The 60,948-nt window shown below is 49.9% G+C and overlaps 3 protein-coding genes across 16 annotated transcripts in view; all 3 read left to right on the forward strand.

Moving 5' to 3' along the window:
- EIF4G3 (eukaryotic translation initiation factor 4 gamma 3) overlaps nucleotides 1-24,212 on the forward strand; it is a 130,283-nt gene extending 106,071 nt beyond the window's left edge. For 12 of the 13 annotated variants that reach the window (XM_067311081.1, XM_067311084.1, XM_067311082.1 and 9 more), the window contains 17 exons: nucleotides 412-558; nucleotides 853-1,089; nucleotides 2,883-2,987; nucleotides 3,798-3,930; nucleotides 5,405-5,499; nucleotides 6,424-6,517; nucleotides 6,694-6,811; nucleotides 8,053-8,276; nucleotides 9,969-10,084; nucleotides 11,516-11,688; nucleotides 13,974-14,099; nucleotides 14,734-14,815; nucleotides 16,680-16,778; nucleotides 17,735-17,881; nucleotides 19,460-19,541; nucleotides 21,127-21,273; nucleotides 22,265-24,212. In XM_067311081.1, coding sequence (XP_067167182.1) covers nucleotides 412-558; nucleotides 853-1,089; nucleotides 2,883-2,987; nucleotides 3,798-3,930; nucleotides 5,405-5,499; nucleotides 6,424-6,517; nucleotides 6,694-6,811; nucleotides 8,053-8,276; nucleotides 9,969-10,084; nucleotides 11,516-11,688; nucleotides 13,974-14,099; nucleotides 14,734-14,815; nucleotides 16,680-16,778; nucleotides 17,735-17,881; nucleotides 19,460-19,541; nucleotides 21,127-21,273; nucleotides 22,265-22,446 — 2,307 coding nt within the window. In that variant the 3' untranslated portion in view covers nucleotides 22,447-24,212. Of the gene's footprint in view, nucleotides 1-411; nucleotides 559-852; nucleotides 1,090-2,882; nucleotides 2,988-3,797; nucleotides 3,931-5,404; nucleotides 5,500-6,423; nucleotides 6,518-6,693; nucleotides 6,812-8,052; nucleotides 8,277-9,968; nucleotides 10,085-11,515; nucleotides 11,689-13,973; nucleotides 14,100-14,733; nucleotides 14,816-15,072; nucleotides 15,221-16,679; nucleotides 16,779-17,734; nucleotides 17,882-19,459; nucleotides 19,542-21,126; nucleotides 21,274-22,264 lie in introns of those variants that run through there. The other variant, XM_067311090.1, reaches the window with a different exon arrangement.
- Nucleotides 24,213-31,140: 6,928 nt separating this feature from the next.
- Nucleotides 31,141-53,982, forward strand: HP1BP3 (heterochromatin protein 1 binding protein 3). 2 transcript variants are annotated; one of them, XM_067310867.1, is made up of 13 exons: nucleotides 31,141-31,210; nucleotides 39,493-39,692; nucleotides 40,128-40,230; nucleotides 41,743-41,893; nucleotides 42,259-42,418; nucleotides 43,869-44,012; nucleotides 44,621-44,701; nucleotides 45,954-46,108; nucleotides 46,885-46,975; nucleotides 47,645-47,804; nucleotides 50,354-50,465; nucleotides 51,454-51,591; nucleotides 52,758-53,982. In XM_067310867.1, the coding sequence occupies exons 2-13, from the start codon at nucleotides 39,597-39,599 to the stop codon at nucleotides 53,041-53,043; spliced, it is 1,677 nt and encodes a 558-aa protein (XP_067166968.1). In that variant the 5' UTR covers nucleotides 31,141-31,210; nucleotides 39,493-39,596; the 3' UTR covers nucleotides 53,044-53,982. The 2 variants fall into 2 exon arrangements, with proteins under 2 accessions (XP_067166968.1, XP_067166969.1); XM_067310868.1 differs by lacking the exon at nucleotides 39,493-39,692.
- A 2,754-nt stretch (nucleotides 53,983-56,736) lies between these two features.
- Nucleotides 56,737-60,614, forward strand: SH2D5 (SH2 domain containing 5). Its single transcript, XM_067311056.1, has 8 exons — nucleotides 56,737-56,811; nucleotides 56,897-56,971; nucleotides 57,775-57,921; nucleotides 57,996-58,205; nucleotides 58,777-58,933; nucleotides 59,020-59,125; nucleotides 59,228-59,387; nucleotides 60,382-60,614. The coding sequence occupies exons 3-8, from the start codon at nucleotides 57,784-57,786 to the stop codon at nucleotides 60,562-60,564; spliced, it is 954 nt and encodes a 317-aa protein (XP_067167157.1). The 5' UTR covers nucleotides 56,737-56,811; nucleotides 56,897-56,971; nucleotides 57,775-57,783; the 3' UTR covers nucleotides 60,565-60,614.
- The last annotated feature ends 334 nt before the right edge of the window (nucleotides 60,615-60,948 follow it).

Consider the following 60,948-nt stretch of genomic DNA (forward strand, 5'->3'; position numbering starts at 1 on the left):
TCTCTAGCTTCAAAGGGGAGCCCAAGGTGCCGAGCCAAGCTTTGGACAGCCGGCTTTTGGATGCTGAAGTTAGAACAAAATAACCCCCTCCTCCCTCCGACGGTGGTTTGCCATAACACGCAGTGAAGGAGCGTGACTCCAGAGCCTTCGCTGCATAACAAGAATTGTTTTTAAGCGGTGCCTCTCTTTAAAGGATCCCGTGAATGGAAATGCAATCTGTCTGCAGGCAGAGGTGGTGCCAGCCAAGTTCAGAGCACGGCTTTCCATATGAAATCTAAAACGCCACTGGAAACCGTGACACGATGCTTAACTGTCGTAGCCTTGCAGGCTTGTACAGCTGAATACGAAGTGCAAAATAAAATGTAATTCACGGTGTATAGCCAATCTTGCTTCTTCTCCCTCTTCCTACAGCTGAAAGTACCTATGGCAGACAAACCTGGGAGCACAGTAAATTTCCGCAAGTTGCTGTTGAATCGTTGCCAGAAGGAATTTGAAAAAGACAAAGCTGACGACGATGTCTTTGAAAAGAAGCAGAAAGAACTTGAAGCTGCTACCACTGTAAGTGGTATTTTTCCCCCTAAATTCTCAGAGGTCTCTCTGGCAGTCTTCAAAGAGATCGTTTTCATTGATTCGGGGGGAATTTTGGAGTTCTTGAGAGTTTCCCCCTCTCACTGCGGCTGCGTGTAATAAAAAATATTTGCCTTGATTGGTGCTTTTATAAAAGCCTCTTTTTGGTCTTTAGGAGAAAGAGGATAAACGAGGTCAAAAGCACCTACAATGCAGAACTGGATCTTTTAAAGAGTTTTGTGCTCTGTGATCGTGCTTTTTAGAGCTCCCTTTTCTGTTTTACAGCCAGAGGAGAAGACACGGCTCCATGACGAGCTGGAAGAGGCCAAGGACAAAGCTCGACGGAGATCTATTGGGAATATTAAATTCATTGGCGAACTTTTTAAACTCAAAATGCTGACGGAGGCCATCATGCATGACTGCGTGGTAAAGCTGCTGAAGAACCATGATGAGGAGTCCCTCGAGTGCCTTTGCCGCCTGCTAACTACCATTGGCAAGGACCTGGACTTTGAGAAAGCAAAGGTAGGGCAGGACCTGGGAGGAGAAACGAGGCTGGCCAGACAAGGATGGAAAATTGGGCGTGCGCTATTTTTATTTGAGGATTTATTTTTTCATCAGCAATTTTTGTTTCTGCATTGGGAAACCATCCGCTCTTCGGTGGATGTTTTGTCACGACCTGGCCTCGTTCTCTCTCTCAGCCCCTTTGTAATAGATTCAGTATCATTGTGTCATTGTGTTCTCCAGTTGCTACTTGTTCCCAAATATTTCCAAATATTTCATCCGAGTACACAGTCATGAGTGATTGACAAATACTGTGAGTTAATTTTTTCTGAATAGAATTCTCCTCTTACCTGTAGTTTCCAAAATCTTAAGATTTAAAGTGGCTTCCTTGTTTTCGAGGGTTTATATTACCCAAGAAATGTACCACTGAATGTGGTGTTCAGGTTTAATCTAAGAAAACGTTAACCGGCCAAAACTCCCCCCTGAAACTTTGCAATTACATTTGCCTTGTGCCGTCACCTCCAGCTGTGCTGGAAGGAAGCAGATGTTCTGCAGCCGTGTCCTCCTCCCGACTTCCCACCCAATGGATATGTAACACGGCGCCTTACGCGCTAGATGAGCTTCAGCTGGCACGGACTGTCCGCTTGGCCTTCCTAAAAGCCAGGCTTGGGATGAAAAAGCATTCCAGGGTTTTGCCAGAAATCAGTCGGACTCGGCTTTGGAAGCAAACTGAGCTAATTGCTTTCAGCTGCTTGGGGAAGGGAGTTCCTTGCAGCGGGCCGGGCTGCAGGGATTGCAGGGGATCAATCCTGATCCGTCCAGGGAACCCTCGGAGAAACAGTTTCCCAAATCATGTTGTGTAGCATTGACTGAAACAGCCTAGTTTGCCGCTGATCCCCCGGGGCTAAATCCCTTACGCTGTTAACGTGACAGCGTGTGCGTTATCGATGCAGGTGTGAAAGTGGCACCGGTGGGGATTCAATTTCTCCACGTGCTTTGGGAAGAAAACGGGGTCCGACTTCTGAGCGGTGGCTGAGGTCACATTAGATGAGTCCTGGGTGCTGTTTCAGTCTTGTCGATTTTTATCAAGGTTGAATGAGAATCTTTTATTTATTTCCTATTAAAGGGGGAGACATTTTATTACACATTTCTATTGAGGCTGAAGTGTTAGCGATAGTTATAATTAAAGTTTCTGGGAAAAGTCCATTTTAAATATTTTTTTCCCGTCATTCTTAGCTTTGGAAACATTTGCCATCATAGCTGAAATTTTCCAGAGCAAGACCGTACCAAATTTTAATAGGGTTTTTCTTGTTTTTTTAAGTGCAAGGCAATGGATTTAACTAGTTTTTAATGAAGGGAGTGGGAAATATTTTATTTTTACAAAACTGCCCTGCAACTTTTTGTTTAAAACAGCTGGAGCTCCCATTTGGGGAAAAAGGCTGAAGTTTAAGAGCCTGGCAAGTGAAACTTGGACCTAATGAAGGCTTTCCTGAGTTATGGTGCCATTTCATGTCTCTAGTGCAGATTGATATGGATTCCATCACATCATAACTTTCTGGAAGAAAAGGAATAAGCCTGTGTATGAGGCTTGTGTGATTTTGTACTGTGCTTTGGGCTGTGCACGCTCAAATCTCACCCGTGAGGGTGTACGAGACCCGGCGCATGCTTTGCCGGAGAGCAAGTCTGGGTGCCCAGATACCTGCCGGGCGCTGTGATGGCTCCAGTGTTGTAGCACAGGACCTGCTGATGGCCTGTCAAGGGCATGTTCTATTTTTCTTTTGATATACGCTGATGATGTGGTTTCTCTTGTGTAGCCTCGCATGGACCAGTATTTTAATCAGATGGAGAAGATTGTGAAAGAGAGGAAAACATCTTCGAGGATTCGGTTCATGCTTCAGGACGTAATAGACCTAAGGCTGGTACGTACCCACTGAGATAAGTAAAAGAGTATATTCCCTATAGCAACTGGGCTGGAAATACTCTTCCATGAGAGCCGGGGTTACAGCACTTAGAGCAGTAGCTGAAGGAGGAAGGTCTGTGCTCTTTATCACCCCAGTAGTCTGGCCACAGAAAAGGTAAGAAATCTCTCTCTTAGCGGCTGAGTAGACACATCAAGCAGTGGGAATGTTCTTGAGGAGAGACAGCTCTCCCTCCCTCTACAGGATTCCTGTCTCGGCCATCACGATCCCTGAAGTGACAAAGCACCATCTCCAGATCAAACCCCGTCACTTCTTGCTTCTTTGTCATTTTCTTTTGGTTTTTCCTCAAGCTTGGAGGAGTGGCTCCAATGAACACTGCCAGTAATAAACTGAGAGAGTAACAACAACCTCCCTCTAGTCCATCTCTTTCCTCTGGACCTAGAAAGGTGTGAAAGCTGGAAATGCGCAAGATGCTAAGGGCTGAAATGTCTTGAATTCAGTTGTGTCTCTCCAAAGTCAGGTCTCCACTGCGGCCTCCGTTCTCCACCAACATATGTACCAGAGTCGGTGATAGCTCTGACCTGTGGCTGTAGGATACCATGTCAACAGCGTGACCCAGAATCCCCCCATGTCCCTTGGGGAGCAGGCCTGCTAATACATTAGAAGGGTTACTGAGAAGGCCTCATTCTCGCAGTGTCTAAAATATCCTATTTACGATGAAATAATGGAAAAATATCCCATTTACAACAAACTATCCCATTTATTTTCCCCTGGAAATAGCGCTGAGCTCATGCTTTTTTGCTTTCCTAGTGCAATTGGGTTTCGCGGCGAGCAGACCAGGGCCCGAAGACCATTGAGCAGATTCATAAAGAAGCCAAGATTGAAGAGCAAGAAGAACAGAGGAAGGTCCAACAACTCATGACCAAAGAGAAGAGGAGACCGGGTAAAGTAAAAGCTGAGCTGGCTGCTCATTTCACTGCTACAAATCCAAGGGCCATAGTCAGATCCCACCTAAAAGAAAAAAAATCTGTTTTTTTCCTATGTGTATTGAGCAAGAGGGATTTGGGGCCTGGTTATGGCTGGGGCTGGAAGTGGAACAGACTTGCTGTGGATTGGCTGTGGGGGCTTTTGGGGCAAATCCCTTGGTAAAAATAAACATCCTAGGCCAATAGCGCTTAGGTTTTATTCATGCAAACCATATTCCATTTTGTGACAGGCTGCCAGAAATCTGTTACAAGAAGTTGCTATATAGGAGTCAGATTTGCCCTCCGTTCTTGCACGGGACAGCATCTTATTTCACGTGTAACCATGTTGTCTGTAGCTGTTAAAGTTGTGAGATGTTAACTCAACGTGGAAAAGAGTGTCTTCGCCTTACCTTAAATTGTTAACAGCCATTGAGTTAACACTACCTGAAGGGGCAGTTGGGGTGGCTGATGCTTTTCAGAGGCATTGGACCAAAACGTGCAAGTCTCTTTTTGGTTCTGAAGCACCGTGTTCCCTCGTGCTAGCGCTAAATCTTGCCCCTTGTTTCGTCTGGCCTCAGCCGCTGCAGGAAGGCAGCAAGGCACCAGTTGGCAGTGGGAATGATCGGAAGGTTTTCTTCCCTTCCAGAAAGGCTGGAAATCATTTTGTCAAAGTACAGAGTAATTTTAAAATGAATCGCCACTAGCAAGACATTAAAATACCCGTTGCAGTATAAATAGGAGTAAAGTAGAAGTAAAATGGCCACTGAGAGCAGAAGTGCAGAGGGAATTTTACAGAAAAGATTCTGGGGATAAAGGTAAGTAAAAAGGGTTAGCAGGCAGGGAAAGCAAAGGCTGTGGGCCAGAGCCAGGCATGGAGAAAGTAATCTTCAGATTCTTTAATGCTGAGGGTTATTAAATGAAAGTGCTGTGAAAAAAAGGTGTAAAGGCAATATGCATTTGTTTCGTTTTAATTCTCCGACAACTGGCATCGTAAGAAGGAAAGGAGCTCTTGACTGCTTGAATGATTCTGCACTGAGCCCAGCCTAACGCTGCGGAAATCTGTGCGACAAGCACGCTGTTTGGTTAGCAGAAAGGCATTTCTTCTCCGTTTGTGAGCTTCTGTTAAGGCACAGTGTGTGCAGCCCTATCAAAATACCAGGAACACAGACGGGGCAATCATTCCTGAAGCAGGAAGCAACACTACAAAAATCTACCCTTGGAAATATTGTTGCTTGTATCAAGGCTATTTTGGAATAATAAAGTCAGGCAAAGCAACTCTATCATCTCAGTCCAAAGAAATACCCCGAGAGACGTGCCTGATGATTTCGGTGTAGAATTGCTTGGAGGCTTAACAAACTGCACCATCTTCTGTGCCTCCTCGTGTTGAATTGGGAGATGGTTGTGGAGCCAGCAGGTACGGAGCTAAAGGAAACTGTGTCTGTCTTTTGGTAGGTGTCCAGCGGGTCGATGAAGGCGGTTGGAACACTGTGCAGGGGGCGAAGAACAGCCGAGTGCTGGACCCCACCAAGTTCCTTAAAATCACCAAGGTAGGTACCAGCGCAAAGCCTCTTCAGAGCTGCAAAAGTGCCCAGGTGTCACCTTGTTGCACCTTTCTATCTAGGAAAGCCTGTTACGGTACTTGCAGGTCAAAAGTTGTTTGGGGCGATGTTTTGGTATTTTAAATCCTGAAAGTTTGTAGTGTACGTAAATAAAGCACGGAGAAAAGTGCCGTCATCTTCTAAACGTTCCTATTTTGTTTGTTTCAAGGAAAAGCAGTACGCATGCACGTTTCCTAAGATTCATGCTTTTAGTGGCCTGCAAGTTCTCTAATTCGAAAAACTGCATTTTATTAAGTGATGAAAAGAGAATGCAAGTTCGGATACCGTCTTCTTAGTAGAAGGGGGATGCCACATTCAAATTTAAAACAAAATGTTCCTAACATATCAGATGACAACACTCCCAGCTCAAAAGGTTCAGGTAGCCTGAGAAGAGCAGTGCCAACTTGTACAGTGGTTTTGGACCTCGATCCAGAAGTTCAGTCCAGCTTTTTGATTCCTGTTTCGCAAGCCACTGTCATTCTCCACCCTCTGAATTCTCTTTGCTGTGCAAATTCCCACCAAAGCCTTTACTGATATGTTGGGTGGACGGCAGAACCAATTTATTCTTTACAAACAAACTGAACATTTTTCAAGTACTGATATACCATGCTTTTTCCTCTACCGAGCTCCATTGCTTCTAACAGAAAGAAGCTCCCAGTCATGGTGAATATCTCATTTACGCTTTGGAAGAGGCTATTTGTGGTGCACTTGGGTGCATCCTCTGTCTTTGGCTAGAGCTCGGTCTTCCAAGAATGTGTTAAAAACGCATTTTTGGATTGCCAAAGCAGGTGCCCTGGGATTGTTGCAAAAAACCACCCAGTTTATAAAATAATGTAACTTCCCTTTGATTGTATATATTGATGTGTTTTACAGCCCACAATAGATGAGAAGATTCAGCTTGTGCCTAAAGCCCAGTTGGGCAGCTGGGGAAAGGGCAGCAGTGGTGGAGCAAAGGCGAGCGAGATGGGTAAGTCAGGACAGGTCGTCACCCTCAACCTTGCTACTGGGCAGGACCAGCCCTTTCCCTTCGCTTCCCTCCCCATCGCTCTGAAAGCAGCAGCAGTTGTTTAAATGGTTTTGCGACGCCTTCTCGTCACTGACCTTGTTGTCCCTCTTCCCTGTGCTGTCTTTGCAATCTCCCAGACTCCTTACGACCAAGTGCCACTAGTCTGAACAGATTTTCTGCGCTGCAGCCTCCAGTTTCATCCGTATCTGCCTCATCTGCATCCTCAGAGTTAGATTCTCGCAGGGCCTTAACTAGGTAAGGTTCAGTCCGCCGGTGACGTTTCCCTTCCCCTGTTTGTATGCCTGCGCTTTTCCCTTGCTGCTCCAATTGCCAGCGCACAGATAGAGTAGATTTTCATTGAATCGTTTCCGGGAATGGCCAGGCCTTTCTCCCCCTGTGTAGTTTGAGTTAACTTAAAACACATCAATTTTTTATAATATCATAGGAGAGGCAGCTGGTATTGATTTTTAAAGCAGTTCTGATGAATGTTTTAGTTTTCACTTTTCAATCACCCTTTAGATAAAAAAGATATGCTTACTGGTAGTTTATAACAGTTTAATAACTCTCAGGATAAAATGTAATAAATGGTAATGTATGGAGATTGGATTCAGCGGTCATGAATTCAGCCAGGTCAGGAGGTTTATTTATCCAGAAAAACATGCCTAAACGAGGCACGGATTTAGCAAGGCTCTTCACATGCTCCGGCTCTCTCTGACCCCATCCCGTTAGCTGTGTCCAAGCCTGCTCCCGCTTGCCCACGGTGCGATGTGCCCGTGAAGCTGTGCAGCGCTCACACGCTCCCGGGGGTTCGGCAGGACGGCTGCTCCAGCTTGCAGCATGGAACATGCATTAGCCCTTAATAATTAACTCTTGCATGATTTATAAATGTACACGCACCCGCTGCCAGACTCTTTTGGTCAGTTCTGTCCCTCTGAAGTTTTCCCCAATCATCTCCCCTCCTATTTCACCTAAAAATCTGGCTTCTCTGAAGGTTATTCCATCTTGCTATCATCTTTCTTGTCCATCTTATTACTTGATGCATTGGCAGGACAGATGGTTGTCACCTGTTGCAGGTAGCCTTCGTTCTTCTGAAGCTATTTTTCAATAAATGGGTAAGAGAGATTCACACAATCCCATAGTAAAAGCGTGCCTTTACGTTATAAAATTCACCATTCTGCATTTAAAATTGGCGCTGTAAGGAGGTCGTTGCTTTGCCGTGTATTCTCTAGGAAGCAGTGGTGTTGCCTGTCCACTCTGTGGATATTTGTGTTGGGTGTGTTTGTGTCTCCCTGAGGCTTGAACTGATTTTGATTATATTCTGTGTAGCTACAACTGTAAAAAGCTGAGACAAGAATCCTCCTGTTTTTGTGGTGCTGTTTTTTCTTTCCCTGCGGTCACTAGAAAGCTGTTCAGTATCTTCTTTAACATCAGCAGCATTGTGAGCAGGGATTTCTCGTGCCGTGACCTTTTAAGTGAGTGTGTTTTTTGTTCCTTAGTCGCGGGAGCACAGGCAGGGAGAAGAACGACAAACCTCTCCCGCCTTCCCTCGCCCGTCCAAACACCTTCCTCCGGGGCAGCAGCAGTAAAGAGCTGCTGCTCGACAATCAGGCGCAAGAGGAGCAGCGGAGAGAGATGCTGGAGACGGTGAAGCAGTTGACGGGCGGCATGGAGATGGATAGAAACACCTTGGAGATGGACAGGAACAAAGCCAAGGAATCTGGTAAGCGGCTCTTCCGCGAGGGCTGGAGCACGCGCAGGGAGTCTTGCTGAACGCATGAAGCTGCTTATGGGAGAATTTATCAGTAAAAATGACAGATTTCCCTGCAGCCATGTGAATATTCGGCCCACAGCGGCACAGCGTCGAGCTTCGATCGCTGAAATCTGTCCTGAAGGTTTGTAACACAGCTGATTTAGACTCCTGAGCACTTATCCTCAGACAATCTCGTGTATCTAAAACCTGTCTCCTGGGATAAGTCACGGAGGTTTGAGGAGTTTCAGGACGTAGAATGTCATATGCTTGGAGAGGCCTTTGAATACCAGGTCTTCCTGGTTATTTTGGGGGCATTCGGTTTTGTCTTCCTGGTTATTTTGGGGGGATTTGGTTTTGTCTTCCTGGTTATTTTGGGGGGATTCGGTTTTGTATGTGTTGTGTTAGCGAATCACCAACTCTTTACAGAAAAGGGCACAACTAGAGGATAAAAACGGGCCTGGGTCCAGCTTTCTCAGTCGCCCCATCTCTGGGACGTAGCCTTCTCGGCAGGCCAGAGCAGATGAGGTGGTTGTTCGAATGGTCCCAAGGCACAGCGCCGGAGCCGAGCGTTTTGGGCGCAGTGCCACTTGCGTTCGCCTGGAGCCATGTTTCCTCCAAGCTGCCGCATGCCGCACATCCCAGTGATTTCAGGATTTATATATGCTGCATCCACAAGGCTAAAATCCGTGGTCAGTCCTGCTGGATGGTGTAGTCGGTGCAAGGTGCTTCTTAAGTGCTTATCACCGTGTTACCGAAGCACCAGCGTTCCTTGCCCAGGTGGCCGTATCGGCGCTTTCTTACCATTTCCCAGGGCCGTAGTCGTGGTTGGGGTCTGGGGCAGACTGTGCACGTTACTTTTTTAGCACCGTGCTGTTGCCAGCCCTCGTTCCCGGCAGGTCCCGGTGCAGCAGGGGTGCTAACACCCGCGGGGGTGGGTTGTCCCCTTGTCAGTGCTGCAGCTCCCACTTTGTGCTCCTGCCAGCTGATAAAGTATCGAGGACGTTGAAGGCGGCGTTCCTGGGGGACAGAGCCTTTGCAGCGAGCACGGTGTTTGGCTCTGTCTCTGGGAAGCATCTAAAACTCAAACTGCTGCCACAGCGCAGCTCGTCTTGTCTTGGTGGTTCGCTCTGGGAGGCAAGTTTGTAAAGGGCTTCTTGGGGACCGGGTCTTTGGGGTTTCCTTTCTCCTGGAGACGTGGGAATGGGATCGGGAGATTGCTTTGGGTCGCTGCCCGTCAATGTCAGCGGGCTAGAAATTTTTGGCGTGCTGTCGGAGCTGCTCTAACAGCCTGAAGTTTAATTACTTAATGTTGATAGAGTGCTTTGAAGATGTTAAATCCTGTGCCACTGCCAAGTGTTTCTAAGGTTCAGTTGCAGAAATACAGAGGGTTCATATAGAGAGAGGGAATTAAACCGAGAAAGAAGTTATCTATAACTGATGGTGAGACACGAAACGCTCTACACTGGTTGTTTCAGTGTCCACCGCTTCCAAATCAGCGTCCTCTCGGTTACCATAGCAAATCTAGCTTGTTGACCGCTGCTGTCCAGCCAGCAGGAACGGCTCCGGGAGGAGGAACAGGTGACTTGTGTTTTCAGAACGTCTTGCTGGAAATGGTGCTCATTTTCCTTTTCCAAATGTCTCTTCTCTCTGCGTGACTGCCAGCCAAGCCAGAAGCTCCCCCGGCTCCCGTACAAGACAAGCCTTCGCTATCAGAAGAGGAAATAGAGAGAAAATGCAAATCTATCATTGATGAGTTCTTGCATATTAATGATTTTAAGGTAAGCAAAATGAAAACCTTGCGTAGCGTTAAGGTCGGCAGCCGTGGGCCTTTGAGTATGTTTTCTCTCCAGGAACGGTGTCTTTGTAAGCACCCAGCTGTTCCAGGCGTAATGGAAATGGTGCGGCCTGTTAAAATTTGGACGGCCGCAGCTCCAGGGGTGGTTTCAGGCAGTGTCTCACCACCTTGTTTTGCGCCCCTGCTAGTAATAGGGAAAAATAGCCCACTTTGTGTGTTTTAAGTAGCAAGATGTATGTGCAGCTGTCATGAATCACTGAGCAACTCCATAATAATAGCAATTTTGGAAGCAGGAGAGCTAGTGGGAAAATAAACTGAGGTTTTCATTCAGTTATCAAAGCATGTGCTGTTCTGTTCCAGAGGCAGATGAAGCAATACTAAATATTGAACAAACTACTCCACAGTATTTTTAATAAACATTGAGAATTACTGAGCAGCTGTCATCACTTCCTAGTTAAAGGTTGCAATTTTGTTTCCCTTGTAAATGGATTTTTTGCATGTCCAGGGAGTTTGCAAGAAAATGTTACATTTGCTGCAAAAGGTGATTGATTTGATCTTTTGCTGAAAAAAAAATTCTAAAACCCCGCGAAGTTTGAAATGACAGCGCCAGGGCATTCTGGTTCGGCACCCTAAAAGCAGAGTTGTCGCTTGCACTTTAAAGTGCTTCCAATTAAAATCAGAAAAAGAAAGAAGATTCCTAAGGATGGGTGGTTTTGGGTTCACATCTAGTTATCAGGAGAAATTATTAAATCATGATTTGGAGAAAAAATACAATTTGATTCACAATGTCTGCAGGTATGGTGTCTAGCAGGTCTTAACTACATTAGCTGGTTAAGAAAGGAGTCTCCAGTCCTTTTTCTTTTTGAGGTAGACTTTAAAGTCCAACTTCTGGACACGGAGATCTGTCAGGTGCGTCTGGCGGAAACGCTCTGACCTGAGTGCGCAGTCTGGGTCTGCCGAGCTCCTGAAAAAGGCCATTTAGGACCTCCAGAAACTCACCTGGGGCTGCCAGTTCTTGCTAGCTAAAGGCCAAACCTGCGAAGAAGAGCCAGTCCATTTAGTCAGAAAGTCCACTGAGATCTGCTGTGTTGAACCTAAAGGGTCAGCTGAAGATCTTCACTGACAACAGTGGAGGTTTTTGAAGTATGACATTGAGTATTGCTTTGAAAGCCTATGTTTAAGTGTTTTATTTGCTTAAGTTACAAAATGCATGTGCCAGAAAATAGACGCTTTACAAAGAGGAAATTTTGCTCTGAATGTTACCCGTGTATTTTCTGCTTCCTTATATGATATGTTTTTGTAGCATAAGAATTACTGGGCCAGGTTGGACCAGTAATGAACCTAACCTAATACCCTCTTTTTGACTTGGCTCGATATTTTACAAAATAAATGATGCTCTGTGGTGTTTGAGCAGGAAGCGATGCAGTGCGTGGAGGAGCTGAACGCCCAGAATCTGCTGCCTGTTTTCGTGCGAGTGGGAGTGGAGTCGACGCTCGAGAGGAGTCAGATCACCAGGGATCACATGGGCCAGTTATTATATCAGTTGGTGCAGTCAGGAAAGCTGAGCAAGCAGGATTTCTTCAAGGGGTTTGTATTCGGCACATCCACACGGATACTTTTGTTGAGCGTTCGTTGCAAACGCTGCGCTTTGCGTTGGCCAGTAATCGTTTCCCACGTTGGTTTGCTAGCAGCAATATCCTGAGCATCCTTTGTGAAAGAGCGTTTCCACTTAGGTATAAGTAATACAATATTTTAATAGACTTTTAAATATTTCAGATGCTTTAATGAACGTAAATGCTTCAGTATTTATATAAGTATTTATTTATAAGTAAATCTGTAGGTATATATCCAAATGTGCGTGTTTATATTTTCGTGTTGTGATGTATTTGTCAACGTTTGCCTTTTGGCAAATCACTCAGTGCGATTAGGACGGGAGAGGAAGAAGATAAAATAGCTGAGTGGCGTTAATGCCTTGAAGCCCCGTAGACTGAAATCCCGGGCAGCCACAAAACCGCAGCTGCTCTTCCAGTGGTAAAACAGGCTTCATCCGGATGATGCCCTTTCTCGGGACAACTCGCCTCTGAAGTGTGGCCGCAACCCAGGGGGCTGAGAAGGTGCCTACGTGCCCGATGCAGGTACCGGACAGGTCGCACCTTCCTCGGAGAACTGAACTTCGACCGCCTGCTCGTTTCGGCTCTCGTGGTCCTGCCTCTGGATTTGAACTGGTGTCCGGGTGTAAAAGCAGTTGTGCTCTCCTGCGCCCCTCGGTCCTTGCTGGAGCTTAGACTAGGGCGATTAAACAGAAATAGCTATGAAAAGCAGCCAGAGAACCCTGGCAGATGAAATAATGCTTCCAGATCATGAGTTTCAAGGTATTTAGCCTGACTTGCTGCTTTTATTGGAATCGTGTCTTGTGCTGGCACCGCTGACCGCTCTGATGGTGATCTCCCCGCAGCCGTGGCCGGCGGGGATTTTCGGGATGCCAAAACCCAGTAGCTCGCAGGAAAAGATGAGGCAGCCTGAGATGGAAACTGCAGGGAGCAGCAGTAAAAAACACATCCGCAGGGAGTGCACTTGTCTGTGTTCATGCAGCCGCTGATGGTCAAAACGACTCGCACTAAGTGATGCATTTCCATAATGGATCGTGATTAAAGCCGTTACTGCGTTTCCCAGGGTGTGGATAAGTGGCCGTGCTGCCAAATCAGTGGGATCCTGCTGAAATCCCGGGACCTGCGGTCTGAGTGTGGCATAAACAAAGCGAAACCACTCGTGAAATGAGAAAAGGGCAAGTGCCCTTCGCAGCGTTCAGCGGGCGCAGGAGAAGGCGGCTGCAAACGATGGGACTTACTCACGCAAGACAAATTACCATGTAATTAGAGGTCGTGGTATGAGTATTGGTCCCAGCACAGGTCTGGGGAGATGCGTGACAGGAAACCAATTGCTGGCAGAAACGCTGGGATGAACCTAAGTTGAAGTAGTAGCGGCAGATGTAAAGAACAAAGCGAATGAGACGGTTTCTGCTTAAAAGCTGTTTCTGACGCTAGTGCCCAAGGGAAGAAATTAATCGGTAGTCGTGTAAAACGGATCCCAGAATTTTCAGGGTTTTAAAGGAGAAGCGGATCGGTTTGAAAACTCTGGAGAGCCAGAAAACCGGATCGCCTTGCAGCAGGCGTGGAATGCAGAGCCACCTCCAAGGCTTTTATGGGGAACGGAGAGTTTTGAGCAACTCTGGAAGCCTCGTCTAGATGAGGTCGCAATTCAGCCTACCCCGTTTTGTCTTCTGGACGTCTGCTCTCTGACCGGTTTGAGCAAAGGATTTGTGGAGGAAGAACAAAACCACCTCCTGCTTTATCGAACTTTTCCTTGTGTTGTGTTTTAGATAGTTGATGGCTCATGCAAGAATTAGCTGAACATTTTGCTGACTACCTCACATTTGGACTTCTGTTCTTATTTATCCCCCTTCTGTTAATGTTTGGACTTTTTTAAGGAGATTCCGTTTATTAGACCTTATGTATTCATCAGCAAAAATGCCTTTTACTCTTACAGGTTTTACTAGTTAGTGAACAACACATTGCTGGGATGGAGGAATTATTGTAAATAAAGCTTTTCTGGATGGATCTTCTGCAGATGCCAGTTTGACGGAAGGCGTTGCCTTTTCACGTACTCTCCATGGTTCTGCCTAGAGATCGTAACTCCCTGCAGTTTTGAACCGCTGAAAGTATTAGATGGCAGTAGTGTTCTTTGCTATCTTGGGGGTGCTGTTGTTCTCTTTTAAAACAAAGGATTTAATACAGCGCAGATTTACTTTGCAGGAAAGGAGTCTCAAATTGAACTGTATTTAATGCTTGAAATTTTTCCTTCTTTTTCTAAAGGTTTTCAGATACCTTGGAGATGGCAGATGATATGGCCATAGATATACCCCATATTTGGTTGTACCTAGCTGAGTTGGTGACCCCCATGTTAAAAGAAGGAGGAATCTCTATGAGAGAACTTATACAGTAAGGAATGTTGTTTTTCTTTCAGTGACAGTCGAGCCTGAGCTGTCTGCCTAGCTATGCTCTCACATTTTTGTGTCGTGGGTCCCGTCAGTAGATAAAATGCGGATAGGATTAGAGGCTTGGCTTGCGAGACTCGCTGCATGTTGTTCAGGGCTTCAGGTTTGCACCCAGGTGAAAGCAGTGGTGGGAAAGGTGCTCTCTGTTCTGCAGTCACCGTTTTGTTTGGTGCAGGGAGTAGTGCTTTATCCATAGATCTGCTCCGGTCCCATTTGTTTCGGTTGAACTGCAAAATACCCCGGTGTTGTAGAGCCATGCAAGCGCACGCTCAGGCTCTGAGAACCTGTCTTAGATTTGAGGAGAGCAAGGTGTCGTGCAGGAGTGTTTATGTCGCCAGGTGTAATAACTACCATCTGGACGTGGCCATAAACATGGGCACAAAACCTCACACACAAAAATGGAAACTGCTTCCAGGACCAGAGTTTCGGTATTGTTGTATGTGTAACGGATATTTGGGGATTAAGTAGTTTAATTGCTACCCCTTGCCTTGTGTTCTGGCTCTGGAGCACTGTTCTGTGATGATCTTCAGGAACAATTCAAATGACAAGGAAAAATATCTGTTTTTCTTTCATTCTAGAGAATTTAGCAAACCTTTGCTTCCTGTGGGAAGAGCCGGGGTCTTGCTTGCTGAAATCTTGCACCTTCTATGCAAACAAATGGTAAGTGCCCAGGTACGCAGCTCGTAGCTTTGAGCCGGATGCAGCACGTACATGTTTATGCATGAAGCCTACACGCTCACATTCCCCACGTGGAGGTATTTAGAGATGGGCCAGCCAATCCAGATAACCTAGGAAATCCTAGGATAATCCTGATAACCTAGGAAAGCCGCCTCTCCATCCCCAGTTTCAAACCAAGCCTTACGAGGTTCCAAAAAGTCGAGTTAACTTTTCTCTCTCATCGCTTTTCCCTTTTGCAGGTACCTTTGCACCTGGCTTCTTCCAGAAGCTAGAGTGCTGAAATACTGCAAGAGGGACATTCTCGAGGTATTTCTGGGCTGACCAGGAGCAGCAAGTACCGGAAATCTTGCGAGAGAGCTGTTCTTGCAGACCGGAGAGGTTCTGAGAGTTCGGATAAGCTTCAGATGGCCTCTCAGACTTCCGGGTGCTTATCCAAACTAAACCTGCCAACTCTTAAGAGTCACCCGGCACTAGGGGTAGCGACACCTTTTCACCCTGTAACTTCTAGAGCTCTCTTACACGTTGCACAGTCGTGTGTCCAAACAGTTTGGTGGTTTCCCTGTAACTCTTGTCTCCATTTTTGTCTTTTTTTTTTTGTCTTTTTTTTTTTTCCCAATCCGGTTAAATAGTGCACTTTGGCTAGTGTCTATTTTAAGCCCTGTAAAATCCCCTCACTTCCCTGTTTTTAAAGCATGCATTCAAACAAGGTTGGTTGTTCCAGGAGCATTTCAGTCTAGCAGTGCGGATAGTGGCTTTTTATTTATTTATTTTAGTCTTAATGCTTGTTTGGACAGTTGATTGGCATTTTTTTCCCTCTGTTCTCTGAAAGAAAAGCTGCTGTGCTCTGGGGCTTGAAGCACAGGCTTGGGTTTCTGTTTCTGCCACAGCTTTCTAATGCGATCTTGTCTAGACTGATACACTTGCGCTTGGGCATTTTGAGTCAGGCATTTCCATCTGGTATCAGTCACCTAATTCAGGTTCTGATGAATTGCGGCAGGGACTCAGCATAATTATCTCTTTACTAACCTGTATATTAAAATTCAAAATATCAGGCTGCTTTTATGTCAGTGCTTAGCTTTGGCTGCACAGTGACCCCCCCTCCTTGGGTAGGTGCTATGGGATAAATGTTTCTGCAGAGCATTTGGGTGAGAATAGCTGGTTGTCCCTAGCATTTTTATTCTTGTCCGAATTGCATACGCGCCGTTTTTAACGGGATACCAAAAGGTCAGCGTGACATTAGAAGATGCAAAAGGTTGTACTGTACGTACTGTAAAGGAGCTTTCCTCAAGGTTTGCAATAAATTCTAGGAACTGAAGAGTGAACTTGGTATTATGTAGCTGCATTTGAGGCTTGATGTCTGCACAGAAAACAACCATGTAAATAATGATTTTTCTAGTGGATAATTTACCGGTGTCTTAATGTCAAAGCATGGGAGAATGAGTCATGGAGTAAGTTAATGGCAGAGTCAGGAGAAGGATCTAAGTCATCTAACTGCCAGCTCTGTCACGGCCATGGGACGCTGTGCCTTACTCAGATATACCCACTTTCCATAGGTGATCCCTGGCTGAAGTTGTTGCAGACCCTATGTATCACGTTACACCTTGTTTCATTACACACCACCGTGGTGTCTGACCACTTCATGAGATACTTATACCTGTGGCAGGATTGCAGATATGATTTTCTCTTGCACGGGATTTCCAAACATGATCACTTTTTTGCTAGGCATCTTGTTTGGTGGCTGAGCAGTTCTTTATTTCTCCTGGCACAGCTGCACCGTTCCAGCCTGTGTAAGCTCCCGAGGATTTCTGCCGAGTCTTTTAAAACGAGCAAACTGTTTGTATTTTAGAGCCATAAGAAAGTGGGAGCCTTATGGAGGGAGACTGGCCTCAGTTGGAAGGACTACTTACCTGAAGGGGAGGATGTACATACCTTTCTCACGGAACAAGTGAGTTGAGAGCGAGTGTCCGCTTGATGATGTTGGTCTGCTGATTTTTGGTCCCCAGTCTTGTCTGCCTGTCTTCTTCCCTCCCGTCCTCACATGTTGTTGGCACAGGACATGGGAAAGAAGCATCTCTGTCATCAAGTTGAGATTAGATTATTTGCAGCGCCTCCTTTCTGAAACGCTAGGAGGGCTGGGCTTGTCCTCCATGATCCCAGGCACACGTCTCCCATCAGCTGGCTTCCTCTAGTAGATGTATTCCCCAAAAAGGGGGGAATGAAGTCAAGAATGAATTTTGTAGATAATCGACAAGCAGAATAGACTATCTGCAGATGGACTGGAATAAATGATAGCAATTATTTCCTCTTCCCACCTTGCGTTATCATCCCAGAGGGTTTCGCAGCAGAGAGGGGCCAGGCCATAGCAGGAGCCCGATGGAGGGCACCTTGCAGCAGGTGCTGGGGTGCTCGAAAGGAAGGTGCTGGAGGCCTTCCTTGGGAGCCCCAAGGGAACCAAGGCCCTGTTTTAGTACTTAGGAAGTACTGTGCTGTGGGAATTTAAATGTATTACCAAGACCTGGTGACCGGTGAAGGGACCGTAGATCCTCTATCACGTTTTGCAAGAGCTGGGGCATTAGCTCCAGTTTTTTTGAGCCAATGCCCACTCTGGTAATTGCATTGCAGCTCCCCCTAGTTTCAGTTGAGCAACACATGGTGCACGCTCATATTGTGCAGGGCTGGAGTTTGTTTGGGGAGGTGACAGTTTCTTTGCTGGTTAATGTAATTCCTGCATGTTTGTAAAACACTTTATAATCTTTGGAACAGAAGAAAGTATGTAAATTGTTGTAATGATAACTTAGCGTTGGAAAGTTGCGGAAAGCAGAACGAGCTGTAGCTTGCTGTCTTGATTAAGCATAGGAAAGTATATTTAACTGATTCTGCTCCTCGCTTCTGATGTTGCAGAAGTTGGACTTCACGGAGTCCGACTGTTCCAGTTCCTCAGAAGCACTTTCAGAGAAAGAACTCTCTGCAGAAGAGCTGAACAAACAGCTAGAAAAACTCATTGTGGAGGACAAGGCGAACGATGAACAAATCTTTGACTGGGTAGAGGTACAAAGACCGTTTTCACCCTCCCTGCACACGGTTTTGTTAACCGCTTTTATAAACACATTCTCATCCAAAGGAGTGTCTCTGCGGGCTGTCAGGTCTTCCCGTTACTTTCATGCAGTGCCAGGCCCAAGGTATTCTTGCCCGTTGGGGAAAACAGCCGGGAGCCAACTATAATCTCTAGTCGCTGGCATACGGCAGCTTCCTCATTGCCGTGCGAGTTCCCCGGAGGTGAGACGTTATCAGGCGTCCGCGGCCCCTGCCTGTACGTGTCTGGTTGAGACACGGATCACCGTCGTGGCGGGCCGTCTCGCGTCCTTTGTTTCGCAGGGCGGCATCGCGCTGCCGTGGTGCATCCGCGCTTTCCGAAGGAAGCGGTGGGGTAGCGAGAAACGGCAGAGCTAGGCACGGTCAGAATTGAGAAATAAATACACCACGTTGATTTTTTTTGCTCCTCTCCAAGCACAGGACACTAATGATGATGGGGACTGTGCCAGCAACGTTTTCAAAGAATTAAAATCTATATATAATTACTCAAATATTTCAAATTAACATTTAGAAAAAAGAGTTTTACTAGTATTACCTTACTGCTGGGTAACTGCTGATTTAAATACCGTAGACTTTTCACTCTGAAACGCTGCTTCTGGTTAGCAGTTGCGTTATAGACCAAGTATGTTGCTACACTCTTGCCTAGTGTTCCCTTTCCAAGTGTTTTTATCCCTAGATATGGGATAAAAGCGCCTCACTGTTTTCTGTGACACGACCTACGCAAATTCCCCCCTGCCCAGCTGCGTGCTCTGCCATGCTTTAAAAATGTCCCTCATCTGGACCGCCACTGAGAGCGTGTGTACCTTTCCCACAGTGTTGGACCAGGCAGCGTAAAGAGAAAAAAAGACCCCAAAAAAGTCAGCAACAAAAAACATTGATCTTTTTTGCCCTCTAACTCCAGCTGCATCCTCCAAGCTAGATTTTAAATCTTGCTTCTGACACGATACTCAGCCTGAAGCATTTGTATCTCTGCTTGCAGCTAAACCTCGGTCAGCTTCGTTGCAGCTATTTCCGTCGCTGGAGCGATGTGCTAGAAATGTCCTTTTTCTGTTGCTGTGAGGGGAGCAGAGTGCAAGCGGTACTGAAAATCTAGGGACACCCCCAGGCTCTCTTTATAGGTTGGGACGAGTTAGGTAGCCATTCCCTGAATTTCCTTCTATACAAAGCAAATCTCCTACCAAGGAGGATTCCATAAAACGTGCTGAAGTGTAAAACGCTCAGAAAACGTAAAAGGCACCGCAAAAGCCGAGCGTCATCCTTTCGATTGGTTTCTCTAGCCGACAAACTAGCTGGTGGGAGTAGTGAAGTAGGTTGTCCTGATCGCAGGAGAACTGTTGTTGCGTGTTGACGTACCTGAGCCCTTTTCAAGAGGGGAATGGGGAAGCTGGATTTCTGCAAAGGGGTGAACTGGTTTCCTACTGCAGCAGCTTTTGCTGAATTTACACTTCCTGCCAAATTCAGCAGCGGATTTTGGAAACAGTTGCTCTTAGGCGCTGGAGTGTTTTTAACTGGTCCATTTACTCTTGATTTCAGGCTAATCTAGATGAAAGCCAGATGAGTTCACCTACATTCCTTAGAGCTTTAATGACAGCAGTTTGCAAAGCAGCTATTATAGGTGAGTAATTTGCAATGCAAACACCAAACAAACCAATCAAATGTGCCAAGAATTATTTCCCGTTTTTTTAGGTTCATATCACTTTTTCTTCTCCTCTCAGGCTGCTTTTTAACACGCCCCTAAGATTTTTGCAGCATATTGAATCCCAGCGCCCCAGAGCGAGGTGTTCGCTCCGCCTGCGGCAGCCGGGCGCTTTGCTGGTGATGGTGTTCTCCATTCCCGGTCTGGCCCCTTCCCCAGAGCGTCCCGGTGCCTTTGCTTGTGCAGACATTTCAGATGACTCTGAGTAACGTCAGATTTTTCATTGATTCTTTTCCAGCGACGGTGGAAACGCGCTAGACGTTATTAAGATAATTAGCATTTCCACTCCTGTGGCAGCGAGGGCGCGTGGGTGCTCTGCCACCGCCGGTTGCCACGTGTGAGTTGGAAGTGTGGGCTGCAGAAGAGGAGAAGCCAGCTTGCATCTCTGGCTTGTTAATAGTTTTCATGTCCCGAGAGTGTGGCATTTTTGGAAAGAGCGTTTATATGGATTACTTGAATGTGCGTCGAGCCATAACGCCCCAGGGGTAGGGCAGTCGGTTGGAACTGCAAGGAGAGGGTGGGCTGCTAAAAAAGAAGTGTGAGCACCAGACCCTCGAGGGGTTGAGTAAAGCGCTGCTAGCCAGTGGAAACATCTGGCCCGTTCACATCGTTTCCTTTAATTTTACTGTTGGCATCTGGCAAGGCAAAGAAATTGTGCTTGTAAAGCACCCATTTCTGCTCCTAGCTCTAAGAGTCACGCTCGGTGGAGGGATTGGTCTGAATTTCATCTTGCCACTGCGTGGATGTGAGCGGAAAGACACAACCCAGTTCCTTTCTTCCTAGAAAACAGAATCTTTTGGAGGCCACCGAATGTTAATGGCTAAATGACACAGGATTTTATGACAAATGTGTAAGGGTTCCCTGATGCATCTCTGCTGGGGGTGTTTCGGTAACAGCTTGTTGTTTTACTTTTCTATCTTGCCTCTAATTGAGATATTTTCTCTTTGTTTTCTAAAAATCTCTTAGTCGTGTTTTTAGCATGTTCTACTTAAAAGCCGCTGAATAATTTCTCCATGTTGCTGCTGAAGGAAGGGGACTTCTAACACGTATTTTAATATATTTCTGATTTCCTATGTCATGCGCAGTTTATGATTCTGTTTCTGCTGTAGTGTTTTTAGAAAAAGGTGTACTTTTCTCCAAAGCTCCTCTGTAGCTGAGATTTTCGCTCCAGCCGTTGTGTGCGCTTTGAGCACCCGGTTGTCTGTGGGAAAGCGATGATTTGCACTGCACAGTACGGTGGTAATTCTGCTGCTCGTGTCAGCAGGCTGGCTAGGGACCTGGTGGGGCCACCGGAGATACTGGTGGAGTTTGGGCAGTAAGAAGAATCAAGACTTCCAGAAGTAGCCATTGATCAGAGATACTCACTTCCTAATTTTGTCTCATCCTTTTTTCTCTCCGCACTAACCCGTATCTGTGATTTCTATCTGAATAAATAAAGGTGATAAAAGAGCTGCCCCTGCTGCCATCTACCAAAGCTAACGCTGTTTTCTTCTCTTCTCTTCAGCGGACTCTTCTAGCTTCCGTGTGGACACTGCTGTTATCAAACAGAGAGTGCCGATCTTACTCAAGTACCTAGACTCAGACACAGAGAAGGAACTACAAGCACTTTATGCACTACAAGCATCAATAGTAAAACTTGATCAGCCTCCTAGTAAGTGTTCTCTCTGCGCTGGGGGTTTCAATCCTGAGAGCCTAGGGGAAAGTTGCTTCCATGAGAGTAAAGCCTAGGGATAAGAGTCTGGAAGAGCATGTGCTTTTCCTGACAGCGAAGCCAACTTTTTACATTTGTACGTAGAAGATGAGAGAAAGCAGCTTGCAGTAGTTTCTGCTTTCGGCTTTTAGAGAAGTCCGGTTCCCCAGATGCTTGGCTGGAGGTGTGTTCTTCTCCTGGTTGCTCCTGTAAGCAGCCGTAGAGAAGGAAGAACAAATCTCTGTGACGCCAAGAGAGGAAAACACAGAGAATTATCTGTCGAGATTTACAATAGCTAGACATGCGAGAGCACCACTCATCGCAATTGCACTGCGGTGCTGCACCACAGATGTGTGTGGCCTTGGAGCGAATAAAACGAGTTGGACAGCTGATGAGTCTTGTCCCAGAAACACTGTAGGAAAGTGTTTATGGAGAAAGGGTGGAGGGGTTGCCAAAGAAATGGGAATACCCGGGGAGTCTGCAGCCCAGAAGGAAGGAGCGCACCAGAACATCCAACTTGATCGTACTTAGCTGTAAATGTTTCCGGTAGTCGCTCGCTATCCCTCCTGCCGAGCCGCACAAAACCAAGCGCTGCCCTGAGCATCAGCGCCGGCGAGGAGCCAGGCTGTCGGGTCGGGCGGCCTCGTGCGAGGGCCACTGGCCGCTGTGGATCCCGTTTGCTGGCCAAGCCTAGGTTATACGCAGCCACGGCTGCTTTCCCAGCTTTCCCGTTTCTACGGAGCGTGTAGTCGGAGGGACCTGGGTTCCTTCTCAGCTGTGTCCAAGCAGCCAGGAAGCCATAATTTAGTAACAGGCCTTGCTTTTACGTGTGTCTGCATGTCTTGCCTTAAAGGTCCTGTTAATCCCCTTGTCCATACCCGCGCGGCTTTGTCCGCCGACGGAAACCGCGCCGTACTTACAGGCGTTCTCTCCCGTTATTCCCTTCTTGCAGATTTGTTGCGGATGTTTTTTGACTGCCTGTATGACGAGGAGGTCATATCGGAGGATGCCTTCTACAAGTGGGAGAGCAGCAAGGACCCGGCGGAGCAGAACGGGAAAGGAGTAGCGCTAAAATCCGTCACGGCGTTCTTCACGTGGCTACGGGAGGCTGAAGAGGAGTCGGAGGATAATTAAAACTTAAAATACAGAGGAAAAAAAAAAAAGAAACAATTTAAGTATTTTTTTAAAAAGTTTCACGTCTTCGCCAATCACAGTGCAGCAAGGCCAATTCTCGCGCAGACCCCCCCCTTCCCCCACACATGCACGAGTGGGAGAGGTAAAAATAGATAAACACAAAGGTGATCATGGAGGAAAAAAAAGGTACTTGAAAAAAAAAAAAAAGCAAACTTCAAACCTGAGGGCGGGAGCACTAAACCAAAATACATGTATTATTTATAGAAAATATTTTCTGTTTTAATCTTTTTTTTTTTTCTTTTCTTTTTAAACAAGGACTCATACTTACAAAAACACGAAGCGAAACAAATCTGTTTAGCAAAAAAAAAATAAAAGAAAAAAGTTGAAAACTTTTAATTTATTATTTTAAGGACTGCAAATGCCAGTGTAATTTTTAAATTTGCAGTTTCTGTAAACAAATTGTATAATAGAACGAAAGCAGAGAAATAAATTTCCCTCCCCTTCATACGCACCTCAGTTTTGTTTCAAAGCATGATAAATAGGCAAAACTTTCAAGGGGGTTGGGGTAAGCTAGATGAGGAAGAGATCAAAAATTTTTTTTTTTTTAAATTGTCATCAGATTTTTCTGCCTGCCTCTCAGCTTGCTTCAGAAATTTAAAAGAAAATAGTAATCAAAACGTACATAACCTTGGAACGAAAGGAAAATGGATTTGAGAAAACCGCTGCGGACCGGAGTGCTCCGAAAATAACTCGTTCAAAACAGTGCTACCCTGGGGAAAAAAAAAAAAAGTACTAGTGATACTTTCAGAACCTTTAGAGCAACTTTAAGGCTTGTAAATACATAGAACAAATATTTAAAAAAACAAAAAACAAACAAAAAAAACGAAAAAAAGAAATTGACTCAATACTATTTCTTTTCACTTTCAAAATATAAAGAACAAAATAAAGACAAACATTGCAAGTTTAAAAGAAAGTAAAGCGACTTCTCCTTTGACAGCTGCTGAATGTGCGCACCTCTCCTGGGCGGTGCCGGCTTCCTTTCCCTTGCGCGGATCCGAATTGTGTACGGCTAGCGCGCGTCCGTGTGTGCGTCTGCCAAAAAGAGGGGTGAGAGCACTTGTGAGAAGGGGGTTGCTGCTTGGGAGACCTTTTCTGCGGAGAGAACTTCACGGCCGAGGAGCAGCCGGCGGCTCCGCCGCGTTTCCCGCGCGCCCGGCGCCCGCTGCCGGCCGCGTTTTTCCGGCTGCGGCGTCGCGCCGGTGACTTGGGAGAGCGGCGGCTCGGGAGGCCGCAGCCTTTTGAGCCCCGTGACCGCCCGCCGGCCCTTTGCCTCTGCCGCTTGCCTTGCTGTGCCGAAGGAACCCAAAGACCCGCCGGGGCGAAAAAAGAAAGCGGAAGAGGCGACGCAAGCGCTGCGAGCGATCCGGCGCTCCTCCCGGAGCGGCGGCCGAAGCCGGAGCCCGGCCCCGGCGCGGATTGCCCGCGGCCCGCTCCCGCGCGGTCCTCCGCGCTGCTTCCGCGTGCAGTAAGTCTCTCGCGCGTCTCTCCAACGACCAAAGATGTCCCGCTGGCTCTCACTGTGAAGAAGCGTCACCCTGGTACCGTCTGCGGGGTCTGCGAAGCCCTGAGACGTGAACTGTGGTCCGCGGAGCGCCGGTAACCTGGGGAGCGTCTGCTGGTGGTCGGGGCAGCGCTCGCTGCTCACGTGATGCTGTCTCTTTCTTTCCAGCTGCTAAATCACTTCTTTTTTTTAAAAAAAAAAAGAAAAACAAGGAAAAAAAAAAAGGCTACAACTACATTAAATACTTTCCTAATCTTACTTTTACATGTAAACAATTGCTGTACTTGCATAAGGATGTTATTTGATCACCAAGGGGAAGGGAGGAGGGTGCCTGGTTGTGGCTGGAGGGGGGAGACGTCCAGGAGACGCTTTCCCTGTTAACGTGTTCCCTGCCGTGAATCCGAGCTGGAGAATCCATGGCCTAAAACACTAGAGCATTGTTCGTCTCTCTCTTTTTTTTTTTTTTTTTTTTTTAGTAACAATAAAACACTTTTCTCCGATGTTTTGTTAAAAAAAAAAAAAATCTCACCCTTAATATACGCCTATGTCTGTATCCGCTTGTGTGACACCCGGCTTGTTCCTCCTCCTCGGCCGCTTCCCCTCTCCGGGTGCGCGCGCAGCGGGCCACGGGAGCGGGAACCCGATGGTTTGCAGCGGCCGGAGGATGTAAGCGTGCGAGCGAGGCCGAGCGTCTGCCGAGTCGGCGGGTGCGCCTGATGGATTTCCCCGCGGATGATGGGCTGGAAGCGGGAGCGCCCGAGCCCGGAGCCGCTCTGCAAGGCTCGGGATACGGCCTGCGATTTATTTAATGACCGCCTGGAAACGGAAAGGAAGAATTTGCTAGAGCCTTTGAACAGCCGAAGGGATCGGAGGTCGTCAGGGGCAGGGAAATTGGTTGGGAAGCTCGAATGCTTTGACTGAAGGAGCAGGGAAGACGCTGGCTGGAGAAAACGGGAGCAGTGAGCGCCCGGGGCTCCCTCCTTGCTTGAGCCGTCGACGTGAAATGCTCCTGGGCGACGGGAACTTGCCCTGCTGGTGTTTGCAGAGGCCGGGAAGGGAGTTTTATGGACGTTTTCGGTCTGGCCTTAAGTGATACCTGAAACAGAAGATCATTGCAAGAGATTCCCGCGGGAAAGCGTGGTCGGAAAGCGCTGCTCTGCGCATCCCGTCTGACCCAGCAGGACCCACCGGAGGAGGCCGAAGCGCCGACCTCCGGGCCCGCGCGCTGGGCCGCAGCGAGCGCCGTTCGCTCAGCAGGAGTCGGGCAGCGGGGGCGAGGAACGGGGACGAGCTGCGTCCTGCGCGGCCCCAGTAACCGAGCGCGGCTGCGGGTCGGTGGTGAGGAAGACCTTCCCGTGCGGGTCCTCGGAAGGCATCGGCAGGAGCAGCAGAGGCGTCGCTTGTGTTCCTGCTTATCGCTTAAAGCTTCCCCAAACCTTATGCGTTCAAACAGCACATTTCCGGGCCAGGCATTGCCGAAGGCGGGTTTCTTTCTAGGGAAGTTTCCTCGGGAACGGATCTGCCCTTTCCATGAGCGAGGCCAGGAGCCTGGCCCTGCCGCGCGTTGCGCTGCCTGCCCGCGTTAACGCGTTCGGTGCTGAGCCTTGCTCCGTCAAGCGGCCCCGGCGCCTCAGGTCCGGGGGCAGACCGCGGCGCGGGCTCTGCCTCGTGCCGTCTCCCTCTGAAACTGAATTTCAGCCTTGCTCTGCGTTGCTGGGGGCTTGGCGGGGTCCCTCTCCCCGGACCGCTCTTGAGCCGAGAGCCCGGGTGCTCCTGAGCCACCCGCCCGAGAGCGCTAGCCAGCCGCGCGCCTGCCGACAGCTCCGGGGAAGCTGGAGGAGGGAACAGTGACGGAGACATGATTTTAGCAAAGCCCAGATGGTGCAGGGCCACCTCACCACGCTTAATCAAAGGAGAAACTTCCTGCAGAAGTGGGGCAGGATTTGTGCATCGGTCCTGGTCCGCCAGACTCGTAGGCTCCAGGCTGCTCCTCCGCAGTTTGGGTTGGTGTTTGCAACCCCTTTAATCCCACGCTAAGCGCGCACGATGCGCGTTTCAGTTGGTAGTAGCTGATACTGGTATTTGCTTCGTTCCTGCGTCGCGTAGCGCTTTCGCTCCCGAGTCTAGACAACTTCATTTTTTTGTGATAAAGGAAAACGGGGCCTCTAAAAAGTCCTGCTAGCTTGCTTGAGCATCCTGAAAACATTTCAAACCCATTGCAGATGTCAGCGTCTTGCTGCCAGAAGGGTGTCCGTGGTTGTTGCCGCTCCGTTTAGCTCCAGCACGAGTTGCTTTTACAGATGAAGGGACCTGAAGCCGGTGGGATTGTCAGGAGCATTCGCTGCGGAGCAGAAAAGCCGTTAGGGCCGTGCCCCCGGCACTGGTCACTTGTGTTGGATTTGTTTCGCGGATGCAAACGGGTTCAGCTTTATGGGCACAAAGCTCAAAATCAGACCACCGTCCCCTCCCCGAACCCTCCCATGCTCTTGCATCCATCTTATATTTCTTAAGGCGGAAGCAATCAGCTTGGACTTTTGCTCTTCGGCAGACGTTGGTCCTGCGCTGCTCCCTGATCCCAGGCCACCTAAGCGGCACCTCCGGCCAAACAGCGTCGGCAGGAGCGCGAGCTCTTTGCACGCTGCCTTCTCTTAATAAGGTGCTAACCCAGAGGCTCGTGCAAGAGCCCGCACCCTGCTCCGGACTCGGAGCAGCGGTTTGATCGCGAGCTGCATCGACCGCAGGACGGAGCCTGGGGCTCGCGGGCTGGAGGTCGGGGGGGGGGACCTGCTTCGCCGCCCGTGTCCCAGCCCAGCTCTGCGGATAGATTATCTGCAAGGAGCCGTTGCAGGAGAGCTGCGGCGACGGGCAAGTAACCGCAGCAAGTGCCGGATTAGCCCAGTCAGCTGCCAGAAGTGTGACTAAACCCCTGCAGATAGCCGAGGCAACGCGCTGGAATGTGTCTTCCCCTTCCCTTGTATTTTCCAAGGGCTCCGGTTGCCACCTGTGGTAACGATCACGTAATTGCGGCTTGCTGAAATAACGTCGGCTTATTTAAACGCTGCTGCAGGGATGCCCAGCGCGTGGTCTGTGGAAAGCTGTGGTCATGCGGCACTGGTGTCTCTTCCTCGTTTCCAGCTGCTAAATTGCACTGAAACGGCAACAGAAATAAACCCAGCTCCCGCTCCATTCAGTACTTTCCAAAGAGGAATTGGTCCAAGCCTGCAGTTGGTGTCCCAGCTGCGGGGATGTTTGTGCCGTGGCTGCAAATCGGAAAGGAGAGCAGGGTCTGGGGGGAAGGCAACCTCTGCGTTAAGGAAATCTCTCTTCCCGGGCGAGCGCGCAGAACGGTGAAGCCTTGCTTTTGCACGCTTCTTGAGGCTATACGCACCGCTCGCTTGTCCCGTGCCAGCCCTCCACAAGGGCTAATAGCAGATGTGGCGGTGAAGCGGGGTCCGGCTGAGCTCGCAGGCTGCGGCGCGGCGCCTAGCAGGGAGCGGAGCTCTGCTGGAAGCGTTTTCTCACAGCATTGCAGAGAGGAGCGGGCAGGCAGCTGAGCAGATCATCGCAGCTGATGCAGGCAGGACCGTCCGGTTCTTCCGTGCACCGTGACCACGAAACAGAAGCACCTTCACGGACTTTCACGCACCTTCTCTGCAAAACAGGGGCCGTCGAGTGTTTTAGCATCCTCTGCTCCAAGGATACTGAACTCTGTTGTTTTTCCCAGGCCCTGGGTCGAGCCGACGTTTGTTTTGCCCTGCTGTTGAGTATTCGTGCGTTCGCCTGGTGCTTTAGCTCTGCCATTGAAGCTATCGGAGCTTGGCTGTGTTGGCCAACAGTTGGCTGTGGAAGCAGAGCCTGGGCCGCGGCTGCCGCATCTCCAAGAAAAGCCGACCGACAGGGTTTCCCACGGAGGGACAAGCAAGCTGGCGCTCGAGCTGCCCGTGCGCCTCAAGCAAGAGCCGTCGTCGCCAGCAATGCTTTAAATTCTCGTCCAAGCTGCAGGTCTCCTGTGTTCGTAGCGGGCCCCGTCCTCCCCCCTGCAAGGCGGCTCCCACAGAAGAGGTGTCTGGGTCCACTTGAGAGGGAGCAGAGGTGGGAGTCATCCCACCTGGCCCCGGACGGCGGGCTTGGCACCAGATTTCCTTTCCACCAGGGGCGTGAAATAGTCGCGCCTGGGGTGCGATCCCGGCCACGCCACGTCAGAAGGCACCTGCCTGTTTCTGGTGGCCTGGGAGGAAGCCCAGGTGAGAAGCTCCGATGGAGAGGTCCACACCAGGCTGTCGGGTGCTAGGCAGTACTGTGCCCTTGGAAATAAGTGTGCAACCCCCCCCTTCTTACTGCTCTTTCTGTCGCTCCCAGTGGTAGGTACATTTCTAGCACACGTAGGGTCAACCTTGCTCCAGAAGGAGTTAAAACTTCGGTACAAGTTTTAGTACAACAGTCCAGGGGAAAAGTACTGAGAACATTTATTAGGAGGCGGTTGTAAGGAGATCAGAGATGATCCCTCTTGCCGAAGGGACACTTAGAGGCAGCGCAGAGGATCCCGCTCGAGCGATCCGGGGTCTCCGCGGGCAGGATTCCTCGCTGCGCAGCTGGCCATCCGAGGCAGACAAGCAGCAGCAGTCTGGGAAGCTTTAGGGATGAAGGAAGGAGGCGACTGGAAGAAGCTTCCCCCCTCTGCAAGCCTGCTTGTGATTAGATGCAGGAGGAAATGGAAAAAGGCTTGAGTTCTCCCGGAGCCGGGTGCCAGAAAGTTTCTAATTTTTTTTAAAAGGCTTCATAAAACAAATGTGCAAGTTGAGGTAAAAATGGAAAATCAGAAAGCTTGCCAAGGGAGGGCGACGACACCAGAGGCAAGGCCTAAATATAATCAAAACTGAAGTTTGGCGCTGCAGGCAAGCATTAAAGCAGAAGCTGGCCCCAGCGATCCTGCGCTCGCTCAGCCAGCAGGATCGAGACCATATTAGCAGCAGCTGATTTCCACGTATAACGCACACAGCACGATAAAGGCTTTTAAGGGGCCCCAATGAATTATCACTCAAAGTAATAGTAATATTGTGTTAAAAACGTAATTGCTAAAGCCATAACTGGTGCAATAGGTAACCGTAAGGAACTCAAGGGCAGTGCTTGTAAAGCAAGAAATGTTCATGTTGAATAAGAACTGTGGCATAACGGGGAAAATATGAGTTGGAAAATATGAGGGTAAGAAAGTTAATGGAGGGTCTTGTGACCCCTGAAGAGGAGTTTGTCAGCAGTCCTGTCCACAACCGAAGCACCACAGGTAATTCACACCAAAGCGGTACTGATGCTTCCACTGGGAGTACACGGCTCGCTCTGGAAAGCCTCTCAGTGGGGCTGGAAATCCTGTTAAATCTCTTGACGCGCCAAGTTTTACTGATGCTCGCAGCAGCAGTGTATCTAAATGACCTGGTTTAGCCTGTAAGCTGTACGGCCAAAAAAAAGCCCTTCCGAAAACAAAAGCCCCAGGCTAACATGTTGAAGCTTCAGAGCCTCAGATAGATATAATCAAATCAAATGATTTTAGAGGGGGGGGGGAAAAAAAATCCACGGGCTGGTTGCATGGCACTTGGGAAGGCAGGAATGGTAGCAAAAGCGCTTAATGCTTATTAAAAGCGCTTTATGTAGGGGCAGGGCCGCAGACCTCTGCAAATGCCGGCGCTGGGGTGTTGCAGGAAGCCTTGCAGCCAGCACGGGGAGGGCGGCCAGGGCGATTCCATCTTCTCCTTCGTCGCGTGTGAGGAGTTGGCTACGGAGGCGCGCGCTCCCGCTTGCTCTCCTCTCCTCCGCCTTCCGCCGCCCTCCCTCCCTCCGGAGAGGCACCGTGAGGGGGGGGGGAAAGGCCGAGGAGCACAGTTTTTCCTGCCAGGAGCCAGGCCTCCCCGTGGTAGTTACGGCCGCCGTCTAAGCGGGAAAGGGAGGGAAAAAAACGCTGAGAAACGGCCGATGCGCTGTTGTCCGCGAGCACGGAAACGAGACGCTCGCGCAGGACTTTACACCTCACGGTACCTCTTAAAAGCATGGCTAGAGAAGGGAATTTGCGAGTTATCCTTGAAACTCAAGCCAAGGGAAAACAGAGGGATTTCAGGAACAAAAAACAAAAGGCGAGAGAAAAAGAGCCTATCCCCCCCCCAAAAAAGTGTAGCAAGAGTGTTTTTTATATATTTATTTATTACAAGGCGCATCCTTCCTGCAGGGGAGAACTTGTTAGCGGCTTTTTGATGGAAAATTTCCAGTTTGCCGCCAGGAAAGGGTATAACTGAGGTGGGCTTTCCTTTGGCTGGAAATACCTTTTGGCCGCCACCACGAGTGGGAACAATCCCTAAGCGTTGGGTAGGGCAAAGGCAGGAGCATTTGGCCGGGCCGGGGCAGGGGCAAAGACACGATGCTGCAGTGGGACAACCGGCCCAAGGAACGAGATGGCTCAAGCGCAAGGGGCATAGGGCAGGAGAGCAGGGCACGCCAGTGCCCTCAGTAGGCTCCAGGGGTAACGCCGCAGCGCGCGGCGGGCGTGGCCAACGGCCGCGGGGTGGCGGTTGGAGGCGCGCGCGCGCGCGCAGTGCCCGCCGGAGGGAGCCGTTAAACGGCCGCGCAGCAGGTCTCGCGCCCCGCCCGCCCGCCGCGCGCGCGCTGAGGTGAGTCGCGGGGGTGGGGGAGCGGAGCGCGCGCGTGACCCGCCCACCACACACACACCCCGGCGCGCGCGCGCGCGGCGCCTCGAGCGCCCCCCTCAGCCCGCCCCGCGCCGTGTTTTGTTTGCGGCCGGGGGCGGCGCCGCGCGGGGCGGGCGGAAGGGGACGGCGCCGCGCATGCGCCGCCTGCGCGCGCACCTCGCCCTCCCCCCTTCCCCCCGCCCCTCCGTGATTGGCCGATGTCCCGCACGCGAAACGTGGAAGCGGCCGGGTCGAGGGGGGGGGGGGAGGCGGGAGGCGAGTGGGGGCGGGGAGGGGGGGAGGCCGGCGTTCGAAAAATGCCCGCCGCCCTCCATTGGCCGGCGGCGCCGGCGGGGCCCGCCCCCTCCTCCGCCCCGCCCCGCCCGCCGCGGCCACACCCCCGCGGGCCGCGCGGCCCCGCCCCCCGCCCCTTTGCCCCGGCCCCCCCCCCCGCCCCTCCCCTCCCCCGCCGGTTCCCCCCTCCGCCGCCGCCGCCATTAGAGGGGCCGCTTTGTGTCCGCCGGGCCTGCTGGTGAGTGACCCCCGCCCGGGCCCGCGGGAGAGCGGGCGGGGCGCGGTGTGTGTGTGTGGGAGGGGGGGGGGCCGGGCCCGCGCCCGCTAGGCCGCGGGGTGTGTGCGCGGAGCGGGGGGGGGGGGCCCCCGGGAAACACCCCTCGGCGCCGCCCCTCCCCCCGCGGTGTGACAGACCGCGGTGAGGGGGGGGGGCGGCTGTCGCGACGAGTCGCGATAGGCGGCGAGCCCGGCGGAGGGGCCCAGCGCGGCCTGCTCCTCCCGGCGGCGAAAGGCCCCGGTGCCCGCGGAGGGGAGCGGGGCCGCGGCCCAGCCGGGAGCCTCGGGGCCCCTCACAAAGGAGCCGCCCGGGCCCGGGCGCGGCGCCGCTTCCCTTCCGCTGACACCCGGCGAACAGCCGCCGCCGCGGTGCCCCGGGCGCGGAGCGACAAACGGCCGCCGCTGCCCCGGTCCTCGCCCCGGTTTTTCTTTTCCCTTCCTCAAACTCGTGTCGCCGGAGTCCGGGGAAGCGCCGCCGCTCGAGCGAACGTGCTCTGCTCCCGCTGAGCCTTGCGGCGTGCCGCCCTGCCGAAAGGAAGCGCCTAATCCCCCTCCGCGCCGAAACTGGGGGATATCGGACACCTCTGGGCTTCTGCCTGGTCGCAGCCTCGTTCAAGAATGCTAATTATCCAACCCTTCCCTCCTTGCACGTGCTTCTCCGTAGGGAAAGCTATAAATTCCAGCGCCGGAGAGGCTGGGTTGCTTCAGCGTGCATTCCTTCAGGATTCATTATCCCTAGTGCCACCGTGGGTTTTCTTCGCTTGAAACCCTACAAAGGCTTAAGGTAGAGCGAAGCGGTGGACCAAATTCCCAACCCGTATAAACTGGCGTGGCTCTTTCCAGCTCCGAGGGCTCCGCCAGTTTATAGTGCCCGAGGACAGCTCCAGGCTGGGGACACGGTTCACAACAACTCCTTCCCGCCTGTAGTCTAACTCCTTTCCTAGTCACAGGTGTCTGCAAGTCATGGGGGACTGCTCAGCCTATGCAGGAGGAAAAGAAAAGTTAGCTAATCTTGTGCTTGTGGGTGTGTTCACTCCTTTTAAAGTGTAGTAGGGACTGGCGGTTTGCTTATGTCTTTGGTATTTCACAGGTTCCTTCTTTCCAGGAGTCTTGCTTGGCTGCTAAATTGTTTCTGGGTTAACCAGCATGTAACATTTTGGTTCTTATCGGGCTTTTTTTGAGTAATAGCCACTCTCTGGTTTCCATGCATGTGATGTTTTTGTTTTTGTTTTTTTTACCATAAATAGTATTTTTAGCATCTTCAACAAAATAGTTGGCTAACAATTTTTGGCAAGCCGCTATTTTATTGGAGCGGCAAAGGTTTGAAAGTACTGATGTTTATAAACAATCTCGTGCTATCGAGCTCCTCTGTGTGGGGACAGCATGTTTAGGGGGGACGAGAGACGAGGGAGGGCTTGCCGATTTGTGTCCCTTCTGTTCAGTTTAACGAATGGAGGTGTGTTAATGCACTGTACGGGAGAGCACTTACCTTCCTCAAGAGGCATTTAAAGAGATCGGCAGATAAAGTGGGGAGCACTTGGAAGTCAGGGATGAGTAGGGGAAAAACACACATCAGCTCTGTTGGGGGGGGAGGAACTTAGTGACTACGCCTTGAAAATATCTACTAACTTTTGCACCCATTCTCCTCTTTAACTGAGTGTGCCTCCCAATTACTTAACTTTTCAATGCTTCATGCGCTTTCCTCACGTAGGATCTGCTTGGATTAATTTTGTCTTCAGAATATCTTTTTCTCTTGTGTTTTCTCTTTCAATAGAAACTGATGTTTGAGCTTTTGGCAGTGTTTTGTTACAAGTGACCCAGGGTGTTCTGAGGATTTTAACCTTCCGTAAGAGAGAATAAAAGAAGTTTTACATTAATGGACTCTAATATGAAGTGTGAGTTGATGAAGAGAGATTTTATGCAGAGTACAAGGAAATCGTAGGTTTTATTATGTATAGTCTTGTACTATAAAATAATCAGAGATGGCTGAATTAGTAATAGTTTGGGAGAAGGGTAAATACAGTGGCTTCAAATTTAAACCACCTAAGCAAGAAGGATGTTGCCTATAAAGGTTCTTAACTCCGTTGTGCAATGTTCGTGGCATAAGCTTACATTCAAGTGTCAGTGGATTGTCAAAATTCGTAATATTGGATTCTGCAATTAAGATATTTCATCCAAGACTGTGAAACTTTCAGCGGTGGATTTTCTGTCGGAGCAGTTTTAAGTCTGTGACCTAAACTTATGGTAAATACAGGCTATTTCATTCTTTAGGTGTGTCTTGAAGCAGCAGCGCATGGAGAATCTGGATCATGGACCATACTAGCCAAAACTGTTTGAAAACTTTTGTCCCACCTAGGTTGTCACTGTCACGGTCGTGAACTTCAGTGCAGAGAGGGATTATTTTTAAACAGCTATGCAAGCAGGAATTCTGCTCTGTATTAATCCCTTAGCCAAAGTTTTTGCAAGTTTCTAGGCACAATGCTGCCATAACTTAAGTTGCACAGTACCTGGCTTTGGTTGTGTGTTTGGAGATGAAGAATGACTCCTGGGTTTAGGAAGAGGGGATAATCCAGGCCACGGAAATGAACTGCTGTTACTAAGTGTCTTCTGTTCGGTTTAAAGAATAATGGATAGATAGGGAAATAAACTGATGCCTGCAGTTGGTTTCTAATTGAGCTAGCATTCTTAGCGTCGCAGAAGAGTGGAGATGAGGCATGGGTTGTTACTTGTATTTTAACAAGCAGCTGTGGAGATTGAGCAGATCTTGAGTTGCCGGTACTGTATTATATCCTTGCAGAGATGAGGCGCTGAGCTCGGTCCCAGGTGGGGAGGCGCAGCATCAATCTTAGTGTAGTAATGTGCCTTTTTTGCAGTGAAAGCAGTATCTGTGTGTGTGCGGAACAGCCGTATTTAATCTTTGCTTTGCTGTGTAAAATTCAACAGAACAGGCAAGGCGCAAGGCAGGTTCCGTTAGTGGAGTCAGAGGTCCAAATTTTGGATGCTACCCTGAAATGAAAATGTATCTTTAGGCCAACAAAAGCTCTCTGTAGACTTTCTCCCTGTGTAGGAATGCGTGCGTTTGGATATTAGAAATGCAAAAGATTCTCTTTGTGCTCCCCCAGACCGGCACCCTGGGATTTGCTTTTCCCCTCCTTAATGCTGTCTCCGGGAGGATTCTATGGGAATAGAGGCTGTTGCGCTAGTCAAGCCAAAGAATTTCTTGCCTGGCAAGTTGTGAGCTATTGGATCTTTGTATTGGACCACTGTTCTTTTTTAATTGAAACAAGATGGCTTATAATGCTCGCAGCAGCCTGGGGCTCGGATAGCCTGTAACAGATCTCCGGGAGGCCGAATCGCAAATACGGTCCTTATGGCTTGATCAGGAGACGCTCGATTGAAAAGTCTGCTTAACTGGGACGCTTCCCGGGATGTTGATGCGACATAGTGGCCCTAAGCAGCAGCGGCGGCTGCTGCTGGATCGGGACAAAGTTAGCACAAAACTTGTTTAATGGGAACGGCAGGGATGGGGATGCCAGTTGTGAAGTAATGCTCGGCCAGATGCGAAGCAGAAGTGAATTTCTGAGGAGGCTGCCAAATAAGGATTAGAAGTGAGGAGTAACTTGTATTCTTTATTCAGGAAGATACTTTGTTTCGTTGCACGTTTTTAGGCTGTTTTAACTGACCGAGTGCTACTAGTCTGACCTAATCGAGACACCAGGCTGCTCAGTGAACTGCAAAGCGAAAGAGAAGGCAGTAAATGCTAAAGAGCCTTGTGAACCAGGCTGTGAGAGGCAAACGGCTGAGAACTTTCAATGGACCCATTTTCTAAAACAAATTGGTATCAAAGATGGTACAGAATGATATATTAAGAAGCGCTGTAGATACTGATGGTTCTGGTAAGATCTTCTACTGGAGCTGGATTTTGCCCAGTCTTTAGTAAATGGGGAAGAGCCATGAGGATTTCAGAGAGCCAGAAGTCTTTTAAAAAGTTGGCCAACTTGCAGTTTAGAAGGTACCATTTTAGCATGTTTGCTTTTGGTTTTCATTTTTTCTTTGCAGCTCATCGTTAACGTTTCATGCGCTTTTGCCTGCAACTTCTGAGACATTTAAATGCTCTGCTGTTCGGTACAGTATTAGAAACTGGTACATAATTGCATGATAATCAATAGCCTGGTCGAAATCCAGTTACTTTGCTTTTTAAGCCTTTCTGATAATAAACAGACATTGCTGCCTGAGCTGCTTGTTAGGGTGGTGTTTTTGTATCCTTTGACACCCTGACTTCAGATCTGCAAGGGTAACATAAAAAAAAATTGCTTGCTGTTTTTGATCTTATTTCCAGACCCACGTTGTGAACAGTGTACCAAGTCATCTCTAAGAGCACATCAATCACTGGTGCGCATGCTGCGTAACAGAAAGTGGACACCCTTGACAACGCAGGATTGGATATGCTTTCTCATTTTTCCATTGCATATTTGCTTTCAGTTAGCTTAGCCTCTGTGCCCTACCAGGAGTCTTGTGACCTGGTATTTCCACCAGTGATAAGTGGCTTGCCATGTTCGAGACCTAGTTTCCTCCCCAAATATTTCCCAGAGACTGAAATCTAAGATAAGCTAGAAAACATTATGTCCAGCAGAAATTTGAGACAACCAACCTATGCCTCAAGTTAACCTTCTTTTGAAGTTCCTGTGTCTCTCATACTGGTGGGGTGATTCCACTTTTTTATTATCCAGAATGCGTCACCTGAAACAGCCTCCCCTTTTCCATGTTTACCTGTTTGCTGATAGATGAGGATGGAATTCGTATAGATAATGTTTTTCATAATAGCACATGGAAAGCTACTTGTAGCAGTGTCTGCATCTTCCGTAAGCGGCCACCGCTTGAGATGGGAGACTGGGCGCTGCCGGACCGTTTCTGCTCGTCTAGAAATCCGCAGTCTTTTTTTTGCTGCTCGTGAGCCCCTTGCTGGGCCACCTGCTTGCAAATGATTTGTTTACGATAGCGTGGGAATCTGTGATCTGATCTGGTTTCCAGTGACTCATAGGAAAACTGGGGCGAGTAGCTGGATGAACGGTTACGTATGTATATTTTGAAGCAACTTTTTTAAAGGTTAGTATCCTGACGTTTGTTTCGTTGTTGATGTGCTTTTGCTGCCAGTTGACATATTGTAAGCTTTCCTGAGAGTTACCTAACTGCTACCTTGAAGACCTGCGTCATTCACTTCAGCGATGGTCTCTCTTCCCACTTCCTAAGCACAGTATTTGATTTGTTTAACGTTTGTGTAAACACAAAGTACAGTTATTACTTTCCAATTCTTTGTCATTAAGAGTCATGCTTAGAATCATAGCTGTGGGACGCATTTAAAGATGTCTTAATACACGACACATGAGGTAGGGTATCCAGGTAACAGTTGGCTTGGGTGACTTGATAATTCCATTAAAATACACGTGCCATTTTATTTGGAAATCATTTAACTTTCACTTCTGGTCCTTAGCTGTTTTGTAGTGCTGGGTAAAGAGTCCCATTTGTGTAGGCCATAAAATGTGTTGTAAATAAACAAGCTGTCCAAACGCAAGTTAATTCACACGGCTGGAAGAGGCGCAAGAGTGGCTCTCAGAGTTTCACCTCAGCCGCATCCGCGCAGCTCTTTTCTGCATAGCTGTTGCAAAAACTTCTAGTCTTTTGCTTTAGCCTTTTGAGAAACTAAGTTCAGCAATGTGGCATTGCACGCTCAGTCCAGAAAGTAGTGCTTTGGTGTGTTCCTCCTCCCCTTTTTTATTTTTGCTACTGTAGAAAGCACTTTTTTGACCCCTCTATGGAAAGAAACTGGCTAAGCAAGGACAGTTCTTGAGCTGTGATGCTTTCACAGAAGACCATGGTGCTCCTGACTTTGCCTCTTGAGAATATCAGGGCTTTGAAGTCAGTGGGGCAATATCCTCCTGCCCCTTTGATCCGGTCGGCCTTTTGAGCAGGAGATGATCTGCATGTGAAAATGCAGAGGGAATCGGCAAACTCCCGTTTGGGTCACCGTGAATTTCTGCTGGGTGATGGAAAATTAAGTGTATTGTAAGCACTGAAGCTGTAAATTGTGCTATGTTAGGTTTCACTCTTGAGAGCAAGGAGACTGTGAGAAGTTTACGCTGGGATCTAAACAAAGTTTTTTTTAGAACTTAGGGATTTTTTTTTAATCAAAGTTGGTAGTACTATATTTTCATGCATGTGATGTGCGACTTACCTGCTTAAAAATAAATGTGTGAAACCTATAACTAATTCAGCCACAGTGCGTGTGTGTGTGTGTGTGTGTGTGAGTAATCCTAAGGAAAGAATATTTTGTAGCCCCCAACTGATTTCTCTTAGTATGGATCCTTAATTGATTATTTGAGGACTTGCTTGGAAATGGTATCTTTCTTTAAAGGTGTTCAGGTTATGCTTGCTAGAAAAAACTGTGTGATACCAGTTTGAAGCCTGGTAGTATTTTACATTTTCCCTCTCACTTGCCACTTTGAGGGAGGAAGGCCCCATAAAACAGGCAAAAAGTTGTGCTTGGCCAATAGTTTGTATGTTCTAATAGGGTATTTGTATTCATTTACCCATCCTGAAATCTCATAAGAAAGTTTCATTCATCTCATTTATTTTGTCTTTGGAATGTAGTGTTTCTTCATTTTTCTTTGTTTTGTCTCAAGAAAGCATCCAGTGCTGTGATACTCATTTGCTCTTACTGGTGCTGAGACAGGTCTCTGCAGGACTAGTTTATTGTAATTTTTCAAAAAGACTGTTAAGTGTCAAATGAGAAGTTGAAAATCTTGCAAGTGGATGGAGTGCCCTTAGCCATCAGAACCACCGTGTTTTGAAGATAGGTGAATGTCTTTTAGAGCACCTCCTGCTGAAACGCCACCCGCTTGGCCTGGTGATGTTTCTAATCCTTCTTCTGCCTCGGAGGTTTACCGAAAATGCTCTGTGCAGACGATCTGGGTTTGGGGTTGCCTGGGAAAATAAGTGAGGTAGAGAGGATAGCTCTGATTGATTAGGAGTCCTCACTGTTGAGTAATATGAAAACTGTACTTCTGAGCAAGAACGTTGGGTAGTTCGGATGGCGGTGGTGCGATACGGCACATCCGCCCATGCGATGTGGAACGCACTACGAATTGCTGAGACTGGGTGAACGTCACCTTGAAAACAGTGTTGGGAGGGATGTTAGCTTTCCATTCAAGAAGGCTCCTCTCAGGCTGGGGAAATACCTGTTAAAAGTGAAAGTTTGTGGTCATGGTCTTGCCTTTTCGTCAGAACAAAAGAAAACATATCCAGGATAGCTAGAAATATTGCGAGTGCTTGGCTCTTTCTTTGTCAAGGAGGGACGAAGGCCGCCTGGAGCGTGTTGATCTTCTGATGGAACATGGGGAACTGGTCCAGCCCTGGTTTGCTAGGGGCGAGGTTTGCTTTCGAGGGTTTTGAAGGGGATGGTGAAGAACAGGGAGTGAACGCGAAAGTAAACCATCTCTTCTGCAATGGGAGTAGTGGAGCGCCTCTCCTTGGTAGAGGCTGATGCAGGAGGATGGGCAACAGGTAAGAGAGGCCGCAGAAGCGAAACGGTAGCACGGGGCGAGACTGTTGATGAGGCTTCAGCTAAGCTAAACCCATTCGGTACTGATGATTGTGTTTAGAGGAGAGTTTTGCAAAGCTTTAACTTACTGTCGAAGGTGTGGAGACCGCTGTTTGATGGTTATTTGCTTGTCCGAGGGCTCATTCGTTCTTTAAATTGCATGGGGTTTAGCTTGGGAGGGGCATGGTTCGGGTCTCTGGTGTACGTATTTGCTGCATAATGGACTTAATGGTTTAATTCCGTAGGCTAATAGAAGCTGGATAAGCAGGTCGGTTCCTGCTTTTACCTGAAGGGAACGACTTACTAGTTACCTCAAGGCTTTACTTGAGGCACGGTGCAATGTCTGGTTTTTGTTAACGCTTCTTGTTCATTTAAATAGCCTCTTTATTCTTTCAGAAATGTATTAATGGAGCAGGCTGCAGGTCTGGCTTATGCCTTTGCCATTTCTGCTGCATCCATAGAGCTTAATTTTGCATACATGTTTTAGCATCTTTGTTGACTGCTGCGAGTGTTGACTGTCAGTTGCGTTAGTCATAAGCTGTAAGTCATTTATCCTCCTTTTCTTTTTAATCTTTGGTTTGTTAGATGCATGGACGTAGATGTTTTTGTTTTGTTAATCTTCACACCACATCTTTTCTGTACTTTAGGTTGACTCCTCCCTGCACTGTGAAAACCATTAGGAAAAAGTCCTTGGGGTTAAAACCTGGGGCTCCACAGTGTTCCCTGCACTTGGGGCTAGAAATTATTTTAAATGGCGACTGATCTGTCTGAAGCTGAACCCGTGCATCATAAGGCGCTTCCACTCTTAACGGGAGCTCAGCTGATCCACACGGACAAGTTAAGTGAGGTAGGGGCTGGCCCTTTCTCCAAGCTTGCCCTTGGATCAGACCTTGACTTCCAGTCCTGCTGAAGGTTACTTCATAGTCTTTCTCCCTTGCTTGTAGGAAACTTGATTGGGAGTCTGATAAACCCTGTAGGCACGCTCCTTCCCCTTCCCTGCTTTCCCTGAGATGTTGTATGTGTCAAAATACTCAAATGCTCTTCTCACCTAATTTGGAATTGAAAAGAAATTGTTTCTCTTATAAATGTAAAATGTGAAACTGTCCTCTCATGGTATGCTTCAGAGAAGCTGGTTTGAGTGTCACTGTCACTTAAAATGCTGAAAAATCCAAATGTAACAAAAATATTTCTGCATTTGCTTCTTTGATGTACTTTAATCCCATTTCAGAAACTTTCTGATTTTTTCCAATATCTGTACCGATTTTTCATGTACTTTCTTTAGAAAGTTGAAGACGACACGATGCCGATCCGTCGCTCCGTGAATTCTTCTTCCCGGGAAACTCCTCCCAAAAGCAAACCTGCTGAAGGCGAGGAGGTCAAAGCAGGTATGGTAATAATTCTGTAGTGGATTATTAATGTATTTTCAAACATAGACTTGTGTTCTGCAGCTCCTGAAAAATCCTGCTGCCGTGTTTAAAATATTACACATGCTTAGCGCCTTTTCACAGGTTTTTCCTGGATTGTTGGGAAGTCGTATTTTGCAGCCACTCTTTCCAGTCTAAACCCATTTCTCTATTTTGTCCTTCATACCCTGCAGCAAAGCCCTGACTCTCCAGACCTGAAAATATAGCTAAATATGGTCTTTTTCAGCCTCTTCATTCTTCAGAATAAAGGTAGAAACTGTGAGCTTTCAGTAGTGGCAGGAAAATGGCTTGAGATCAAAAAGTGGAATTAATGAATGGAAAAACAGAGTATTTTAAGTTTTTTTTTCTTTGTTTTCCTGTGTGGTAAAATCCAGTCTGATATTAATGTGTCTGGTTCTAGTAGCTTCACCTCGGTTTCTCAGAATGTGTCATCTCAGTATCATGTTCAGTTAATTTCATTGACTTTATCCTCTTTGGTATGAGGAATAAATACACTGCATGCAAAAGTACCTCTTAATAAACTGTGTTTAAATACGTGATGCCTCCATGTAAAAATTGTGCACAGGAACATAACAGGCGTGCTTATCTTCTCAAAGATAGAGAATCTGCGTAGTACGTAGAGCAGTCATTGTAGATAAATAACTCCTTACCCAAATAATAGATAATGACAGTTTATATGCATCTTACCTGGTAGGCTGTCCAGTCTCTAAGGCCTTCTCGCAGCTACAAATACTTGAGTTAATTTGCTGGCTAAGTTGGTTTCTGACTGGATTTGATCCTGCTGATAAACAAGGGCTGCTGCCAATGCATGTGCGATGTAAAGCTGTGCCTAGTCTGGAAAGATGTGACTGAACATGTCAGTTAACATCCTTCAAGTGCCACAGTATTTAGTGCAGAAGCAGTGGTGTTTGAAAACAAATCCGTTGTAGACGAAGTTGCTTGTTTTTAAAACAACAAAAAAAACCCCACGTGGATACATTTGTGTTGGTTCCAGCTTTTTTAAAAGCTTGTATTTATCTACCCAGATCTCTGTGGAATTGTATGTTTTTGCACCTCTTTGACTTAAAATGTGTAAACCCTAATGTAGGCCAAAATCTTCGTGTTTCATGGTACTGATCTCCTCCTCTTCTCTTTCCCTTCCTCACCCCAGGCGTCTGTGATGAGTGATCATTGCAACAGTAACTTCCAGGAGTTAAAGAGGAGAAGACTGGGGGATTTAATTCATTGTGAAAATGCTATGTGATATTGTTTGAAGTTATTCTGGCATTTGCTGGCTGATTGCACCTTACTGAAGCTCTTTCAATAGTTCTGTTCACTTCTTAAGTTACCTTCAAATCATCCGTTTAAATCGGAGAATAGAAATAGGAAATCATTTTTGGGGTGTGTTTGTAAGCTTTTTTTTTTTTTCTCTGCCTTCCTGAAGAATAGATGCTGGGTTTAGATAGTAACTTGATGCGGTTTCACATCTTTTAGATCCAGAAGTCAGCTCTGAGGAATCTGCCTCTGTTGGAGAAGAACAAGAGAATGAAACCCTGCCTGCTGCATCCGGTGAAGCAGAACAGCCAAAGGAACCTGAGAATGAAGGGAAGGGGGAAACAAAGTCCTCAGAAGAAACCAAAAAGGAGTAAGGCTTGCTTAGTGCTGGAATGGGGAATGTGGGTAGGACTGGAGAGAGAGTCTCTCCAGTTTCTATTGATAGAAAAGGTGATGCGAGAGATCGGAAAAATAGAATGGGTCCCTGGAAAAGATGCTCTTATTTCTGAGGAACAAGCTAGCGATCAAGTGCGGCAGCTGTTCTAGAATACGTTGTGAGACTGAGCCTCAAGATAGTTTTTTGGGGTTTTTTGGTTTTTTTGTTTTTAAATCAGAACATCAAAATGTTCTTCAAATAATTTTCAGAGTCAAGTGTTCAGTGTTTTCTTTCTGTTCTGCCTGGCGGCTTGTTTTACAGTGTCTCTCGTCTTACTATTGCTTTGTATTTTTCCTAAGCGAGAAGGATCAGTCTAAGGAAAAGGAGAAGAAGGTGAAAAAGACCATTCCTGCGTGGGCTACTCTTTCTGCTAGCCAACTGGCTAGAGCACAAAAGCAAACTCAGATGGCTGCCTCCTCGCGCCCCAAGATGGATGCTATTTTAACTGAGGCCATCAAGGTAAGCAGGAGACAAATGCTTTGTTTGTCTGTCACGAAGCAGAATAACTTATATGCCTAAAATCCCCAATTTCAACTTACGGGTGGTAGTGCTGTCTGTTAGCAGGAAACTTACTGTGTAAGACATTTATGCTTTTAGCACTATTGGTGACAAACTGTCTGAAAGCCTGCAGAACTGAAATGCAAGTCCATGATGTAACCGAGGGGTCCTGTAGGTTTTTTTTCTTTGTTTAGAATTTGTTTCCCTGCCTAATTAAATTATTAGAAACAGCTTTGATGACATAACCAGTTGATTGCTGGCATCATTTAATTTGGTGTGCCTTCTAGCCATGTTTAACTTGATTTATGTTGGTTAATCCATCTATTTGATGTGTGCCTCTTTCAACATTAACTTATCTTAATTCAGGATAGATGGAAATACTGTAAACTAGCATTCCAAAGCGATGTTGGTCTTGGTTTACCCTCCTCCTAATTGTAAACAGAGACCTTTGCCGTTGTATTTGCACTGCGATGCTGCTGCCTTCCCCTTGACACTTATTTCATGCACGCTGCCTTCACGGGAGGCCTGGACTCCCCCAGCCTTGGTTGCAAGACTGCCTTTCCAGCCGCTACAGCGTGCAGCAGTGCACCCAAATCCGTTAGAGGGAGAGAAGACATGCTGTGAACTTTAGGTTACTCTAAACCTTACATTTCTGGCAGTTGTTTAGAAGGGTAGGTAACAGAGTAGGATCTACAGTACATTATTATGCTGTGCTTAAGTAAACTGCATTCCATACAGTGCAGCTGCGTAGTAGTCTTCCTGAAGCCACCTAGATCTGCAAGCTTGCTTAAACAGAGAGAGTTTTATCAAGTCACAGTTGGGGTTTTCTATGACCTGTACAATCACTAAAATATAAAGCAGAATTGTTTTGGTGTAATCCCCTTCTGATCCCTAATGGAAGGACTTCTGTAATGCTCTCTGGCTACCATGATTCTTCAGAGAGAGTAATCTTCAAAATACATACTTTAACTTATTTTTTTTTACTAGTTTGCTAATGTTTATCCTCCAACTCCCTTAGAAAAAAAAATTGGCAGCTTGTTATGATTTAATGATTACTCTGTCTGACATTAGTAAAATGACTTACCGGTTGTGCGGTGTTAATTTTTCTTAAAGGTGACTATTTTTTTGTAATAGCATGTTGTGTAGATATCGTTACTCTTAAGTGCTGCAGAACAGGGGAGTGGTTAACACGTTGTCTGCCCTTCAGCCACTCTGAAGGGGAAAGTGCTCTAGTTAAGTCTTTAGTCAGTGGCATTTCATACTGTCAAATCATCGCAGGAAGAAGGCCAGCGCTGGCATCCTGTGCCGCTGTGTTGGCCTATATGCATCACTTCAATCTCTGTTCTTTCAGTCCCGCAGCAAGGCAGTTTCCGTGCAGGTGGTGTCTGCTAACTCATTGCTCCCGTTTCAGGCGTGCTTTCAAAAGAGCGGCGCATCGGTGGTTGCAATCCGTAAATACATCATCCACAAATACCCTTCCCTGGAGCTTGAGAGGAGAGGCTATCTTCTAAAGCAAGCGTTGAAAAGGGAGCTGGAGAGAGGAATCATTAGACAGGTAAGTGGTGCTTTGTGGAACAGCCCTGCAGCTGGTGTTACTGAATTACACAGGAATTTAAGAAACTCCGTTAGCAGCTCTCTGGGGTGATCGTGTTCTCCCTCGTGGAGGTTAATTAACCTCTGCCTCCACTTTGTTAGGCGCTGACGGAATTTCAGCATTGTTCGGCGAATCGGATACTTTGCAAGGATGTCTTTTGTGTAACATGGATGGCTGTTTCTTGGTTTTCAGTTGCGTCGCGTAGCGTTGCAGCAGCATGCGTCTTCAAACTGAGTCTACCAACTTCGCTTCTGCATCAGCGTGTTTCGTTTAACAGTGTAATTTATGCCTGCAATATCAACTCTCTTAGGATCTCCCGCTCAGGACGACAGAGTATGTTAGTGATGTCTTACGGAAGCGTCAGGCCCCTGTTGTTAGGGGGAGCGTTGCTTTCGCGTTTGAACAGGTTGCCCTCTGCGGATGAAAGCAGTGGATTCAAATCAGGCCTCCAAAATCAGGCAGCGCATCCTAAATCTTTATAACGATGTTAAGTAGGCTCTTTCAGATGGTTAGTGCTGTAAGTTGCTTTGTATGTTGAAGACTGAAATAGACTTTTTTTTTCAAATTAGGTGAAAGGGAAGGGAGCTTCTGGGAGCTTTGTGGTAGTGTCTAATACAGGAAAAACTGTTCCAAAAGCCAGAGACAGAAAGGTAAGATGGATCGTTTTAAACAATCCTCTGAAAAATATTTGTGGGTTCCACTGAAACACTTGCATGCTACAAAATGTGCTTAGCCCCAGCCCAAACAGTTTTCTCCTCCTTGCTGTACCTTTCCTCCCCAAGTAAAGTTTAACATCTGTTCCACTAAAATCAGAATCAGAAAACTAGGATGAAAAATTAAAACCAAGTAAAATAATCAAAATCTTAGTTTTAGAATTTTTACATGAAACCACTAGGCTTTGGTTCAGAGGCAGAAACATGAATAACCGTGAAGCTCCTCTTCTGTCTTTACCTGGTGGAGAGAGAGGCCTCTCGGGTACTGTAAGAGAGCTTTGTGCTCCTGAGGAGACCAAAAGTCCTAGAACTAAAGGTAACAGTGACACACTTGGTACTATTGCACAGAAGGAAACTAATTACAGTGCAACTTCTTTTTAAATAGAGCTCACTGGCTTCATGTGAAGCTTGAATAAAGCACCTGATACCTGCTAACGCATCATTTTTCTTGCCTGCAGCCAGTTGGTGTATTTGTTCCTAGTTACTTTCCCCAAGCTGCAGCAAAATGAAGAGCTCGCTCTTGTTTTCAGTGAATTCAGCTAGCAGTGAGGCGACTCTCTGGGTGAGCAGCACCCTTACCCGTTTGTTTGCAAAGCTGCTGTTCAGCATCGAAATCCAACTGGAGTTCTGCACATTTCCCCATTTCCTTTTCTGTGTAAAGATCTCTCTTTTCTGATCATCCCTCCCTCTTAGCAGGGAAGTGACAGAGGAAAATTCAGGTAAAAGAATCAAGATTTCTTTCTGCCAACTTAAAAAAGCACAGTCATGTTTGCCTGTCAATTTTGGGGTGGATTTGACCTGTGTAGACACCCAGGACGGTGTCTTGCCTTCAATGTTTTTTCATTTCATGTCAGTGTGAATCATTTTCACCTGACTCTCATGGAAGGGTAGCGAGGAAAGAGTCCTTAAAAAGAGGAGGGAAACCATTAAAAATATAGATATCATTAAATACTCAGCAATGATAGTATTTAAAAAACTTTCCTAAGACTCCTATCAAATTCTAGCCAGCTTACCTAGATTTTGCTTAAACTGCTAAACATTTGAATTCTTCATGTAAAGAGCTGCTTTACAGAACTCGTTTTTCAAGATCTGTGGCTGATGTCAGGAGTAGCTCTCCCCACCTGTGTTGCGGGTTCAGAAAACCCAAAATCCTAGGCCCCACTGATGCGTAAAAACACATCTGTTTCAGAAAAGCACTTCTGCTTCGACTCCAGAGCAACAGGTCAAGCTGGAAGACATCCTGCCACTGGCTTTCACCCGCCTTTGTGAGCCGAAGGAAGCTTCTTACAGCCTGATCAAGAAATACGTGTCTCAGTATTACCCCAAACTCAAAGTAGATGTAAGGTAGGTGCAGGGGAATGCTTCTGCAAGCAGGACTCCCGAATAGCCTTGAAACGCTAGTGTCCTCCCGTTTTGCTTCACTTCAAGGTGGTTTGATCCGGTATTTCATCCGGCAGCAGACAGGTGGTGCTCTGCATTGTAGAGCCTGCAGGAAGGCTTGAGAAAAGCTGTGCCTTTTTCTGCGTCTCTCTACACCCTCTCTCCGTTCCTGACGTTTGACACTAGTGTTGTTCTACACACCTCTACCCTTAACCAAAATCGGATCCCTCCAGCTGCGCGGATATGAAGGCCTCTTCTTGGCGTCTCGTTGCACTTGTTTCTGAAAGCTTTAACCGGTGCACACAATAATCTGTCGGTTTGCCCATAGGGAGCAGGTCAAGGGCCAGGAGAGGAGGTAAATCTAGGAAAACCATACGTATTGCCTTTTAGAGGGGCTTGTACTCAATCCCTTGTCTGTCTCTCGGTTGACTACCTCGTTGCCCGCCTAGTCCTGTCTCCAAACGTGCTTCTTAAAACGAGTAAATCCTTGCAAGTGAAGCGTGTGCGTTTCTGGGTACGCAGCGATGCCAAGAAAGCCTTGCAGTTGAATATCCACTAACGTACATTGTTCTTTTCATATAATCGGCACTTGCTAACTGATCTCCGTTTAAAATGTCTGTATGTAGGCAGATACCACATGTAATACTGCTCTTCTCGCGCTCTGTGTAAGGTGTTGTTTCTCTGTTTATTTTTTACGCTGTCAGTGTGTGTCAGTAAAGCTTTATCCGCCTGCATTTCAGACCCCAGCTGTTGAAGAATGCCCTGCAGAGAGCTGTAGAGAAAGGCCAGTTAGAGCAGATCACAGGGAAAGGAGCGTCTGGGACATTCCAGGTCAGAGCCAGAGTTCATCTTGCTTTATTAACTATATTGACCTCCATCCTTTGATTTGTGTTAATGCCCCCTCCCCAGTTTTATTGGGTACACCTTTCTTTAGCAGCCTGTCATATTCAGCAGTTGTCAAACTATGGAGCAGTAGGACTCTTATTCTCCTCTTGGTCTACATTTCTGGAACAGGCCTTCCTTGCTTAGCGTGCTCCACACGCTGCTTCAGCTCTGACTCACTAGCACAGTAGGGGAGATGGTGGGGTAAGCTTTCCTTTCTGTCACTAATTGCAAGGGCAGCAGGTACCCCAGATGTCTGCAGTGTCTTTTCCTCGTGTCTATGCCGTAGATGTCTCTTGGGCGCATTTGGTCTGTGGGATGGAGGAAGATCTGATTTATTCCCTTCCTGAGCGATAGGCCCCTAGATTGCCACATACTCGCACAGTATTTTGGGACCGGGGCAATGCGTTACCAATAAAAAGCACTCCAGGCCAGCTGACTAAATAGGCCTGTCCTCCCGTTAAAGCTGGGAGAGCAGCGTTCCCTCTGCAGTGTTTTAATATAAAACGTATCTGTGCTAATGCAGGAGCGCCGACCCACCTGGTGCAGAGGAGCTTGTCCTGACCTGGTTTGGGAGAATTTTGTCTTGATGCTTTTCTCTTCCTCCTTGGAAAATAGCTGAAGAAATCAGGGGAGAAGCCCCTGCTGGGTGGGACTCTGATGGAAGACGCCATCCTGTCTGCTATCGCTGCCATGAATGAACCGAAGACCTGCTCCACCACAGCGCTGAAGAAGTATATCCTGGAAAACCACCCAGGGACCAACTCCAACTTCCAGGGTAAAGTACCAATCTTTGGGACTCTTTTTTCACACCGTGAAAGTCCCGCAGCTGTGTCTTTGCTGCATCTTTGAAGTATTCAGCTGAGCTTGCTGGGGAACTGGCAGCTGCTCCACTCTTTGTGCTGCCGAGCGAAAACTGCGTTGCAGAGATGCTCGGTATTTTTATTCCCATTAGTTTCTTTCAAGCCTGACAAAGGCGAGTTTCTGAGACATAACGCTTGTTTCTCTTGTCTATAGTCCGTTCTCAGGGAAGGGGAGTAGTATTCAAGTCCTTCATTGTTCTTAAATCACAAAGTTGATTTTGTCTGTCTCTCTTGATTTTTGGCAGGCTACAGCTCAGAATAAAAGTAATTCCAAGCTGTGTTTTATTTAGAGGAGTTGCACCATCTAACTTAAAAAAAAATAATAAAAAATAAAAAAAAATCCTACTAGCACCCCTTCTACTGATTTCCTGGAGATCCTCCTCTCACTCTGATTTTAAAAGGTTAAGCAAGTGAGGGAAGAAACTAATCCTGTTGTATTTGGAAAGAGATTTGGTACATCTTTGTTCCCAGTAATGACACTAATGTCTGCTTTGGCTTTTGCATTAGCAGAAGCCAGGACAGCAGAGACTTTTTAAAGTAGATCTTCTAATGGCTTATTTGCATTATTTGATCTGCGCCCCTGTGCAATTGTTTAACCTAAGCCGAAGGTCATTTGAAACAGCGTGAGCTTGCCGAAGTCTCTGCTAGAGTCAGACCTAAAAGCAGATCAGTTTGTTAGGGTGGTTTCTCAGTACTGGTGCTGTCCCTCAGGATACGGGGCTGGAGAGGAGACTGCTGATTCCGCACTCTTCCTCTGGAGCTGAAGCACTGCATCAGCACGGCCGCGTGATGAAGGGCTTGCTGCCGCGTAGAGGAGCACAGATTTCCTCCCAGCAGTGCGGGCTGAAGAAGTTGCCTGAGGCCCTCTGCCAATTAGAGATTGATGCCGAGCGCGACTTCTTCATCCTGGGGCAGGGAGGAGAGTGCCCAGGCTTACTAAGCCCTTGCATTATATTTGCTTTCAGGACCCCTGGAAACTTCAGCCCTGGTCTTCAGAGGCCTGTGCTTAGCCTGCCTCCAGCGCTTGTCAGTCTTCCAAGTCAGATAAGGAAATTTCAGCTTGCGATCTGCTTTTTTTCTGTCTTCTTCCATCAGATAAAAATAATTTTGATGACCTCTACTCCTTTTTAGAAGCAGCTGGAAGAAGGTCTCGTGAGAAGTAAAAGCAGGCAGGTAGACATTACCGAGGCAGTGCGCTACGCTCCTTCCCATGTGGTCTCTCACACTTACAGCTCCAGTCAAATCCTTTACATGCTGCTGTTAATCTTTGGTACCCAGAGTAAAAATAGCCTGATGTTGTATGTTCTGCCCCTGTTTGTAGAAGTGCGGGTTTTTAAAAAGTTCTTGGACGCTTAAGAGCCTAATGTTGGAAAACTAATAGTTTAATGGATACAATTAATTCAATTAGCTGTGTAAGCTCTTCCAGTGCCGTTTAAATGAAAGCTCTTCAGCAGAAGTAGTCTGTAGGCTGGTGAAAGTATGGCATTGTCCCAAGTGATTTTCTTGCTGTGAAATGCCAGTTCTTGATAAAAGTCCATTTCAGTGGCATTGAATAAGCGGTTCGAGTGAATACTTTTCCATTAATCATGCGGAGCAGATTGAGGTGACAGTTTAACCAGCACACTTCTTTGGATTTTTTTCTCTTTCCATTCCTCAAGTGAACCTCTTTAGAATGTGCTTCAGGGCAAGGCTTGCTTTTCCCTTGGCTTGGAGGGAGCTAAATATGTAAATGGACCCCCCTAATTTAAGCTGAAAGTGGTTTTGAACTGATTAAAGAACTTCAGCCCTTTGCCAGAGGCAGAGATCCCCTGTGCTTGTGCTGGTTTGGTTAGAAAGCTTACACAGTGCCCAATGGAACAGAAGACTGGAGCAAAAAGTATATTTCTCATATTTCTAGACCAAATATTTTCCCGTAAAAAAACAAAGCAAGGAAAGAGGCAGCAAATACAAATTTTGGAACACAAGGGAGAGGAGAGCAAAAACAGAGTAGAGACTTTTTTTAAAAAAAAACTACTTTTTAGAGCTGGTTGAAGAAAGCTGAGACTTGGGTTAAATGTTGACAGAAATAGTTATGTGATGCTGTTGGATGTATTTATAAAGGAGGAGCCCCTGCTCGTAACATCAAGAACCTGGTCTGTTCTTGATTTCTTCCTTTGGAGAGTTTAAAGCTGCGTTTGTGAAGTGTTTAGGAACAGTGCTGCCATCTTCCTGAAAATTAACTGGAAAGATTTCCCTCTAAATAAGACATCCTAAAACTTCTAAACGCAGTGGTCTAGCCGGGTCTTACACATAGCGGCTGGTCTTTGCTGCGTGTGGAAGGAAGCACGGGGAGGTCTCTCTGTGCGTCTCTGATCTTTCATCCTGGCTCTCCATCTCTGATTTCAGAGGGCACCGCGGAAAGCGGTAAGTTTGCGATGGGTGACTGGATAAAGATGTAATGCCGCCTTTCTTTGACATTTCACAGTGCATCTACTGAAGAGAACCCTGCAGAAATGTGAGAAGAATGGCTGGATGGAGCAAATTTCTGGAAAGGGCTTCAGTGGAACTTTTCAGCTTTGCTTCCCGTATTATCCTAGGTAAAGAGCTTGGCTGTGAAACAATGTTAAAGATGAATATTTCATAGATCAGCCAGATAGCGTTGCTGAATTTCATAGGCCAGCTGCATGTTCACAGGGAAGTTTTTGTAGGGTTTGGTAACGAATGAGCCACGACACTGTCACCCATCTCGCAGTGACTTTAATTGGGTGTCCGACTGTGAGTGGACATAAAGCTGACTTCATTAGCAAGGGAAGCTTTTAAGGGTAATAACATTGGGCTAAATATTCTCGGGTATTCTGTCGTGATGCTTTTTGCAGGACAGTGGCTATTTAAGTGTTCCCATGCTAAAACAAACTTGCACGAGCAGGTAGAGCGTGTTGTGTTGCTTTAACGCAAGAATGCTCATAATGAGAAGGACCCAGCTGTTTGCCTTTCCTAATGCTGATGGGGGGGAGAGCTGGGAGGAGGGGGAGCGGGAAGGTAACCTAGATTAGCTACTGTGAGCCCGAAAGAGCCTTTCTTCTCCTGCTGTGAATGGATATTGCGCTGGGCCGCATGGAGCACAGGGATGGTGACTTAGTGTCCCATGAAGAGCCAAATGGCAACGCAGTCATTAAAGTCTCTGCTTCCCACCTTCCTTTATTGCGTGCGTGTAAGTCCTCAGTGGCTCCGGCTTGCGTTCGGAGTCGCTGAAGTCTGATCTTGTCCTGTTGTCTGTCTTCCCGTGTTTGCAATGGGAGAAAGAAGCAATGAAGGGAAGGGAAAGGGCAGCCTAGGGAGGGGAGGGCTATGGCGTTCCTGGTGACTTACAAGCAGTTGCACTTCTGCCATTGCAGAGACAAAATACTGTTGGTTTCAAATAGCAAGAAGCGCAGAAGTCGTTTTTTTGGGATTAGGCTCAAAGCTGTAATCTTGCAGGAAGATGAGCAGCAGCGCCTGGTAAGCCAGGGTTACCCGAGGCTTGATGACCCTTGAGCTGCGTCCTTAGAAGTGAGTAGTCTTGCTCTAACAAGAATGCTCTTGTAGCCCAGGTGTGCTCTACCCAGAGAAGCAGCAGGATGAGGACTCTGAGGAATCTGATGAGGAAGAAGAGGAGGAGTCTGAGGAAGAAGAAGAATCTGAAGAGGAAGAGTCTGAGGAGGAAGAGCCACCACCAAAGAAAAGGTATGATAGGATTAGAGATACACGGGCCCCTTCAGACCGAGTAGAAGTGACTCTTTGGTCACAGGTGTAGAGAGCACCTCGTTCTTCTGGGTGGATTCCTTCTGGATCTCTTGAAATAACACGGTGCCAGAAAGCGAGGAGTACTAAATCTTCATAAAGACGCTGAGGTAGTGACGTTGTCCTGATTGCTCTGTTTAGGATGACTTTGGGGTGGTGATGACCATTGCTATTTCTGTGGTCATTTCTTCAGGGCTGAGAGCACATGCTGAGACCGGATAGTCCGCATGAGTAATGAATATCATACCCAGAAGGTTGCAGGAATACAGCAGTTCACTGGTCTCCAAAGACGAAATGCCTGCGCGTAGATCTGTGGGGTTTGTTCTCCTGCTGCGGCTATTTATCCGCAAGGCTGTTGCTCCGGAAGTGTTGGGAAAGGGAGTTTCTGTTGTGGTTGAGTTCTTGGGCACTGTGAGGATCAGGACTTCTCTGGGACGTGTGCTGTACTGCAGCAGCCTGCAGAAGCAACACCTTGCTCCGGAGATCCTGATCTCCTCCATTTAGTAATTTGCAACTAATGTCTTTTTCCTCCAGATGAGAAGAGCCCGTATTTATTTTGTATTGCCTTTAGCTCTCCCGTGTGCCTTTTGTGCTTTGCAGAAGTCTGAGGTCTCATATGGGACTTTTTTGTGTTTATTAAGTGTTTCATTAGGATAACTATTCCCTACAGTACTATTTGCTGTTTTGTAGCCAAATATGAAAGCTCTCTCACTCAGAGCATGGATTTAAGATGAGTAGTGTTCATTAAGTAATAAAATTCCTCTTGCAGAGGGAGAGAGACTGCTTAGGTCTTTGAATTGTTTTGATAATCGACCTAGATCGATTCATCGTTGTTATTTATATGTTTTATATGCCTAATGAAGGAGTTAGAAACCTAGCGGACAGAGCACTGTGGGAAACGAGAAGTGCTTAGCACGGCAAGACCCACCGCAGTATTTCTTGCTCTTTGGGATTTAGATAATGAAACGTACTGCTGCGTGCAGGAACCTTTGCGGTAAAGAAGGAGAACGCCAAGATCGGCTTTGTCGGTGTGAACTGAGTCCAGCGGTTCTGCTCCGGGTGCCGTTTGCGCCTCCGCTCTGATCGTGCGCTGCTTTTCTTCCTGACAGGATGCAGAAGAGACCTCCTCCGAAATCGCGCAGCAGGGCGCCCCCGATGAAGCGAAGAGAGTCCAAGCCCAAGCCAAGGAAAACCCCTGCAGCCCGCCGGGGGAAAGCGAAGCCTCCCCCCAAGGTCAAAACTCCTGCTAAGAAAGCCAAACCAGCAGCCCCAGCCATCAAGAAACCCTCTGGTGGCAGCTCTTCCAAGAAACCAGCAGCCGGTGGGAGAAAGGAAGTGAAACCCTCTGCCAAGGGCAAATCCACCATGAGGAAATCTCTCCGGGCAAAAAAGTAAAATTTTTCCAGTGTCAGGGAATCCCATGGTCAAATCCACAATCTTGTTTTATAAAGTCAACGTGCATTTGTATTTTAGTTCTGATGCTTAAACACTTCTTCTTCTTTTTTTTTTTTTTCCTTCTTGAATGATGGGGAAAAAGCTGAAAACTAAATCAAACCATCCCAAGCATTTGTTAGATCCCGATGCCGTGCCTCGTGCCTGCCCCTCCCCTGGATCAAGTCATCTTTAGTTTCTGCAATAATTTTAGGACTTTTCTAGGACATATAATCTGTACATTTTACGGTGTTCCTCTTGGCTGGGGGGGAGGAGGGAAGGCGCGGGGCGGGGGCCGGCTTTTAAAAACTTCTTCGGAGAAGATCTTTATATATCTTTAGACAGCAGGAACGGGGATGATTGGGGAAATGTAATCCTTAACGCGAAGGTACAGCTGCCGTAGAGTCCTCCGTAGATCCCCTGCATGACGAGGTCCTTGACGCCTCCGCGGAGAGGCGGTGTACATACAGCGCTCGCGCGGCGTCCTGGAGGCGCCTCTTTCCGCTTGGCCCTTAGAGCGATAACGCTAAGGAGACGGTGCGTTTGGCTCCTTCAGACCGGCGAGTTTCCCTCGAGGACGAGCCGGGCCTTCGGTAAACAGAGGCTGCGGCCTGTCGCCGTCGCCTGACGTCGGAGGGGCTCCGGAAGGGGTAGTTCTCCGCTAGGCGGGTGATTGGAATTAGTGTTTCCACGCCGCATCTGTTACCTTAAAACCAAAATATATAAAAGTCTTCTTGAAACCCAACTTTGAGATGTTTTTAAGAGATGAAGAGCCTGCGTTTTGTCACTTCTCGTTTACCCTTTTTTTAAAAGAGAAGTCGGAGAGCTATACAATTGCTAATGTAGAGATGTTGATAAGCGACAAACATGCAGTTTGCTAAAATAAAATGAAACTAGATTCCAGGCTCGCTCCGCGTGTCCTTTATCTTCCTCGCCGCGGCTTTCTCGTCCGGGAAGTCGAGGGGAGGGAATTACCGTAGGCGTGCGTTGCTGCCGAGGCAAATCTTTGTTAAAACTACGCTGCCAGCTCGAAGGAGAGGCCTGTTTTAGTCTGAGCCCCTGCCAAGCTCTGCACTTGGTTGGACTTGCGACCTTTTTCCTTCCTCGGTTTCTCTGGAGGCAAAGGTGAGCAAGAAAAAGCCGCTCGAACCTTGCGCTGCTCTTCTCACCTCGCCCCCCGGTAGCGCCAAGGTGAGGGGGGAAAAGCGCCGCTGTACAAACCGGCTGAGATTTTGCCCTCTTTGCCCCGCTCGCCCTGCTTTCCCACGCCGAGCGGCGTCGCAGCCCCGTAGCAAGGGGGAAGAGGATGTAAACAGCAGGTTAAGGCGAATCGCGGCTCATGGGAACCTGGGAAAGCGAAAGCACCAGTCGAAGACGCATCTGTGGGGGTGCAAAGCCATCGGAGACGTCGGGGTCGGAGCCGCTTCGTTCCTCCCGCGTTAAACCCATCACTGATGGCGTTTTGGTTGCGGCTTTAATTGGTTGTCGAAGTCGAGCCAAAAGAGCGGCGGTTCCGGGTGCATTTCATCGGCTCCAGGTGCTGGAGAGGGACCGGCCGTCGCCCGCTCGGAGACGGCGTGTTCCCGGGAACAGCCGGCAGCTGCTGGCCAGAAGGCGAAAAGGGGGAATTAATGAGAAACGTCCTTGCTGGGGGCGTGGGGTCCCGGGAGCGACTTCGGGGCGCTTTTGTGCCCCGACGCTTGCCGTGGCCCTGGGAAAGCGCCGGCCACCGGCATCCCGGGAGGCTCGCGGTGGGCGAAGCTGGGCCTCGCCGCGCCGGGGGCGTTGGGAATTTGGGGCGAAGCGAGCGCGGCCGGCGAGGCGGGGGGTGGAGAGTGTGCGACCACGTGGCCGCCGGGGGGGAGAGATGGCTGGGAATCGCTTCTCCGCCGGGCACGCTGGAAAGATCCGTCGCAGCTGCGTTTTCCCCGAAGCCGGAGCGAGCGTTGCTGCGGCGAGCAGGCGGCGCCGCTGCCGCGGAGAGGAGCCGGCGAGGAGGTAGATCGCGGCGATCGCAGGGCCCGCGGCGGACGGATGAGCATCCCCGGCCGCGGCCGTGGCGCAGGGAGCAAAACACCCGGCTGGGGGGGGATGGGGGGGGGATTTGCCCGCCGCGCTCCGTTGGGATCTCGGTGGGAGCCCTCCGGCATCGGGGTTTGGAGGGGGGAGAGGAAAAACCTGGCTCCCCCCCCCCCCAAAAAAAACCACCTTGGGGTCAGCATCTCTTTCTGGGGGTCCATTGACAAATTGAGCGTGGGAAAAAGGGGGCGTGGCCTGGGGGCTGCCCGCCCGCGGATTGGCTGGGGGGGAGGGGGAAGCCCCCCGGGTGATGCTGTAAGGTGGGGGGGGCGCACCGGGGTGCTGCTGCGGCAGGTGCAATGAGTTGCGCGGGTCTCAGCCCGGCCGGGGTGCCGCAGGTGGGCCCTCGCCTGAAAAGTCCCATCCCGTCCCCGTCCCCCCCCCCCAAGCTGCTGCCCCCTCGGTGGGGTCTAGGCCAGGTGGGGGGGGGCCGCGACGCCCCCTCGCAGCGGGATCTTTGCTCTTGCAATCGCCAGCGGCTGCTCCGTCTCCGGCCGGCGTTAAGCGGCTCCCCCGGGAGCCCGGGCTGTGTGCGGCCGGGGAAGGGGCTTCGCAGAGGTGAGGCAGGCGGAGAGGGCGGATGGGGGGCCGGGATGGGGGAACCCCCCCCCCAGCATCTCACCTGGGGTTGGGATGTGGGGACCCCTAAATCTCACGTGGGGCCAGGACATAGGGACCTCCTGCACCTTGCATGGGGCTGGGACATGGGGACACTTAAATCTCTCATGGGGACAGGACACGGGGACCCCCTGCACCTTGCATGGGGCCGGGACATGGGAACCCCTAAATCTCACATGGGGCCAGGACATGGGGACCCCCTGCACCTTGCATGGGGCCGGGACATGGGAACCCCTAAATCTCACATGGGGCCAGGACATGGGGACCCCCTGCACCTTGCATGGGGCCGGGACATGGGGACACTTAAATCTCGCATGGGGCCAGGACACGGGGACCCCCTGCACCTTGTATGGGGCCGGGACATGGGGACCCCTAAATCTTGCATGGGGTCAAGATGTGGGGATCCCCTGCACTTTGCATGTGGCTGGGACACGGGGACCCCTAAATCTTGCATGGGGTCAAGATGTGGGGATCCCCTGCACTTTGCCTGTGGCTGGGACATGGGAACCCCTAAATCTCACGTGGGGCCAGGATGTGGGGACCCCTAAATCTCACGTGGGGCTGGGATGCAGGGACCCCCTGCGCTTTGCAAGTGGCCGGGACGCGGGGATCCCTAAATCTTGCATGGGGCCGGGACACGGGGACTCCTAAATCTTGCATGGGGCCGGGACGCGGGGACCCCTAAATCTCGCAGCGAGCGGGGCCACCCGCGGCCTCCACGCGCCACCGGAGCCCGTCACCCCGGCGTCGAGCCGCGCGGCCGCCCCGGGGCCGCTGCACTGCGGGCCATGAAGAAGAAGGCAGCAGCAGCGACGGCGCAACCTCAGCAGCAGCAGCAGCCACCGCGCGCCCGGGCGGTCGCCAAAGCGGCCGAGGTGAGATGCCGGCGGGTTTGGTGGCGGTGGCGGCGGCGCGGTGGCCGCGCTGACGCCCGCCGGGCTCTCGCCTCGCCAGTACGTGGGCTCCTTCGCCGCCGACGAGCTGGACGTGCAGCGGGAAGCGGGGCGCCTCGACGAGCAGCTGCGGGCGCTGAAGGTGAGAGCGGCGGCGGCGGCAGCGGCGGCGGCACCGGGGTCCCCTGCGTCCCGGCCCGGCCCAGCACCACCTCTCCGCCCGCCAGGACTGTCCCCGGAGGAGAGCCGTCGTCCTCAAGTTCAGCCTGCAGGGACTCAAGATCTACGGCGGCGACGGCGAGGTGGGCGGCCCCGCGGCACCGGGCAGCGCCACGGGCCGGACGGCGCTTGGCTTGGAAGATGCCCGGTGCCAGCGGTGCCCAGGCCCTGGGGGAGCGTCGCAGGGCCGGTGCCGGCATTGCACACACAGCCAGTGCCGGCACTGCAGGGTCGGTGCCAGCATTGCATGCAGGGCCCGTGCCGGCATTGCACTCAGGGTCGGTGCCGGCATTGCACTCGGGATTGGTGCCGGCACTGCAGGGTCAGTGCTGGCATTGCACTCGGGATTGGTGCTGGCATTGCAGGGTTAGTGCTGGCATTGCACTCGGGATTGGTGCTGGCATTGCACTCGGGATTGGTGCTGGCATTGCAGGATCGGTGCTGGCATTGCAGGGTTAGTGCTGGCATTGCACTCGGGATTGGTGCTGGCATTGCAGGATCGGTGCTGGCATTGCAGGGTTAGTGCTGGCATTGCACTCAGGATTGGTGCTGGCATTGCAGGGTTGGTGCCGGCATTGCACGCAGGGTCGGTGCCGGCATTGCAGGGTCGGTGCCAGCATTGCACTCAGGATTGGTGCCGGCATTGCATGCAGGGCCGGTGCCGGCATTGCACTCCGGATTGGTGCCGGCATTGCAGGGTTGGTGCTGGCATTGCACACAGGGCCAGTGCCGGCATTGCAGGATCGGTGCCGGCATTGCAGGATCGGTGCTGGCATTGCACGCAGGGCCAGCGTCAACCCTGCAGAGCCGGTGCCACCTTTGCACCCGGGTCGGCGCCGGCCTTGCGGGCTCGGCGCCGGCAGCGTGGCCTCCCGTTGCTCCGCAGACGCTGCTGATGGCACACGCCCTCCGGCGCATCCTCTACAGCACGTGGCGCCCCGCCGACTGCCAGTTCGCCTTCGTGGCCCGCAACCCCCGCAGCCCGGCCACCGAGCTCTTCTGCCACCTCTTCGTGGGCCGCCAGCCGGGCGAGGTGGGCACGGCGCCCCGCCGCCCGCCCCGCCGCCCGCCGCCCCGCCGTGTTTGCAGCTTCTTCTTGCTCCCCAGGCGCAAACGCTGCACCTCCTGCTGTGCCGCTGCTTCCAGCTGGGCTACCTGCTGGCGCACCCCGAGGCGCAGGCCGGTGGCGAGGAGACGCGCCCGGCCCCGGGTGCCGGGGTGCTGCGGGCGCCACTGCACCCGGCCGAGGCGTCGCCCACCGTCAAGGCGCTGGTCTCCTTCCGCCGCCTGCTCGCCCCCTCCGGCCTGGCCTCTCGGGTGGGTGTGCGGCTGGGCGTTTCAGGGAGAGGGGTGCTGTGTGGGTGCATTGGTGCGTGGGTGCATTGGTGCACAGGTTCGTGGGTGCACAGGTGCAATGGTGCATGGGTGCTTTGGTGCATAGGGTCGTGGGTGCACAGGTTCATGGGTGCATGGATGCATTGGTGCATGGGTTTGTGGGTGCATGGGTGTTTTGGTGCACAAGTGCATTGGTGCATGGGTTTGTGGGTGCATGGGTGCTTGGGTGCACGGGTGCATTGGTGCATGGGTTCCTGGGTTCACAGATGCAATGGTGCATGGGTGCTTTGGTGCACAGGGGCATTGCTGCACAGGTTCCTGGGTGCACAGGTGCTTTGGTGCACAGGTTCATGGGTGCGCAGGTTCATGGGTGCATGGGTACATTGGTGCACCGGCTCCTGGGTGCACAGGCACAATGGTGCCTGGGTGCTTTGGTGTACAGGTGCATTGGTGCACGGGTTCCTAGGTGCAATGGTGCATGGGTGCTTCGGTGCACAGGGGCATCGGTGCCTGGGTTCGCGGGTGCCCGGGCGCGACGGTGCCCGCTTTGCAGGAGAGGCGGCCGGAGGCGGAGGGCAGGGAGGGCGCCCGGCCCGGCAACCCCTACTGCTCGCCTGTGCTGGTGCGCAAGAAAGCCATCCGCAGCAAGGTGCTGCGCTCGGGCGCCTACCGCGACTGCGCCGCCGAGGGCCAGCCGCCCCGCGAGGCCGGTGAGTGCCACGGGGGCGCGGGGAAACTGAGGCACGGCGGCGGGGGGGGCGGCAGCAGGGCGCCAACCGGCGCTGCTTCCCCGCAGCGCCCGGGGGCTGCGAGAGCAAAGGCGCCCGCGGCGGCCCCCCCTTCCTCCCCGAGAGCGACGGCGGCCTCCCCGAGAGCGTCTGGGCCTTCGCCGGCATCGCCAGGTGAGCCCGGCGTGTCCCTCCGTCCCGCGGCCCCGCGGTGTCGTCCCCGCTGTCGCCCACCGTCCGTCCCCCCCCCGCACCGCGGCCTGTCCTCGTCCCCAGGGACGGCGGCGTGGCCCTGCTGCGGAGGGACGTGCCCGGCGCCTTCCTGCTGCGCGCCGAGCCCGGCCTGGCGAACCGCTGGTGCCTCTGGGTGCGGGTGCCCTGCGGCGTCATCCCCTACTACGTCTTCAAAACCCACCAGGGAAGGTTCTGCGTGGAGGTGAGGGCGGCGCGGCGGCGCACGGGGTGCAATGGGGCACAGGGTCGTGGGTGCACGGGTGCATTGGTGCATGGGTGCTTTGGTGCACAGGGGCACTGGTGCATGGGTGCATTGCTGCATTGGGGCACAGGTTCATGGGTGCAATGGTGCACAGGTGCACAGGCACACGGGTGCATTGGGGCACGGGTGCACTGGGGCACAGGTTCATGGGTGCAATGGTGCACAGGTGCACGGGCACACGGGTGCGTTGGTGCACGGGTGCATTGGGGCACAGGTTCATGGGTGCACGGGTGCAATGGTGCATGGGTGCTTCGGTGCACAGGGGCATTGGTGCACAGGTGCATGGGTGCACAGGTTCATGGGTGCACTGGTTGCACGGTACATTGGTGCACAGGTTCATGGGTGCACAGGCGCATTTGGTGCACAGGTTCATGGGTGCAGGGGTGCACACCTTCATGGGCGCATGGGTGGATTGGCACCCCTGTTCATGGGTGCACCGGTTCATGAGTGCACAGGTGCAATGTTGCACAGGTTCATGGGTGCATTGGTGCACCAGTTCATGGGTGCGCGGGTGAATGGGCGCATGGTGCACGTGGGTGCATAGCTGCATGGGCACATAGTCTGTGGGTGCACGGGTGCATCAGTGCACAGGCACACCGGTGCACCGGTGCATCAGGGCAGGGGGCTCAGCAACGCATGGGTGCACTGGCACATGATGTACGGAGGGTGCACGGGCACCCAGTGCATCGGTGCACTGGCCCGCGAGTGCACGGGTGCATCGGTGCATGGGCACACAGGTGCATCGGTGCACCGGGGCGCGAGTGCACGGGTGCATCGGTGCACGGTGCCCCGGCGAGGCACGCCGCCTGCCGCCGTTGTCCCACACGGGGGGCCGGGATGCACCGCGGGCTCTTCCTCCCATCCCGTCACCCCCGGAGCCGGGAGACAGGGGGCTCACGGCCACTTTCTCCCCCTCCCCACCCCGCGGCGGCAGCACTCCAACGCCGAGTTCGCCAGCGTGGCGGCGCTGCTGGCGCACTACTCGGCGGCGCCCGGGGGCTGCTTCTGCCGCCTGGCCCCCGGGCGCCGCAACCACGGCTACGAGGAGCGGGAGGCGGCGGGCGCCGGTGCCGAGGCGCTCTGGGCCCCCGGCGGCGGCCAGCACGAGCGGGGCTAGGCCCGGCGGCGCCCTGCTTTCCAACGCCGCCGTCGGCCGCCTTGGCGCTCCGTGGGGCTGTACGGGGCGCTGCGGGCAATAAAAAAGCGCGCTTGCTAAAGGAGGAGCCGGCTGCTGCTGCGCCGTTTCCCCCCCCCCCCCCGACGGCTGCATGCACGCGCGCAGGGACTCACGCAGTCACCCTTGTGCACGAGTGCAGCGGTGCGCTCCCGCTCGTGCAATCGTGCCCCCATGCACTGGTGCACGTGTGCGCTCATGCACTCGTGCAATCACATTCCCAAGCAGTCACGCTTGTGCTCTCATGCACTCTCACACTCATGCATTTGCTCTCTGCTGCACATACATGCTTGCACTCGTGCACTCGCATGCTCCCACTCAATTGCA

The sequence above is a fragment of the Apteryx mantelli genome, chromosome 26 (genome assembly GCF_036417845.1).
Source record: "Apteryx mantelli isolate bAptMan1 chromosome 26, bAptMan1.hap1, whole genome shotgun sequence".
In the NCBI taxonomy this organism is placed as follows: domain Eukaryota; kingdom Metazoa; phylum Chordata; class Aves; order Apterygiformes; family Apterygidae; genus Apteryx; species Apteryx mantelli.

Bases quoted from the DNA above. Each gene is read 5' to 3' on its own strand.
- HP1BP3 (XM_067310867.1), top strand. From the start codon at position 39,597: ATGGCGACTGATCTGTCTGAAGCTGAACCCGTGCATCATAAGGCGCTT. The intron at 40,231-41,742 runs GTATGGTAATAA...CACATCTTTTAG, and splicing joins AGGCGAGGAGGTCAAAGCAG to ATCCAGAAGTCAGCTCTGAG. The intron at 46,109-46,884 runs GTAGGTGCAGGG...CCTGCATTTCAG, and splicing joins AAACTCAAAGTAGATGTAAG to ACCCCAGCTGTTGAAGAATG.
- SH2D5 (XM_067311056.1), top strand. From the start codon at position 57,784: ATGGCACACGCCCTCCGGCGCATCCTCTACAGCACGTGGCGCCCCGCC. The intron at 58,934-59,019 runs GTGAGTGCCACG...GCTTCCCCGCAG, and splicing joins CCAGCCGCCCCGCGAGGCCG to CGCCCGGGGGCTGCGAGAGC. The intron at 59,126-59,227 runs GTGAGCCCGGCG...CCTCGTCCCCAG, and splicing joins GCCTTCGCCGGCATCGCCAG to GGACGGCGGCGTGGCCCTGC.